We start from the raw sequence: 71,299 nt of genomic DNA on the forward strand, positions 1-71,299 counted from the left end.
CAGGTCAAAGGAACAGTGAGGGAAACAATTGGGTCCGACCTCAGGGCACCCAGCTAAACCCTGGAGAAGTTCCGGTTTCCCACAGGTGCTCCATTACCAGCACAGAGCCACATGACTGCACACTGTGCTCACTGTCCCAGACTGAAGTGCAGGCCCCAAACAGCACAGACTGGGTCTCCTGGTCATGAGGGAAACAATCAGGTCTGACCTCAGAGCACCCAGCTAACCCCTGGGAACCCCTGTGTTCCCGCAGGCTCAGGAGCTCTAGCCTCTAGCTACACACTTGTGTGCAGTGCTCACTGGCCAGTGAATACCTTCTGGGTATTGGGGCACAGAGCTCCAACTTCAGACATATGGATTCCTGGGAGCCACTGGATCACCCCAGATAACTGCTCCAAAGCTCAACCTGTCTCCCTGGTGAGACTGGCCCAACCTCAGGGCTCCCTGGTTGAGAGGGCTGTGCCCAGAAAACACAGTGTATGAACAGCAGCAGCTCACTAAATCCAGAGTAAGAAAGCCAGTGGCAGGGCAGCTGTCTCCAGGACTTCCCTTGATAAAAAGAGAGCCCCTGGACTCCCCAGTTAGCCCACAGGATCATACACCTGAGGAGAGCTACAGCAATTTCCTGAGAATGACCGGCCCCATTCAAAGTCCATACTCAACAAGGTGAGGAGGGCTTCTTTGGGAACAACCAGCTTCCTGCCCAGGGGATTTCCTGTATTACCCCTAAACCCCAGGACTCCAGCAGGCACCAGTGCCTGAGATAGCTAGATGGGTAAAGGCCAGGATAAAAACACAATTGACAAAAGCCAATGTAATATGACATCTCCAGAACCCACTTATCCAAGGGCAAGCAGCTCTGTGTACCCTAACGCAAGTGAAATTCAAGAAAATGACTTTAAATCTATGCTTATGAAGATGAAAATGGGAAAATGAATAAAATCCATAAATAATTAAATCACTGAAAGAATGAAAGAGAGGAAAGTTCAAACAAGTAGGTGAAGAAGTTGAAGGAAAATAGAACAAACAGGTGAAGGAAAGCAAAATCTGAAGATGGAAATGAAAACATTAAAGAAAACACAAACTGAGGAAATCCTGGAGAGGGAAAACTTAGGGAAGAAAACAGGAACTTACAGAGGTAAGCATCTCCAACAGATTATAAAAGATGGAAGAAAGAATCTCAGGTATTGAAGACACAATGGAAGAAATCAATGCATCCACCAAAGAAAATCTTAAATCTAAAAAATTCCTGACACAAACCATCCAAAAAAGTCAAGAACAATATGAAAAGATGAAACCTAAAAATAATTGGAATAGAAAAAAAAAAAAGATTCCCATATCCAAAGCCCAGAAAATATTTTCAACAAAATCTTGGAGGAAATTTTTTCCAATTTAAAGGAAAGGCCTATAAGCATACAAGAGGTGTACACAACACATAATAGATTAGACCAGAAAAGAAAATCCTCCTGCTACATAATAATCAAAACACTAAATATATAGAACAAAGAAAAAAATACTAAAAGCTGCAAGGGAAAAAGGCCAAGTAACATATAATGGCAAACTCATAAAAATCACACCTGACTTCTCAACAGACTATGAAAGCCAGAGGGCCTGGATGGATATCATGCAGACCCTAAGATAACACCGATGTCAGCCCAGACTACTATACCAAGCAAAACTTTCAATCATCACATTGAAAACAAGATATACAATGACAAAAACAAATTTAAACGGTACCTACCCACAAATCCAGCCCTAAAGAAGATACTAGAAGGAAAAATAGAACCCAAGAAGGCTAACGACATCCAGGAAAACACAGGAAATAAATAACTTCACTACAGCAAACCTAAAAGCAGACAAGCACACAAACACTACCACAACCACAATAAAAATAAAAGGACTAACAGTCACTGGTCATTAATCTCTCTCAACATCAATGGACTCAACTCTCCAATAAAAAGACACAGACTTTGGCTAGAGAAATGGCTCAGAGGTTAAGAGCACTGCTAGGTCTTCTAGAGGTCCTGAGTTCAATTCCCAGAGAACACATGGTAGCTCACAACCATCTATAATGAGATCTGGTGCCCTCTTCTGGCATTCAGGGGTACATGTAGGCAGAACATTGTATACATAATAAAATAAATCTTTAATAATAATAATAATAATGACACAGACCAACAGAATGAATGTGTAAACAGAACCCAACATTCTGCTGTATACAAGAAACACACCTCAGCCAAAGATAGACATTACCTGACAGTAAAAGGCTGGAAGAAGGTTTTCCAAACAAATGGACCCAAGAAGCAAGCAGGAGTAGCCATTCTAATATCTAATAAAATAGACTTTCAACCAAAATTAATCAAAAGAGATGAGGAAGGTCACTTTATACTCATCAAAGGAAATTTCCACCAAGAAGACATCACAATCCTGAACATCTATGCCCCAAATACAAAGGCACCCACATTTGCAAAAGAAACATCAATAAAGCTTAAACCACATAAGTCCCTACACATTAACAGTGGGAGACTTCAACACCCCACTCTCAGCAAAGGACAGGTCAATGAAACAGACACTAAACAAAGAAACAATGACACTAACAGATGTCATGAATCAAATGGACCTAACAGACATGTACAGAACTTTTCACCCAAATACAAAAGAATTTACCCTTTTCTTGGCACTTCACAGAACCTTCTCCAAAATAGACCATATAGTTGGTCACAAAGCAAGCTTCAACAGATACAGGAAGGTTGAAATAATCCCTTGTATCCTATTTGACCACCATGGACTAAAGCTGGACCTCAACAACAACAGAAATAGCAAAAAGCCTACATATACATGGAAACTGAACAACTCTCTACTCAATGACAGCTGGGTCAGGGAAGAAATAAGGAAAGAAATTAAAGACTTCCTAGAATTCAATGTTAAGCACAACATACCCATACTTATGGGACACAATGAAAGCAGTGCTAAGAGGAAAGATCATAGCATTAGGTGCCTTCATAAAGAAATTCAAAACATCTCATACAAGCAACTTAATGGCACACCTGAAAGCCCTAGAAAAAAAAAAAAAGAAGCAGACACACCCAAGAGGAGTAGACAGCTGGAAATAATCAAACTCAGGGCTGAAATCAATAAACTAGAAACAAAGAAAACAATTCAAAGAATCAATGAAACCAAGAGCTGGTTCTTCGTTAGAGTTAGGGTTAGTGTTAGGTTTAGGATTAATGTTAGGGTGAGGGCTAGGGTTAGGGAGTTAGAAGGTTAAAAAGTTATTGTTAGGATTATGGTTATTGTTAGGAGTAGGGTTAGGGTTACTAGTCATCTCAGGGTTAGCGTTAGAGTTAGGTTTAGGGATAAAGGGTTAGGGTGAGGGTTAGGGTTAGCCTCAGGGTTTCAGTATTAGGGTTAGGGTCAGGTTGGGACTAGGGTTAGGTTTAGGGCTAGTTTTAGGGTTAGGGTTAGGGTTAGAGTAAGGATTAAGATAAGGGTTAGATTTAGGTTAAATTGAGGGCTAGCATTAGGGTTTGGGCAAGCCTTAGTGTTAGGGCTAGCATTAGTGTTAGGGATAGGGTTACGGTTAGGGATATCTTGATTGTTAGTTAGCTTTGGGGCTATAGTTAGGGTTCCAGTTAGGTTTAGGTTTAGAGTTAGGGTTAGCGGGTTAGGGATACGGTTAGGGTTACTACACATCTCAGTGTTAGGGTTAGGTGTAGGGTGAGGGTTAATGTTAAGGTTAGGATGAGAAGGTTAATGTTAAGTTTAGGAGTAGGGTGAAAGTTAGGGTTATGGTTATGGTTATGGGGTTAGTGTTAGGCTCAGGATTAGGGTTAGGGTTATAGGTTAGTGTTAGTGTTGGGGTCAGGGTTAGGGTTTGGTATTTGGTTATGGTTAGGGTTATTGTTAGGGTTAGAGGGTTAGGGTTACTATTAGGGTTACAGTTACTACTCATCTCAGGGTTAGGGCTACAGTTAGATTTAGAGGGTTAGGGTTAGGTTTACTACACATCTCATGGTTATGGCTAGGATTAGGGTTAGGGCTAGAGCTAGAGTTAGGTTTTTGGCTAGGGTTAGTGTTATGGTTGTGTTAAGGTTAGGGTTTGGGTTAGGGTTACTACATATCTCAGGGTTAGGGTGAGGGTTAGTACATATCTCAGGGTTAGAGTCAGGGTTAGGGTTAGAGTTAGGTTTAGGGTTAGGGTTAAAGGGTTAGGGTTAGGACTAACCATGGTTAGGTTGGGACTAGGGTTAGGTTTAGGGTCTACAGTTAGGCCTTAGGCTTAGGTTAGGTTTAGGGTTAGAGGTTAGGCTAAGGGCTATGGTTAGGGCTAGGGTTACAGTTAGAGGATTAAGGTTAGAGGGTTAGGTTTAGGGTTAGAGTTAGGTTAGGGTTAGGGTTAAGGTCAGGGTTAGGTTTACTACACATCTCAGGGTTGGGGTTAGTGTGTTAGGGTTCGGTTGGGACTAGGGTTAGGTTTAGGACTAGTTTTAGGGTTAGGGTTAGTGTAAGTGTTAAGGTTTAGGGTTAAGTTGATGGCTACTTTAGGGTTAGGGGTAGGGTTAGGGCTAGCGTTAGTGTTAGGGCTAGCATTAGTGTTATGGATAGGGTTAGGGTTAGGGTCAGAAAGTTAGAGTTGGGTTAGAGTTACTACACATCTTGGGTTAAGCGTTAGGATTAGGGTTAGGGCTAGGGCTAGGGTTAAGGTTTTGGCTAGGGTTAGGGTTATGATTTGTGTTCAGATTAGTGTTAAGGTTAGAATTAGGGTTAGAGTTAGGGTTAGGGAGTTAGAGGGTTAGGATTAGGGTTAGAGTTAAGATTTGGGTTAGGGTTAGGGATAAAAATAGGGTTAGGGTTAGGGTTAGGGTTAGGGTTAGGGATAGGGTTACTACATATGTCCGTGTTAGGGTTAGGGTTAGGGGTTAGGGTTAAGGTTAGTTAGGGTTACCATTAGGGTTAAGGTCTGAGTTAGTTTTACTACACATCTCAGGGTTAGGGTTAGTGGTAGTGTTAGGGTTTGAGGGTTAGGGTTAATGTTAGTGTTAGGGTTATGGTTAGGTTGGGACTAGGGTTAGGTTTAGGGCTAGAGTTAGGGTTAAGGTAACGGTTAAGTTGATGGCTAACCTTAGGGTTAGGGTTAGTGTTAGGGATAGGATTAGGGTTAGGATACATCTCAGGGTTAGGGTTAGAGTTAGAGGGTTAGGGTTGTGTTAGGATTAGAGTTAGAGTGTTAGGGTTAGAGTTAGGGTTAGTGTTAGAGGATTAGGGTTAGAGTGAGGGTTAGTGTTAGAGGGTTAGGGTTAGAATGAGGGTTAATGTTAGAGGGTTAGGGTTAGAGTGAAGGTTAGTGTTAGAGGGTTAGGGTTAGTGTTAGACGGTTAGGGTTAGGGTAGGGTTAGGGTTAGGGTTTGGTTTAGGGTTAGAGTTCGGGAGAATGGAAATCAGATGTGGTTGCATTTCTGGAATTTGTCAGATGTCTGGGATATGGGGGATGCACAGGAAATCTATTTTGTCACCCTAGCTGAGACTCCAGCAGCAAAAGATATGGAGCCCAAAGTGGCCACCTCTGGTAGCCAGGCAGAACTTCCAGTGAGCAATAAAGACATTGACACACCCACAAAACCTCACAGACACTTAACCACCAACCAAAGAGCATGCATGGACACGCTCTTTGTGTCCTGCTGCACACGTAGCAGATGTGCAACCTGGGTTTTTCCCCAATAACTGAAGCAGGGGCCCTCTCTAACTCAACACCTCCCTTTGTATATAAGTCTCCTAACTTCGCTACCTTGTCTGGCCTCAGTGTGAGAGGATGAACCTAATTCTGCAGCAACTGAATGTGCCAGGGTGGGTTGGTACCCATGGGGGACTTCCTCCTTTTCTGAGAAGAAGATGGGAGAATGGAGTAGTAGTGTGTGAGGAAGGGCTGGGAGGAGAGGAGGGGTGGCTGCAATCAGGATGTAAAGTGAATAAATAAATAAATAAATTTTTATAAAAAGAAATAAAGGATTGTATTATGAGAAAAAATCTAAAAAGATTATTAACAGTTTCACAGCAATTTGCAAATTCAGGTCACATCAGGAAAAAACATACAATAAATATCCAATTACTAATAAACGGTAAGTCAATAAAACATAAAATAATCAAAACCATGCAAATCACAGGATATTGCTTTTATCTCTATGGCATATATGTACTTTCCTTAATTTATATTGTTCCCAGGTTTGGAATGCACCAAGTTGAAAAACACATTCAGAAATAGAAGTTAATGCAATCACTTCAAACAAAAACGTTGCAAATGGAGCATAGCAAGTTGGAGCTGTAGGACTATGAGCTAAGCCGTTTATAGCAGAGCATCATCCCAACTTGATCAGGGTCAAGCAGAATATGCGGGTCATGGTGTGGGCCAGCTATTTCTTCATTAAGGAAAAAAAATGCAACTAAGAGTCCAGTGAGCTTCATAACTAGCTTCCGGTGTTATTTCTCAGTTTTGTGTATGGCAATATTATGAAAAAGCAAATGATGAAAATAAAGTGTCAGGAAGTCTTATGAGTCTCCAAAGGCATCCATCTCAGACCTAAGGCCAATGAATACAGACCATATATTCTGGCATAAATGGCAATTACTTAAGCGGGGTAGAAACAAGAATCTGGAATACAATATTCCTGGCCTGAGGTGAAACATCTCCTGAAGAAATTTTTCCAATCATGTTTTGCACAGATATTACTGCTGGAATTATGCATACCTTGTCTGTTTCTTCTGGTGTGATAGTAGTTTCTGAAGCTCACTGTCATAATTTCTCTTAAGATGAATTTTATTAAACAACCATAAGGAGTTTATATGCCAAAGGGTCAATATAATGTACAGAAAAAGCCAAAAGTTCTTCTTTATCCAGTGGAATAAGTTCTACATGGGGAAGGAAGTATAATCAAATCTACATATCCTACCAATCATATAAAATAGAGAGTATGTCTTAAGCTTGCTAACTATGGGTATAGACATTCGTGTCTGCTTTGAGTACAGCTGATAAACGTTGGACTCTGTCCATCTGTCCTTCCAGGGTCTTACTATTCCTAGTAATCACATAATCCATTACTATAATTATGGCATGTTAAAGGGAAGAGCAGTGGAAATGTTAATGGCTTTCCTAGCCTTTTCTAGCAGGTCACCTTCATGTTCATTGTTATGTAGGGTACAAGAGCCAAAAACAAATCTCTCTTCAAAGGTTAGGATAGAGATTTTGGACATATTTATCTGTCCTGAGAAGTGAGCTATCGCTAGTAGAATTGTACATAGCCACACAACCAGGTTTTTCAGAATAAAAAGTGGAGTTCAAGATGGTCACAATGATGGTATAGATGTCAACTGTGAGATTAAGGGCCTTCAAGGAGGTTACAGTAAAGACTCTATCTGTAAGTTGGTTTGCAAGACCAATATCAGTTCTGATATTTGAAGCTCATTGGACAGAGGGTGGGTGGCCACAAAAACGTTGGCTCTCAAGTGAGACATTATGATCCCCTGGGTAGCAGAAATTGTCTATATTAGTCCAACCAGGCTCCATTTTATGTGATTGGTAGGATATGTAGATTTGATTACAATTGCTTCCCCATGTAGAACTTAGTGGGTATAAAAAAATCCATTCCCATCTTTCCTAAGGCAACAGGTATGTGTGATAAGCTGTTCCTGCATTGACTGTATAAACCAGGAGTAAATGTATTTTGCAGAATCCATGCTCACACTAAGAGGTTTTCCTTGGGTCCAGTGGAATCTTGTAGACTGCCATTTCTGTTCCCAACCCTGTAGAAAAGAGCTGAGTCAGGTCTGTCTCTACTCTTTGAAAAGTGAATCTTGCTTGGATACATTCTTCTTTTTGTATTTTCCTCTTAATATGTTTCAGCAGATAATTTTGAGAAATCTGGTTGGCTACAGCTAGACTCTTCAATTTTTCAGCTGTATATATGTTGGTATTTGCCAACAATTGCTTTAATAAATTTAACTTCAAATGAAGACCTATAATGAGTTTGAGTAACAGCTAGCCCATCAGATATAGTGTTAATAGCCAATGTCTGTTGTTTAGTACGATCTATGGTGTCTGCTATATCTTCATTAATGTCTGAAAGAACAGAAGATGCTATACCAGCTCCAAGTAAGAAGCCAACCAACATAGTTTCAGCAGCCATCAATTGTTAAAGTTTTTGTTTGTTTGTTTGTTTGCAGCAAACTTATTTCTTGAGGAGTAGAAGCTAGTATTGATTAGTATTGACCTAAATTCAGACTCAAAGAAAAGTTCTTTAGGTGGGAACCATGATTTGAGGTTGAGGGTGAGTGAAATCTCCTGGATTCCTGGTGTAATCGTAATTCTTGCAGGTAAGCTAAGGTCAGGCATTATCATGGGTACTCTGAAAAGCATTGGTAGGGAAGCAGGGGGGTTTACAAATGCTGCCCTGTAGTGGGTTGTGAAGAATTTGTTGTTCTCATCTCATCCTCCTCTTTGAATGAATGACACAATGTGTTAGGCTGCTTTCTTTGATTCCATAGGATTTCCATATTATGGGAAGACATATATCTCATCAAACTGGGGTACTCTGTGCAGAGATCCTGCATGTGATATATTGGGTACAAGCTTATGGGCCATAAAGTCTCCAATGCCCCATTCTATGAACTGCAGTAGTGGAAGAATCATGTAGAAATAATAGGGAAGTCCTGGGGGGGGGGTTCCAATGTTCCAGTTTGGAAAGATTCATACCTGCAGTTTTCCACCAAATTAAGTTTCGGTGGTCTGCCTTTTTTATGTCCTACCTTGGCACAAAGGAGTGATACTTTCCAGGTCATCCTGTGATTGCAAATTGTACCATGTCTACTCTAGGGCTGATGTAATCAATTGGGTAGCCACTGTAAGTCCAGGCTGGATTTTCAAAAGACAGGGAACCATGTTCTCTATTCTGGAAGGAAACAGTTGTATGATGTTTTTGGTGTGTGCATCCAGAAGAATTGGGGCTATATTTCATTAGCATGGAGTGTATGCATGGTATCACAGTTCCAAAAATTCTTTATCATACGCAAGAATATTTTTTGGTTTTAAAAATGGATTTCAATGTATTATTGATAATTAGTGGAGTCTATTGTTCCTTTGCCTTCATAATTCTTCTTATAAATGTTTCAGTAAGTGTAGTTGTAGTTGTCAGGTTGAAGATCTCCTGAGAATGCTGTATGGAAAAGACTGGTAGGTCATTTAGGTTACTCCATTGTCTCTTCGATTATTTAGAGTTGTTGTTTTGATTTTGGTGTATTAAACCTTGGATAGTGGTAGTCCAGTTGAACTTGGAGCCATTGACGGACTTTGAGGTTATTTGAATAGACTTGCCCTCACAAGCCCCGTGTGAACTGGGTGATTTCATTGAGAGGTCATCCCACATGCAAGAGGTGAAATCTATCAGTACATTAGTCCAGTTTACATTGGGTTGGAACCCATCCAGAGATTCTTTCACAGGGGATGAGGCCTTCTGCATCAAAAGGTGATATATATATATTATACTATATAATATATATGTGTGTGTGTGTGTGTGTGTGTGTGTGTTTGTGTATGTGGTGGTACATAGTCTGTGTCTGTACAGAATGTGGCTGACTGTGCTGCAATATAATCTGACTTCTGTAGAATACCACATAGGCACAGACAGTTCAGTTGTCAGCATGGGTTCTCCTCAGGTGGTGGGGCTTCAGTATCATAAGATGTGAAGGGTTATGGGTTAATCAAGATCAGTGGAAATGTGTAATGTTATTTCCCAATGCTTCCATTTCCAGCCTATTACTAATAGGTGGAAATGAATCATTTTCTGCTTTCCATATCCATACATCCATCTTACCATAGTAGGGTAGGCTGGAAAATTTGGCCACACACAGTACAGTCACATTTGGCTTATTCAGTTGTGGGTATAGTTCAAATAGTGAATTTGGAAATTTGAATCCATATGGTGGTGTTATTGTAGTCCAAGAAAGAAATCCTTCGATAGTATTCTCCTATCAGTGTCTGGATCAGAGGTACAGTTCTGCTGAATCATAGGTTCACATGGGTTTGTTGTGGATGGTGTTGATGTCTCCTCAGAAGAGTAACTCGATTCCTCATGTTCATTTGCAATCCTGGTAGTTTTCTTGTGCTGGCAGCCAAACACAGGATTCATCTACCGTATGTATGGGGTTAAAGATGCTGAGAGGAATTGTGTTTGCTGCTATTTCACTGTCAAATATGGAGTTTTCTATGTCTGCCGTGTCGAATTTTATTCTCCCCTTGTTCTTCATTGTTAAGTAGAAGGGTGATGTAAGAGCTATTTCTCTCCAGTGGAAGCTTTAGAGGTTGGTGTTGCTGTGACATTTCTCCAAGTCTGTGTTAAATGGCATTTCAGTGGCTTTCCTTCCTTAAAATTAGTGTTTTCAGCTTCTTGTTCATTGATGATGATGGTTCTCAAAATTGGTACAAAATTCATTACAATAGCCAAACCAAACAGTATTCCCAATAGTTTCACAATGAGTGTATTGAGCATAACATATATTCCTGGCATCTGCGAGGCTTAGCATAAAGTGTTCATGGTCTCAGTATACTGGTAGCTATCCATCCAAGATGGAGTAGGGTAAGTCACCAATATCATACTTTATTCTTGGTTTTTTTGTTATTGTAGCTGTTGGTATGGTGGTTACTTTATTAATCATTCCTGATGCTGTAGATATGGTTGTTGATGAAGGAAATGATGCCTCTGATTCTGATGAGTCCAATAGTGCTGGTGATTGTGAAATGAACAATGGTATTGTCAAACAGCCTGAGCTTGACTCATTGGGTAATGTTAAACTTATAGAATTCAACAGAAGGAGTCACAGAAAAAATGTCCTGGGTGCCTTGGCCCAACGGATTGATGTCACGGTGTTGCTCCATCTTGTGTTCCATTTTATTTTCTTTTTCAAGTTCCTATGAGGCGTAGGGAGTAATTTGTTATGGCTCTGCCTTGCCATGTGCTTCCTGTCTGGGCAGAAGGTATAATGCACAGTTAGCACCAATGCTGAGTAAATTAATCTTAAGACTGTTACTATACTTATAAAAGTGCAAATCCAATATATTTGGTTAGGTCCTAGATACATTATGCTTGTAGATCACCTAATTTTCTACGGTTCAGAATTTCTTTCTCATCTGTGGTCCAGACGGTATTTCCTGTTCCAGATATTACAACTTCTGTGTCCTTTAAGACGTGAGTATTTCTGCTTTTGTAAACATTTATTCTGCAAGGTCCAGAAAGATCTGGCAGTTGTTCTGGCTCTAAGTCTGACATATCGCTTCTTCAAAGGGAGAAGCTCTATTCAATTTTGGCCTCATTTTAGCGCATAGTATGCAATTTCAATAGACTTTCTCAAGGGGTTATCTTTGAATAACTTGGTTTCGAGCAGTCCATTCCATCTTTCTATATTGCCAGCTTCTAGCTGGGTTATATGCTAGGTGAAAGTCCCACTGCATGTTCACAGACCGGGACTGGACTTCAGGTCCTATAAAGTGTGTTCTTTCACCTGACTCAGCTGACTGGGCAGCAAAATGTGGCTATCCAACACCAGAGTGTGTATATTGTTGCCAACTATCTGGTCTATGACTTTCTCTAGCCAATCCAAGCCCTGTGTTTATATCTACAAGGGTGCAGGCACATAGGCCCTTGTGCACATTCAAGGGTCCAATGAGATCTATTTGTAGTTTATAATTAAATTGTTTAAGGGACCAGGTTACAGCTGATACTCAATGTCCAAATTTAGTTTTAAGTGCTGGACAGAGGTGGCAGGCTCTAATGGCCTGTTTACAGGCCTGCCAGGATACCTTAAATTTCTAGGAACCTTAAAGAAATATATGTGTCTATATGTCCCAATGTTTCTGTAATCCTGGGATCTGGGATTTCCTCCTTATTAATTATGTTAACATTCTCAGGTTTCTTAGTTTCCCAGTCTGTGTTGTTTTGTTGTTGTTGTTCTGTTTTGGGTTTTTTTTTTTTTAAATAGCTATTCTCATTAGGTTTTCTTGATTTAATTTGGTTCTCTATTTTCCTTCACCTTTTAGTGTTAAGGATAAACTTTCAATATTACCGACTGTGTGATCCTTGCGGATTTATTCTGAATTTGTTCCCTAGCATGTTTCACTATTGTTGTTTTAAGTGAACACGATGCTAATTTGTCCACTATTTCATTATTTTTAGATGTCTTGTCTGTCCTGCCTGTGTGGATGTCTATATGGGCTACATAAACTCTGTGAAGTTTTGCCATTTCCATCCCTGCCTCCCTTGACCAGATAACTTTGCCATCTATTTGCTGGCACAGTCATATTCACGGAAGTGGTGAGTCATGAAGCGAGTACAGCTACTCGGCACAGTTCCAGCAAAGCTGAGTGAATTGATACAATCACTGTCCTTCTATCTCTAACTTTTGGGTTTGGGTCTCTGCATGTTGCATTATTGGGGACCTTCTGAGTTGTGGTTCAATTTATGTCATGTCCTGAGAAAAAATTATGTCTGAATCTTTTCAGGAAAATCCTAAAGCTAACTTCAGAATTTTATCTGTCCACTATTTGGAAGTCTTCCTTATTCCCTGGAGGTCATTACATACAGATAAGCATATAGCTAGAAGAGGCCATTACTCCAGGAATCTTCTTGCGGTATCTGCCCCTAACTCAAACAGTAAACTGGTGCAGGGTAAACAGAAACTATTCACAAACCCTGACTAGCCAGGGGAATAGGTTACAGATTCAAGGCCTCTTTTATTGTAGGCTTAGATCTCTCTAAAAATGTAGTTTAAAGATAGGGGCCATACTGGGTGCACTCCTGAAGGAATAAAACTCAATAAATAAGATAGACTAAGTAAAATAAACTTTTCCTATTTTATGGCATAGGTGATGACATATTTAGTAAAAGGAGCTAGGTAATGCTACTCATAAAAAGTCCAGTTAAGATATTTTCTGTTTGTCTGGAGTGCTCTCATACTATAAACACTGCCGGCCTAAAAACAGGCTGTCATATATTAAAAGTGTTTGCTTTGAAGAAGATATTCTCTAGATTCTTTAAATTAGAGTTATAGGACCAATGATAATTAATAATAATATCAGTTTGCATTTTCTAGTTATTACTGAACTTGTAACCCTGGACATGTAATGAAAAATCAAACACATACTCTGTACCACTTGGATAACCATTAGTCTGTCTTTGCTCTGTAAAACTTGGGTTAACAAAGAAGCACCTGGTTGCTAGTCAGTCAGAGCTACCGAACAGAACTGGCCTGATTGCTAGAGAGTCGGAGCCACAGAAGCAGCCTGATTGCTACAGTCAACCGTGACTTCTCCTGACCATGGTGCCTGGCTTACTCCCTCCTCTCATTGACTCCTTATCTCCTCTACAGGCCACCTCTCAGCAAAGACCCTCCAACTCAATCTCCCTGTGCCAGCGAAGGCCACCTAGAAAGGTCCCGGCTATTTGCCAGTTAGTGATTTTCCATTTTGATGACTATATACCATTGCACACATGTACCATGAGTCAGAGAAGATATAGATTTTCCTTATGCTTTCCTAAGCTGTTTGTCTTTATAGCCAATAGCGCTGCTATTATTTCAGTGTGTTGTACTGATTTGGCAGCTCCTTCCTCAGTGATAGCCAATCTACAGGTTCCTCAGCTTTCAGTTTTGGTTGTAGCAGCGGTTGATGAGCCATCAGCAAACCATGCATTACCCAAAGGCTGTGACCCTGCCATTGGTCCCCACAGTCCAATAGGTGCCTTTTTTGGGAGAGAGGTGAGAAGTTTAGGGATGGGAATTGTAGCCAACTGAGCTATTTCCTCAGTGAGAGAAGGCACAGACCCCTTTGCTACCACATCCTGCTCATGAAGGAATTCAGATATGTACCATTTCCATTGTGATACCTCTCCTTCCACAGCTAAGCCTACAAAGAACTCTTCTTTGAGGGGACCAATCCCTCATTGGGATGTTTGCCCTTATGACCATAGGTTAGTTGGCAATGACTGAGTGTAGAGTTCTGCATGCCTCATAAAATGTCCAGATTTATTTCCCAAAGAGAGAGTATTTACTCTTTGTATATGGGAAGCACTTGGAATAGAAGACAACAGGCAAATGTTTTTTGGGGGTGGGTTTTTTGTTTTTGTTTTGATTTGGTTTTTCTGATTTTTCTTTTTTCTTTAAAGATTTTATTTATTTAATGGAAATGTGTGCTTTGTCTGCATTTTTACCTGCAAGCTAGAAGAGGGCATCAGATTCCAATGTAGATGGTTATAAGCCTCCATACAGTTGCTGGGAATTGAGCTCAGGACCTCTGGAAGAGCAGACAGTGGTCTTAACTGCTGAACCATTTCTCTGGCAACTTTTCTTTAGTTTTTCAGGACAGGGTTTCTTTCTATAAGAGAGCCCTGGCTGCCTTGGACTTGCTTTGTAAACCAGGCTGGCCTCGAACTCACAAAGATCTGCCTGCTTCTGTCTCCCTAGTGCTGGGACTAAAGGCTTGTGCCACCATGCACAGAAAGGCCACACTTCCTAATCCTTCCCAAACAGTTACACCAACCAGTAACCAAGCATTAAAATATACGAACCTATGGGGGGTCAATCTCACATAAACCGTTCCACTCATTATATATTCGGTCTTTTCCCTGCTAAGATGTCAAAGTACCTTGATTATGCTGTTTTGTTTTTATTTACCATTGAGTCCATTAATAAAAACAATAGTATTCATGTGCACAATTTAATGAAATTAAGCTGTGCTCTATCTAAATTAACATGTAAAAATATAAACCTCAATGTAAGAATATTAAGACGCAGGGCTTTTTAGTACTTATCATGTGACCATCTCTCCAAATTCAATAATGGAATTGTTGCCTATATATTCCTTCAGCTTCAGGTGGCATTTTAAACCATGTGAGGACACATATAAGTACCATCCCTGAGGCAGGTATACAGACTTCAGAATGTTAAGAGTCATCTGAATCTGTCTGGTTCAACTGGTCAGTCTACAGAGCTATGAGTACTATTTAGGCCTTTATGTAATTATTTAGTCAATGATACTTTATTACAGCATCCCTCATGTTCTAAGACACAACATGTTTTTGCCTTCTTTCATGATACTATGTAAAATAAATAAAGAGTAGATGCACAGCAGAATGATGGGTTTTATAAATTGTTAATCATTGCTATCAATCAATCCAATTTAAATGCAATTTATTCCAACAATGTGGCAGATTTTTTTCACTTTCTCCAAAATATTTATTTGGAATACACTGTGAATGAGAGGAATGCTAAAACTGTACTGATAATTTTACTTTCTTCATAAGATATGGATCAGCTCACGCTATTTCCAAATGATCAGTATGCCAACATGGACCCAAATCACTGCCTCCAGAAAAAAATGATGTTTCTGGCTTATGAAATGCTTAGAGATGGCCCTAACTTTCATGCCCCATTCGTCTCTTGTTCTTGGAGTGTTTGAGGAGCACTAAGACACTCCAGTTGTGAAAGCCAGTAACCGGACTCTCAGCTACATTCTACTCATCTCCCTCATATTTTGCTTTCTCTGTTCCCTGTTCCCAGCATGGCCACCTGCATCCTGTTCATTGTAGTTCTTTCCCCTGTATTGGCCAAAACCATTACTGTGATTCTAGCTTTCCATTTCACTCACCCAGGAAGGCATGCTAATGTCAGGAGCCCATAAATTCACCATTTCCTTCTGTGTAGTGATCCAACTTACTATCTATGGAATATGGTTAGGAACATCTCCTCCTTTTGTTGGCACAGATGTGTATTCTCAACATGGCCACATCTTCATGTGTACAATAAGGACTCAATCACTGTCTCTCCAGTGTTCTGGGATACCTGGCTCTCTGGTGCTAGGAAACTTCACTGTGGCTTTCTTTGAGTGAAATATTCCTGATACAGTCAAGAAAGTCAAGTTCTTGACCCTAGCATGCTTGTATTCTGCAGTTCCTGGGGAACTTTCCTCCTTTCTACCAGAGCACTAAGTGGAGGTCCTGGCTGCAGTGGAGTTCTAATGCAGGGCTACTACTGTATACATTTCCCCCCAAATGCCACATTATTTGCTAACATCAGATAGAAATTCTCTTTATAAGTTCAAAGACAAAGCATATTCACTCCTGGTGTTTATTTTAAAAGTTAAGTCATATGTGAACTTACTACAGACTTGAAAACAGCACTGCACTATTATAACAAAAATTAGGTTATAATATACTGTTTATTTCCATGAACAAATCACTTATGTGCTCTCTAATGATATTGTATAGCTGTATGAAGATGTTTATCAATATGATTGTCTCTGTTCACTCCTTTTGTCTGTTACCCATCAATTTATTTAACATTAGCCTGCTATAGAACACTGAGTAGACTGAATGGAGTAAAAGTTATTTTTCTCCCTTTAATGTACAATGGTGTTGGAAATAAGTGAAATACCTGTCTTTGAGAACTTTGTGGAAAAGTTAGAATTCACTTCAGTTGAGTGCAGAAAGAAAGTTTGAGATGCAGTCTGTGAGAAAGGCTGTCCCTTTCATTCTCTCCAAATTACTTTTTTAAGCTAAGGCTATGACAATTTATCCCCTGGAAAAGAATTACAGTGGACTCATAAAGCATTAATATGTGTTATTTAAATAATTGCAACATAGCTGTAGAAAGGGGAGCTTGATAAACAGGTAGGAAGGAAACTATTTCACATTAGTGGATGACTCAGCAAGGCCCTCAGGTTGGAAGCCCTTTTGAAGGGAACACTCAGGTTAACAGAGTTCATAAACCTTTCTGAGGAAGCAGAGTGTAAGAAAAAACAATGTTAGTTAAACTGTGCAGATCGTGGAACAGCTATGAAATTCATGTAGAAATGGAGGCTCCATTACATCTTTCGTGATGCTACTGTTTAATCTATATTTAAAATCTCTTTTTAAGCCTCAGTCGTGCTTCATACAGGCTTAGCCTAAAAATGTTTTCTGCAGCGAAGTGTGGGTGTTTCCTGGCTTCACCTGAATGGAGATCTCTGAAAGAATCCCTCCAGCAGATGGTAAACACCTCCTGCTCCCCCCTTTCCCCTCCCGCGCCCCGGAAAATTAATTTGTTCTCTGAAGGAATAGACTGTCTCTGTGGGACACTAGGCGTGGGATTTCCTGTGCCCACTTATGCCTTCATCTCCAGGGATCAGCAACCAGAAAGGTCCACAGAATACAGGTAGAAGCCGATTCTGTCTCAGAGAAAGTCAGGAGCAAATTCTGCTTTAAAGGTATTTATCTACCAAATTGGGCTGGTCTTCAACAAGAAAAGAAACCTAGCTAGAAAGGGATGTGCTTACAATGTGTCGTCATGGCTCTCCTCCGCCGGGAGACTGTTACTCTCGCTACTCAATGTCTGGGCACTATTCAAAAGGAAGAAGACCAGATGAGCTGTCCAATCAGGACAGCCGGAGAGCAGAACGGAAGTTCCTCTCCCGCCATCCTCTTTTCTGGAGCAGGGAAGTCGCAGGATTGCTTTGTGGTGGCAGCAGAAGTAGTAGGGGTCGCTCAGCCTCTGTAGCTGTAGGCCCGTCCACGCCAGGAGCGATGGGGAGGGCCGTCGGGTGGACCGAGCGGTCGGCGCCGGGGTGCCGGCAGGGGAGCGGGAGCCACTCGCCCGCCATCTTTCTTCAGGGTGCCACTACAGCTGCAGGTCTGGTCTCCGTGGCCATGTGACAGCGAGCCGCAGGGACAGCTTCCGAGGCCTCAGGAAGGCCCGGCGCAGGGTTGGCGTTCGCTGCGGCGCATGCGTGCACTACCCCGTCAGGGCGGCCGCGAGCAGAGCGGAGGGCTTCTCCGCCGTGCCCAACGGCGCCGCCCGCCTTGCGGTGCGGGCAGGTCAGCTGAGGGAGCCGGCGTGACAGCCTTGGTGACCCTGTTCGGGCGAGCGCGCAGGCCTGGGCGCAGACATGGTGAGCGCCGAGGGAGAGGCGGGAGGGCAGGGCTGCGGGAGGAGCCGCGCCTCTGCTCAGGTGACGGGGCTCCCTGCTGCGCGGGGGGCCCGGAGCCGAGGGGCGCGACCCCGGGAGAAGGGGCCCGCGAGTGCCTCGGAAGTCTCCAGAAGCGACGGCTAAAGTCTACGAGTGTGTCTCCCATCCTGGTGCTTCTTAGGCCTAAACGTCCCCAAATTTCTAGTTATTTACTGTCTGACAAACTCATTAGAAGAGGATATCCATATACACCTGTCGTTGGGGCTGGAGGGACGAGGGAATTTGAGGCCCTTTATGAGGTAATACGTGTTTTTGTTCTCGAAATGCTGAGGACACTGATTTAAAGTAGAATGAAGGGCGAGGGAGGACATGACTTTTAATTCAAAGGAGAATTGCAATCGCGGGGAAGCCTCGAGTATAAAATGTGCAAGCTTCTCGGAGGTTGGGCAGAAAAGGCATTTTGTTTTTAAGGAGGGACGACAGTTTCTGAGACTTTGAGACTGTAGCATTTGCAGCTCTTAAACAGTTTCCTCTAAGGTCACATTGTCCTTAGAATGACAGTAAATTAAGGGTCCCGTGCTGGCTCAGGAGGAGAGCAGGAAGAAAAGTGACAAGACTGAAAGGGGGAGAAACTTAAGGAAACATCGCTTAGTAAGTATTTCGTTTTTACTGAAGAGATCATCATTTTGAGGCAAAAGTGGGTCTTTGGTTTAGTTTGTGTCCTGCTTATAAAAAATGGATAGGTATTTTAAATGTCACCATCTAAGAACAAGGAGAAAGATGGAAGGCCTGTAGGTGGTGCTGTTTACCAAGAGGGAGATGAAAGAATTGAAATGTCCCCTGAATTCTGGAGTGATATATCGCGTGCATGTGTGGTGAGATGGTCTCTAAGCTTAGGGACAGTTTAGCCTGAGTCTCGGTTCCTTTGTGAACTGAGGGAAGCAGGCATTAAGAGTTTTGTTTATTTTTTTCTTAATTTTATTTTACATGCATTAGTGTGAAGGTGTCAGGTCCCTTGGAATTTGTGTTATAGACAGTTGTGGGTGCTGGGAATTGAACCCCGGGCGCTTTGGAAGAGCAGACAGTACTCTTAACCACTGAGCCATCTCTCCAGCCCTGCTTTCTGGTTTTTTAATGAATGGACTAAGACCTATAAGCTCCCTTCACAGGCTTTTTTCTTTTCTTTTCTTTTCTTTCTTTCTTTCTTTCTTTCTTTCTTTCTTTCTTTCTGTCTTTCTTTCCTCTCTCTCTCTCTCTCTCTCTCTCTCTCTCTCTTTCTTTTTTATCCCTAAGGTTTTGTTGTCTTCATTTTGATTTAGCTCTGTGAATTTTTATTTCTTTCTTGATTTCTCTTTCACCACTTCATCATTCAGTGCTGAGTTGTTTAGTCTCTGTGAATTTGTGTACTTACTAGAGGTTTGTTTGCGGTTTATTTTAAGTTGAAGCGCTGTGGTCAGTTAGGAACTATGAAGTTATTTCAGTCTTTCAGAATTTGTTAAGATTGTTTTATGCCCTAAGATAGGATCTGTTTCTGAGACACTTCTATGGGCTGCTAAGTAGAATGTATATTCTTTGATATTTGGGTGGAATATTCTATAGCTATCTGTTAAATTCACTTGATGTATGAATCTAACACTTAATTTTGATGTTTATTTCTTGTCCAGATAACCTGTCTATTGGAGACAGTGGGGTATTTAAATCACCTAATACTGGATTAATATTAATCTGTGCCTTTTCTAGATCTATTTACTATATATGTATGAGTGGAGTGTTTTGTCTGCATGTATGTATATGTACCACATGCATGTCTGCGGCCTGTGGAGGTCAGAAGAGGGCATACCCTGGAACTGAAGTTAAGGTTAGTTGTAAGCCATCGTGTGGGTTCTGGGAGCCAGCCCCTGAGAGTCTATTTGCGTATGTTTAAGATTGTAATGTCATTTTGGTTCAGTGTTCCCTGTGACTCCCCTAGATGTTTCGTCACCTGCAGCCTGCATCTTCCATCTGTTGTCCTGTTTTTATCCTGTACAGAATCAACTGGGCTGACTATTCTTGTTCTCCTATCTTGAAGCCTAAAGCAATATTCATAAGTGTAAATGGATCCATCCATTTTCTGTGGTCTAAATTCCAAACTTACCTGTGATTTCAACATATTACAGTTGGCTTTTGTTTTTGTTTTCTATTTTAATGGCTAATAGGAAGGGGAAATACAATGCATGTTTGTTTGTAAATATCAGTTTTTCTTTTATTCCATATTAAAGAGATTATGACATCATTGTACAATGCCTGCTCTGTGATAAACTAACTTTTATTTACATTTGGGCCAGTTAATGTCTCTCTCTGAGTGTGTACACTCACTCTATGCTTGCACATACAATTGTGTTTGGAAGTCAGAGAACAGTCTTTGTTGTTCAGTACTGCATATGCCAGGCTAGTTGGCCCATCAGCTTCCAGGGTCCTCCTCACATTCTGTGCACTCCATATTACCATAAGAGCTCCAAGACCATGGGCACTGAGCCACAAAATGTCTGGCTTTACCTAAGTTCAAACTCAGATTTGCATAGTGTGTGCTTTTTATACTGAGCCATCTCCGAGACCCTTCCTAGATCTTTTTTTTCTCATACAGTATATCCTTCCACTCTCCCAGTTCCCCTCCCACTTTCCCTCTCCCCGACATCTACTCCTCCACTTTCCCTTCAGAAAAGAGCAGGCTTCCCAGGGACATCAACCAAACACAGCAGAACAAGATACAAAGCTGGCTGAGGCAACCCAGTAGGAGAAAACAGGTCCCAAGAGTAGTACGCAAAGAGTCAGAGACACATCTGCTCCCACTGTTAGGGGTCTCACAAAAACACCAAACTAACAACTGTAACATACATGCAGAAGGTCTACTTCAGACCCCTGCAGCTCTGCGACTACGGCTTCAGTGCCCCTAGGAGCCCTGCTTGGTTGATTCTGTGGGCTGTGTTCTCCTAATATCCTGGACCCCTCTGGCTCCTACAAACCTTCCTCCCCCTCCTCCATGGGGTTCCCTGAGCTTCAGGGGGAGGGACCCAGTGGAGATGTCCAGCTTGAACTCCCCCCTTAATGTTTGCTTTCAGTCTCTGCATCTGTTCCCATCAGCTGCCAGGGGAAATGTCTCTGATGGTAGTTAACCAGGCACTGACCATGCTCTGTTCTTAGCCAGTCTGTTAATGTCATCATGGATAGTGGGGTATGTTAATTAGCTTTGCCTTCCTATTACAATATCCCTGAGAAAAGCACCTGAAGTCTCTGTGATGTTTAGTCTTCTAGTTAGGTTGGCATAATTTGGAAGCACTTAGGAACCACACCACCAAGGTGTGTCTGTGAAGTGTTTGCAGAAGTTAACTGAGGAGGGGTACCCACTCTGAATCTGTGTGCTACCTGTCTTCATTTCTATTTGTGTTGTTATGATAAAGTACCCTGATGAATACAGTGTAAGAAAGGGAGGGTTTAACTCACACTTCAAGATATAATTCATCCTGATGGAGGAGTCAAGGGAGCAAGAACTTGAAGCAGCTGGTCATCTTATATCTGAAGTCAGAAGGAGAAAGTAGTAAATACATGCTGTGTTCAGCTCATTTCCTCCAGCAGTATCCCCTCCCCAGGGGGTGATTTCATCCACAATTAAAATGAATCATCTCCCGTCAGTTAACATGATCAGGATAAACACTGCAGGTGTGCCCCGAAGCCCATCCATCAGCCCATCCATCAGGTATTCAACTCTTGCCATTACACATAACCCTGATCTGGGATCCCAGACTGAAGAAAAACAGAAGAATTCAGATGGAAACCAGAATTCTCTGCTCTGTTTCCTGATGTTCTGGGTTTGGAGCCTCTGCTGCATAAGCCTGTCCCCTATGAATTCTGCCGCGTTCTCCCATGGTAGCAGTCCCTCTCGAGTCACAACCCACAATAAAGCTGACATCTCCTGAACTGCTATTTAGTCACAGTGATAAGAAAAGTAACTTACACAGGTTGAAAGGTTTCTTTTGTGTCATGGTTCAGGTAATTCAATCTGTTGTTACTTGGCTTTATTGATTTGTGAAGAGGCAGAACATTATGGTCTTGGTAACCAGTATTGGATGAGGATACTCACTCTTATAATCTGTTCTAACAATATGTGATTTCAGGCAGCTGATAGTAACACTTGTCTGTGCTAGTAGTAGTGTTGTGTGGTGAAATGGTGAAGGCCTGCGCACCAGTAAAAACTAAGTTCCAGCAGCATAGTTGGTATATTGCTGCTGCTGCTGCTGCTTTACCAAGAATTCAAAGCTAATGTGGGGATTTTTGTGTTAGAGACTACAGTTATGAATGTAAAATACAAGTCTGATGAGCAGGATAGATATTGAACATTTAGAAAACAGATTTTCAGTATTGTGCGTCTCATTGTTTCTTCTGGGAACATCTTGGTTATTTTAGGGCTCTGTGACCTTTGAAGATGTGGCTGTAAACTTTACTGTGGAGGAGTGGGCTCTACTAGATCCTTCCCAAAAGAAGATGCACAGAGATGTAATGGAGGAAACCTTCAGGAACCTGGCTGCTATAGGTATGAACAAGATTATACTTTTACCTAATCAGATTATAAGTCTGTCTTCTTCAAAAAGGTTGCTTCCTGATTTGTAATATGGTAAGGGTAAATTTGATGGCTATATCAAGCATGGTCATGTTATACCATGAAGCTACATAGAATCTGGTATTTTTTTCTGTTTTGACAAAATAAATCAGGTTTCTCTGCGTCTGTATTCTAGGGAAGACACAGGAAGACCAGGACAGAGATGATGACCACAGATATTCTAAAAGAAATCAAAGGTAACTTTACCAACTCATGATAATGTGTCTTAAGAATCTGGAAATGGCCAGTAGTTTTTTAAAATCAAGACAACTATCCAAATAAGCCCAGCTTTAAGGTGATGAAATCTAAAGGATTTATCTTTCCTAAAGTACATACAGAATTAGAAATATTTACAGGGTTGATATGCTAATGCCAGAGATACTTTCTAATGGTTTGTATACATAGATTGTGTCCAAGCACAGAGTTAATAAACGAAAAAATAATGTGTGTCCTTCCTTTGAGCTTTCAGTATGCAGTATATAGAAAATATAAGGGAATTTTATTTTTACTCTGGGAACAATTTTCAAGGTATCTTATGTATATTAAAATTTTTTAAATAGAAAATAGAGGTTTTTTTTTTTTCAGCATTTCACATAAGGAATACTCAAATACATCTACCTGTAAGGCAAATATGATCACTCATGCCCTTATTCCCAGTTATTAGGAGTCTGGCTATGTGTTGAATTTGAAGGTAGCCCATCCCTCATAGCAAGAGATTGACCTCAAAAATATGTAAGACTTACATATTCTTCATTTCCAAAATAATTAACCTGAAATACCACATGATTGGGCTAGCAAAATAACTTCATCAGGTAAAGGCATCACTGCCAAGCTTGATGACCTCAGTTCAGTCTCATATAGTAGAAGAGAACCAACTCCTACAAGCTGTCCTCTGACTTCCATTTGCCCACTGTCACACATATATAGTAAATAAATAAACGTTAACACAAAAAGAAACCCTATATGAATACAGTGTCTTGATATTACCTGTCTCTACATCCTATTGGACCTTGAATCATATTCAAAAATTCTCAGGAATTCTGCTGGTAGGGAATTTATAACTTATTGGTGTATTTTACTTTTTTTTTTTTTTTTTATCAGAAATGAAATTGTGGAAAGACTGTTGGAACATAACAAAGGTAGTGAGTGTGAAGAACTCTTTAGACAGATTCCAAACACTGTTGTGAAGAGGAAGTTTTCTCATAGAGCGATGCTTTGTGAAAGCCATGTGTGTAAAGACAACATGCTCATTGGTCATTCATCTCTTAATGTGTCTGTGCCTCTTCAGACTACACATAAACCTCATGAATATGAGCTATGTGGAGAGAGCCTCTATAAATTTGGAGAATGTGAGAAAGCCTTTATTTATCCAGAATGCTTTCTGAAGCATGAAGACATTGACACTGGACAGAGATCCTATGAATGCCACCATTGTGAGAAGATCTTCAAAAGTAATGGTTACTTTCAAATATGTGTGAATAATGAAACTAAAGAAGAAATATGTATGGATAAGCAGGAGTATAATGCCTTTACTTACCCTGATTTTCTTCAGCATGTTGAAAAGATCCACACTGGAAAGAAACCCTTCGTATGTAAACAGTGTGGGAAAACTTTTTCTTTTTTGAGTAACATTCGAAGGCATGAACGGACTCACACTGGAGAGAAACCGTACAAATGTAGTATATGTGATAAAGCCTTCACTTGTTTGACTAACTTTCAAGAACATGAAAGAACTCACACCGGAGAGAAACCCTATTTATGTGCACGATGTGGGAAATCCTTTTCTTTCCTGAGTAACATTCGAAGACATGAACGTACCCACACTGGAGAGAAGCCGTACAGATGTAATGTCTGTGGAAAGGCCTTCAGTTATTTGACTAACTTTCAAAACCATGAAAGAACTCACACCGGAGAGAAACCTTATGTGTGTACACAATGTGGGAAAGCTTTCACTTACTACTATTCCTTCCAGACACATAAACGATGCCACACTGGAGAAAAGCCCTATGTATGTAAACAGTGTGGGAAAGCCTTCAGTTATTACAATTCCATTCAGACACATAAACGATGCCACACCGGAGAAAAGCCTTATGTATGTAAACAGTGCGATAAAGCGTTTACTACTCTCAGTTCTCTTCGGTACCATGAGAGGATTCACAGTGGGGAGAAGCCCCATGTATGTTTGCAGTGTGGGAAAGGTTTCATTTCTTCAAGTACACTTCGAATACATAAAAGGATTCACACTGGAGAGAAACCCTACAAATGTAAACAGTGTGGGAAAGTCTTTAGTGTAGACAGTTCCCTTCGATACCATGAGAGGATTCACAGTGGGGAGAAGCCCTATGTGTGCAAGCAATGCGGGAAAGCTTTCACTCGCCACACCTCCCTCCGGCGACATGAGAGGACCCACTGTGGGGAGAAACCCTATGTATGCAAGCAATGTGGGAAAGGTTTCATTTCTTCCAGCAACTTTCGAAAACACGAATGGACTCATTCTGGAGAGAGACTGTGTGTATGTAAACTATGTGGGAAAGCCTTCACTGGTCATAGTTCGCTGCGACGCCATGAAAGAATTCACAGTGGAGAAAAACCCTATGTGTGTAAGCACTGTGAGAAGGGTTTCTCTACTTTGAGTAGCTGTCAGAGACATGAACAAATTCACTCTGGTGAGAAACCCTATGCATGTAAGAATTGTGGGAAAGCCTTCACTAATCCCAGTGCCCTTCGAAATCATGAAAGGATTCACAGTGGCGAAAAGCCCTATGTCTGTGAGCAGTGTGGGAAGAGTTTCATTTCTTTTAGTAAGTCAAGAATACATTTACGGATTCACACTGGAGAGAAACCATATAAGTGTAAGCAATGTGGGAAAGCCTTCACTGGTCACAGTTCCCTTCGACGTCATGAAAGAATCCACAGTGGGGAGAAGCCTTTTGTATGTAAACGCTGTGGAAAATCCTTCTATACTTTAAGTGATTGTCAAAGACATGAACAAATTCACACTGGTGAGAAACCTTATATTTGCAAGCAATGTGGGAAAGCCTTTACCCGGTCCAGTTCTCTTAAAATACATGAGAAGACTCACACTAGAAGGAATTCCTAAGTGTAGAACATGGAAAGACTTTCTTGACAGTGCTTAGGGCAGAGAACCAGTGCCATGTTGTCTGTAGGAATGCTCCCAGTCACCTTGGTTATATTCACAAACGTAATAGTTCATACCGTGGTAAGAAACCTCAGATGGATGTGTGTAGATGTCTTCAGTGGGCTAACCTCTGAGAATGTACCCAGTATCAAAACTTATATAACAAACTTATAAGCTGGTAAAACAATTTTCAATGTTTTGTGAAGATCTTTTAAGTAACAGAATTCATAAATTCTTTTAAGATTCCTGTGAATGAATTTGTGAAAGAACTGTGCACTAATTGGTCTAATTCAGAAGGTAAGTCTCTGGAATGTTTACTTCTAATTTTTATTCTCGTAAATAAACTTTCAGGTGACCAATTCTCTAAGTGTCTTTATACAGTGAAGCTTAATGGGTAGTGTCTTTTTACAAGTAATGTACATTTCTTCTCTTTTTGTGTTGGATCCACATGTGAATTGAATTCTAATATGTTTTTAGAGTAATGTTAATGAGCTGTTGAAAATGCAGTTTTATTCTTAGGATTTCTCTATTGAGATTATGTGGCAGCCTCTTTGATCTTTTCTTGTCTTGTTGGGTTTGTTTTTTTGTTTTTTGTTTTTTTTTTTTCTTGTTCTTTTTTTTTGTTTTGAGGCAGGGTTTCTCTTTGTAGTCCTAACTGTCCTGGAACTGGCTCCTTAGAACAGGCTGGCATCAATCTCAGAGATCTATCTGGATCTATCTGCCTCTGTCTCCTGAGTGCTAGGAGTAAGGCATGTGTTACCATGTCTGGCTTATCTTTGGTGATTATACTGTATCTTTTCTGTTCTTTTTCTCATTGCTAATACCAAGTACTTGAAACAACTTAAGGGGTAGAATTTCTTCCCTTTGGCTCACCTGTCATGGAAGGAAAGTCATCAAGTACAGGAATTTATATCATTGTGGACACACATACAAAAAAACTTATATGCGTTATAAGAAGAGACCAGTAGAAGATTTCACAAGGACAGTCTTTCCTAATGACCCACTTCCTCCAACTATGCCATATCTCCTTCATTTCACCACTCCCAACTGTACCTTCATGAACACATGTAGATAGAGCCCTTGTTGAGCTAATCTGGATTACAAAACATAGTTGGGCTACTCACAGTGAAGTCCAGTTGGTTTCTTAGATCAGATATTTTGTGTTTTATATTTTGATACATGTTTTCTTGAAGACTTTATACCTAGAGTTCTAAAGTATTTTGGCCAATTTACAGATTTTCAAATGAGAAGATACCTGTAAATATCCTACCATAATCATAATTTAGAATGTATGACTGCCATTATTTTTTTTTAATGTCAAGTCATGTGCTTACAAGTAATGACACTTTATCCATATTTTAATTTCACTTCAGGTTTGTGTTATGACTTGTCATTTTCCCTTTACTCACACCAAAAAAAGAGAAACTGCAGAGTCCTTACCCTTTGAGGACTAATATGTAACGAGTTATGCTTCTAAATCTATCCATTAACCACAGTGGCCATGTATTTTCTCATTAAAATCACTTTTGTTTATGTTTTTTTTTTTTTTTTGAGACAGGATCTTGCTCCTGTCTCAACGTGAATCCACGTTGGCCTGTACTTCACTATTTCAAAGATAACAGGTCCTGAGCCATTACACCATGCTTGAAAGTCATTCTTTTTTTTTTTAATTTATTTATTATTTATACAGAGTTCTGCTTACATGTACACCTGCATGACACAAGAGGACACCAGATCTCATTACAGATGGTTCTGAGCCACCATGTGGTTGCTGGGAGTTGAACTCGAGACCTTTGGAAGAGTAGTCAGTCCTCTTAACCTCTCCTCTGAGCCATCTCTTCAGCCCTTGAAAGTCATTCTTAAACTTCTGAAGGATTTGTTTGTTTTAGAGGGATCACTTGGTACTAAGCATAAAATGTCCCCCCATACTCCATTGATATTAAACATGAGACGTATGCCTGGGCTACACTATAGGTATAAATACAGTTATAGCTTTATTAGTATTTCTTTCTTAATGGAAAGGTTGAAATAATGGAATAAACAGAAACCTAAGGAATGAGAAGAACTCAGTACAATTAATAAGGGCAAGGGTGGTTCTTTTACATGTTTTAAAAGTACACTTTCCCAGAGTTTAAAGACATACACAGGATGCTTTTGTTGTTTTATTCATCTGAATCACTGAGGAGCATGTACCTTTGGAGGTGTGTGACATTTATCTTAAGACTTGGCCTTACCATGGGAATGAGACCAACTACATTCTTCCAGATCCATGTTTCATTTTTTTTTTTAACTTATAAAGTTTTATTGTTTAGAAACAGTACTTGTTTTATATAAGACATTGTTCTCTGGTAAATACAGTTGTTCTTTGGTGGTATGTTTCCAGAAATCCAAGCTTAAATAAGTATAATGGGTGAAAGTGTACATGATACATTTAAGTTACTAAACTTCAAAGCTAAGTTCAAGCTAGTTGGTATGTTCTGATCATTTCTACTAGTCTAGAAGCCTAAAAAAATGGCTTTTATACTATATTGAATATATCATATAGTTCACCAAACACTTGTATGGAATGGCATCAGTTTCTGTGCTCCTGAACAGGTGGTAGCTTACTGTGCTACCATTACCATCAGACACTGTACTTGCATATCTCAACATCAGATTGAGCTTATTCTTTTGAAAAGTCAAGATGTTTTCTGATGTGTATTTTATCCCATGAAAAACTCAAAAGCAAGACTATGATGAGTCAATGACCATCCTTGCCTCAACTCAAATGTATAATCCACTTGTCCCCTGTATGTATATACTGCTTAAATCTTCTAGAATTTATATTAGTTGCTTTTGTATTGCTGTGGCAAAACAGATGGCAGAACAACTTAGAAGATTTTTCCTAACTTATGTTCTTAGTCCATTGACCCAAGGCAGGCATGAGACAATAGATCAGGGTCTCGCCATGGTATGTAACTGCCTTAGTCATTGTTCTGTTGCTGTGGAGAGACACCATGACCCCTTAGAAAATGTATAACTGGGAGCTTGCTTGCAGTCTCAGAGGGTTGGTCGTTGTGGTGGGGAGCATGGTGGCTCACATGGTGTAGGATGGCTAACGGGGCTGCCTCATAATCTGCAGGCCAGGAGAGGTCAGGCTGGGCCTGGTGCGAGCTACAAGGCCTCACCTAATTCTTTCACAGTTCTACTCCCTGATGACTAAGCATTCAAATATATGAGTCTTTGGGGACCATACTTATTCAAACCACCACAGTACCTGGCAGTCAGGAAGCTTCTGGCAGTAGGAGGTAAGTGGGCATAGCCTTGCAAAGCAGTCCTGCTTCCAGTGATGCACCTCCTCCACCCAGTCCCCACTTCTTGCAATAGCATCACATGGTGAGCGCTGAAAGGGAAAACATGGTTCAAGCCACAGACTCCCAGTGCACATTATATGTTTAGAAATTGTAAGAATGATTCCAGGACAAAGACAGGATAGGATTCCTTGCCTTTAACTTGTTGCTCATTGTATATGCATTTCCTGTCATTTTCAAGCATTCCTTACATGCTGTCACCATAAACTAGAAACATACACAGCCAAGCTGGGGTTATTTATGCATTTATGTGTATAACCACAAGAAAGATGAAACTGCTGCAAATGCTGTCATAGTTTATGAGGAAAAATAGGTTGTAAACCTTGAAATGTTTACCAAATAGGAAGGAGAGCTGTTAAGAACAGTGAGTGATGGCATAACAAGGAATATGGACTGTGTATCTCTTGTAAGGAAAGCTATTGTGGCTACATAAAGATGTCCTCGTTGCTATTAATCCGTGCCTCCTCAACCCTGTGCAAACAGGTGTGGAATATGTCAGTGTGAACGCTGAGGTACTGCAGGCTGCTGTCTGATGACAGTGACCACTGTTGTCTGACATGGATATGCATATAGGGTACAATTTATGCCATGCTGATTGTTTAATTTCTTTTTGCTCTGTGAGCTCATGTTTCCATTTGGCATTACGAAACCTAAGGTTTCCAATTTCAATACAGCAGGTTTGTGTTTCCCATTATTTGAGGACTTACAAAATACATGTGTATATCATTCTACTAGTATATACGATGAGTGACGCTTTTTAAAAAATAGCATGCAGGATTCAGAATACCTTTTATTTACTAGTACTAAATTATTATTTAAAGGGAAAACAGCTGGAAAGAGCAACATGAGTAATTATAACATCTGGAAATCCCAACTTCTCAACACCTCCATTTATTCACCAATTCAGAAGGAAAATCTAATAATCACCATGTCTCATAATGAATTGTGTTAATTGCCTTGTCTCATTTAAGTCATCGATGATTTGTGAAGCAGAATAACCTGGAATAGGGGCAGAGAGCTGAGTCCAGAGACTCCAAGCTGTTTTAACAAAATCTCAAACATTTGATTTTACCAGTAAAGACTCAGGAGCCAGATGCTGCGGTGAAAGCCTGCTAGCTCAGAGAGGCAGAGAAAGCATCCAGCTGACCTTCCTTCTCAGCCAATGTCCCTTCTCCACGCTGCCTTCTCCTCCCTTCAAACTAAGTGTCCCTTCTTTCTACTTCTTGTGCATCTGTCTCCCAGACTTCCTTTCACTGTCTGTTGTTGTTTTCCTTTGTTCACTTTCTGTCAACTGGTTGCTTGCTCTGCCTCTTGACCAATGGTTGACTTTATTTAAAAAAAAAAAAAATAAAGTTTACAGAAAGGTCTTGAATTAAAGGTGTGTGCTAGGGCTGAGCTCTGTCTCCTGAGTGCTGGGATTAAAGGCGTGTACCACCACACCTAGACCTAAGCTTTTCTTTACCTGAAACTTGCTCTATGCCAGGCTGGCCTTGAACTCAGAGATCTGCTTGCCTCTGTCTCCTGGGACAGGATCACACTGACCTAGAATGTCTTTGGGTGTGATCTCATGCCAGAGCAGCCACGTCCTGAGTTAAATTCCTCTGTACCGGTGAGTCATGTTGTTCTTTCTTCTGTGGAATTGTCAGCACATAGTTCTTCACCGAAACTGGATAGATTAAAAGTAAAAATCGGCAAAACCCTGACCATAAGGTCAACTGCCTTATTCAAAACTTCTCAAGCTTGACATCATCTTATCCTATTCCTGTGTTCCCTACCTGACCTAAACAGCCCTTCTCCAGGGTCAAAAACACTGAGTCTGAGACTTAAGTAGATGATTAGCCTGCAAAGCCAGGTGCAAAATGTGCCTAAATGCAGTTATTCCACAGGCCACAGGAAGCCTTTGCTGAGATAATCTGCTTCAAGTGCCATTTGGGAGCCTGATTCGGGTTGATTTTCCTGGTCTCTCCAAGCTTTTCTAACCAAGTCTCAAAGACACTTGCTCTAGAATCCCTTATGCATCTTGGACTTGTTAGTAGAAGTTGAACCAGGCGTAATATAGAAAGCAGCTGAGATGGCAACACATTGGCAATCATATACATCTAGGGTTGGTTCACCATGCAGAATTGCATTGTGAAAAAAGTTAAACAGAAATGAAAGGTGAAATTGTGATAACTACTATGTATACATTTGGAAAATCTGTTATGTGAATATGTTGCATGTTGAGTATAGATGCCCAGTACTGTGAAGCCCACCCATCCTTCCTGGAAATGTGTGGCATGTTTTAGGGGTCTGTAACCTTTGAAGATGTGGCTGTAAACTTCACCCTTGATGAGTGGGCTTTGCTGGATTCTTCCCAAAGGAAGATGTAATGCAAGAAATGATCAGAAATCTGAATGATATAGATAAGAGCGAGACATTCCTCTATTTAATCAGTGAAAGAATAAGCATTTCGCTGATCAATTCGGGTCCATGATTTGGAATATGAAAGAGAAAAGTCCATAAATGCATCATACTTTGTCAAGTTATTCCAGTATACTACCTACAATGTAATTCCTTTAATTACTGTAATTATTCAAAGAGATTTTTCTGGTCTTCAAGAGAAAAAGCAAGACCAGATCTTGAAGATGATTATCAAAATTCAGTGAGGTATCTGCCCATCACATTTAAGACTGCAAATAAACCATGTGAATATCAGAGAAATTGTATACATGTAAGGAATGTGGAAGATCCTTCATTTCTCCCCAGTGCTTTGTGAAGCATATGAACACTCACAATGGAGAAACTGTATGAATGTAAGCAATGTGGGGAAGCCTTCAGTAGATACAGTTATGTTCAAATTCATGCAGAAATTCACGCTGGAGAGAAATCGTGTATACAAGCAGTATGGGAAAAGTTTTCTGACTCTTCCAGGCATTCAGAGACATCTGATCACACATGGAAATAATAAGTTGTGTGGAAGGTATGTGGTAAGGGCTTCACTGTTGCAGTTCATTTGTGACACGTGAAGAACTCAGACTAGCAGGAAGTCGTATGCATGTGAGCAACGTAATAAAGCCTTTACTCATCCTAGTGGCCCTCACCGGCATGAGAGGGCACGTAAAGGAATGAAAGCCTGGGAATGCAGGCGATGTGGGGAACCTTCACTTACATCTGTAACCTTCATCGCAGTGAAAGGGTTCACAGTGGAGAGAAACCCCATATATATGTAAGTGATGTGAGAAAGCCCTCATATGTCCCTTAGATACCATGAAAGGATTCACAGTGCAGAAACTCTATGTGTGTAAGTTCTGTGGGAAAGCTTATAAGGGATCAAGATCCTTACAAGTGCATGAACAAATTCATACTGGGGTTAAAGCCTATGAAAACAAGCTTTGTGAAAAAGCTTTCACTAATCATGTTCCTTCGGTGTCATACCAGGATTCACAATGGAGATAAGCCCTTCGCATGCAAGCTGTGTGGGGAAAGCCTTTATTGAGCACAGTTCCCTTCAGTGTCATGAAAGGATTCACAGTGGAGAGAAACCATATGTTTGTAAACTATGTGGGAAAGCCTTTGTGCGGTGAAGTTCCTTACAAAAACTTGAGCGGATTCATCCTGAGTTAGGGCCTGTGAGTGTAAACTGTGTGGGAAAGCCTGTACTGTTCTCTTCATTACCATTCCAAGATTCACAGTGGAGAAAAGCCTGATGCGTGGAGCTGTGTGGGAAAGCTTTGTTACCGACAGTTCTCTTCGAAGCCATGGAAGGAGTCACAGTGGAGACAAACCCTATGTATGTAAGCCATGTGGTAAATCCTTCACTTACAGCTGTTCCCCTCCATAGCATGGAAGGGTTCACAGTGGAGAGAAACACTGTGTAGGTAAGGTGTGTGGGAAAGTCTTCACTAGTTTCAGTTTCCTTCAATTCCATGAAAAAACTCACAGTGGATAGGAAACCTGTCATGGAAAGGTATGTAAGAAAGACTTCACTGATCACTTGTAATGCCAAGAAAACATTCACAATGGAAAAAAGAAACATGTATGTAAGCTATTGTGGGAAATCCTTTGCTTGTCTCAGCTCCTTTCAAAACCAATGATGTACTCACAGTAGAGAGAAGCCTTATGCATGTGAGCAGTGTGGGAACCCCTTTTCTTTTTACATAATGTCTGGACACAGGAAAAACTTGAAACCCTATCTGTGTAAGCAACGTGGGAGAACTTTCAAGTATCACACTTCCTTTTGGTGCTATAAGAAAGGTTTGTAGTAGCCAGGCAGATCTCTGTGAGTTTGAGGCCAGCCTGATCTACAGAGTGAGTCTACCACAGCCAAGGCTACACAGAGAAATCCTGTATTGAAAGAAAAAAAAAGTTCATAGTAGGTAACAAGCCTATGTATGTGAGAAAAGCTCTGCTTATCATAGTTCCCTTCAATAGCATAAATGAACTCTGGTGGAAAAAAACTGTACACATAAGCAACGCAGGAAGAAATTCGTCTCTCTAGTTCCATTTGACACCACGAAAGCATTCAGAACACATAACTGAAAGCTGGGAGGCAAAAACGACATGCCTTGGAGCACTTACGGAAACCAAGCACATTTACTTTGCAGTGAACCCTCCAAACACAAACTCAGGGAAAGCCCTGCTTTAACTTGGGTAAAATTTTGAGTATGTGAACAAATCCATATGGGAGAGAAACTGTGACTAAGCTACATGAGAAAGCCCTAGTATGTTCAAAACATAAAATCAGAAAATCCCTGATAGAGAATGTGGGAAGGCCCCATACATAGCACAGGATTTTTCTAGGAAATAGAAGACTTCAGATGAAGAAAATCAATAGCAATGTAAAACGTGGGGGCACCTCTCATCTCAGTTTAATTTTAAAATATAAAAGAATCCACCATGATGAAAAAGATTATTTTGAAGATATATATATATATATATATAAAGTCTTTAGTTAGCATTTTGAGTATACCTGAATCAAATCATGAAATATAAAATAAAATTGTTACTTGTAACAAATAGTTTGAAAAACTATGAAAATTTGCCCATAGTGGAATTTGACCAAAACAAGTGTACTGAAGGGTGGCCTATGCTAAGTAATTTGTAAACTACTCTGGGAATTACATAATGTTAAAGAATTTCTGTAAAGATTATAGAAATAGGGCTGGAGAGATGGCTCAAAGGTTAAGAGCACTGCTTGCTCTTCCAGAGGTCCTGAGTTCAATCCCAGCAACCACATGGTGGCTTATAACCATCTATAATGAGATCTGGTGCCCTCTTCTGGTGTGCAGGTGTACATGCAGACAACATTGTTTACATAATAAATAAATCTTAAAAAAAGATTATAAATATGTTATCAGTAGATCTCTGAAATACGTATTTCTAACTTGAAAATAAATGTGGGCCACTGAGATGGCTCAGTGGAATAAAAACACTTGTACAAGTCTGATGGCCTGAGTTCAGGGCCCCAGAATGCATATAAAGGTCAGAGAATCAAACCAGTACCACAGAGTTGACCCTGGTCCTCCATGTGCACACCGTGGCACAGAAATATATACTCACACATCATACATATGATAATAAAGGTTAAAGAAAAATAGCTTCAGGAAAGCCAGGTTGGTTTGAGCAACAGTAATTCAGTAATAGCAATAGTTTAATAGGTATTAATTTTAAATCAAATTACATCATAAACATTTAGTTTTCTGCTTTTATTTTTAAGCCATGTTAAATTCATTAGTGAAGGGGTAGTTTTCTAATATGTCAATAGAGTTAGTTTTTATATAAATTTTTATTGTGGTTGATTATTAAAGATGAGTTATTGAGCTCACTTTGATAACATATATATTAAAATTTGAATGACCAAATACAGTCCCTGCATGAGGATGACATCCAAATTTATGAAGCTTCCCATATTTTTTTGAAAATGACTTACTGCTGATGTTCTTACCTAAGTGATGTGATCATTTCTTATATACTTATTCTGTGTTCAGAAAAAGAATAATTTTTGGGAGTAGATTCACTAGTTTTATTTTTTATGTATGTTTTCTTCAAACAGTTTGTACAGATACATAACTGTTTCAATCAATGTGTTGATAAATATAATTTGTTATTGAAGGCAGGGGTGAATATGATCAAAATATATTATATGAAAATTTCCAAGAACTAATAAGAAAGTAAGAAAACACCCCTCAGATCTGGCTTAATACAGAGGAAGGCACAATCCATGTGAAAGTCTACAGAGGCTTAGTGGTCCTATGGAAACCATAAAAATCAGGGAATGCTCTGCCTTTGAACTGTTTGAATTAGGCAGCAGCAGCAGCAGCAGCAGCACACTCCTTTAGTCCCAGCAAAGGCAGGTGGATTTCTGAGTTCAAGGCCAGCCTGGTCTACAGAGTGAGTTTCTTATAGCTAGGGCTATACAGATAAACTCTGTCTCAAAAAGAAAAGAAACAAATGAAAGGTATAACACCACCCATCCCTCCTTCAGACACAAGTTGCCTACTCTAAGGCAGTATGAAGGGACTCTGTCCCTGAACTGACCCCTGAACTGACGAGAGCCACCAGAGACACTTGGTTATGTCTAACGAAGTACCCATGAATAGCAGGATTAGAGGGCAATTGAGAAGACAGGCATTGTCAAGGCAGGTGTCCCAAAGGCAGATGCTCAGTGGGACCACCAGAGAGTTACAAAAAGATCTCAGCAGGAACTTTGGGAGGAAGTGGCCTTTTGTGGCTTTGCTCAACTCTAGAGTGGAACATGATCTTTACAGTGTTCAGAGGTGTTGAGGGCTGTGCAGGAGGAACAGCAAGACAGCTTTACAACTCATGGAGTGTGACCTGCCAGTTAGCAGAGCCACAGTAGATGTGCCTCAGAGAGGCAGGGCCCTCTGTCTGTTACATCACTCTGTTGTCTTTGCACTTCCTTCTTAATTTATGAGTTGTCCAAAATCTCGAAGGGGCCTTATAGCCCCTTACTGGGCAGCATCATTGGCACTTACAATAGTGTTTGATCTTTTTCAAACATCGCTGCTGGAACGGATTAATGATTCAACCACCACCCTTGGAAAGAACTTAGAGATGTAGGATGTTAGCAATGACCACCCTCAGAAATAATTTGAAAAAATAAAGTTGTTAGTAAGGTTAGGTTAAGATGTTTTTGCTAGGAGATGTTTTGCTGGAGAGATGGTTCAGAGGTTAAGAGCACTGCCTGCCCTTGCAGAGGTCCTGAGTTCAAGTCTCAGCAACCACATGGTGGCTCACAACCATCGATAGTAAGATCTGGCACCCTCTTCTGGCCTGCAGGTGTACATGCAGGCAGAATGCTGTATACATAATAAGTAATTGAATCTTTAAAAAAATATATATGTTTTTGCTAGTGGCTCTGAGTAGAAAATTTTAGGGAACAATTTGAAGTCCAGAAAGGCACACTCTTAGCAGCTGAGCTAGGGTCCCTTTTGAGGTTAAGGAACAAGAACACTAGCAATCGAATTAGCACTGGCTAATGTGACTCTCACTGAAACTGGGCCGGTGAAAAAGATGATTAATTTCTTTTATTCATTTTTGCCATTAGTTTCCTGATATGATGTTATAAAAATTGTTAATTAGTAGATGTGTACCTTGAGGATTTAAAGTAGAAACGGCTATTTTTTATATAAAAGTTTAGATTTGTAATTATTTTAAGATTTCTATTAGATCACTTTTAAATAATAAGATAAATGAACCTTTCTTTGTAAGCACAAATTACAGCTTGCCAGTAAAGAGAAACTGGCTGTCCTGTCAGCCAAGGGAGTCCCGAATTGTTCAAGCCTGCAGTGTGAACCCCCAATAGTCAAGAGGGCAGCTGAAGTGGCCAGTTGTCCAATCGAGACCTCGGGCAGGCGAAGAGGAAGAGTGTCACCCGCCATCTTTCTTTCTGGTGCTGCCATAGTTGAGCCTCTATTCTGTTACTTTATGGAGTCCTAAACTGTTCGGCTTCGGTTTTTTCATGACCGCTAAACCCAGTGTGGGAGTTAGGTCGCAGGAGGCTAGGGATTTGAACGTCAGAAGTGGCGATCCAATGCAACTTGTTTGACCCGGAGCGCCGGAGAATGGAACGGAAGTTCTTTACCCGCCATCTTTCTCCCTGGCAAAGCCATTCTATCAGCTCCGTGCAGTCCGATGGGGGAGTCCGGGGTCACTGTACTTCGGGAAATTGTCTGAGTGCTAAATCCAGGAGCCGGGTGAGGCCGCAGGAGACCCGCAGCGCAGCCATGGTGAGCATCGGGGATGGGAGACGGGAGAGCAGGACTCCTCGGCTCCTGGGGACCACGGCGGAGCCTCTGCGCAGCTGCGTCCGGGACTCGGGACCGAGGCCCGAACTCTACGCCGCGCAAGAGCAGCGGCGGTGGCGGCGCGGGGTCGCTTTGTTTTATCTAGTAGAGCTGGCGGTCCCTGTCTTTCTGGTTCGTGGGAAGCAGCTTCTGAAATCACGATTTTGTCCCCCATCCAAATGGGTTTTTTGGATTGACAATCCCCCAACTCCCAGGTCCTCCCCGACATTGTCAAACCAACTGGACCAGGAGATCCACCGCTCCCTGTGAGAAAGATAGGGATGGAACGGAGATGTATGGGCGTCTGTGATGTAATTGGACTGTGTGTAGGGCTTGATTTAATTTTTTAATGCTGACGTATGACTTCCTATGAAGACTATTGCAAATAGGGAGAAGGCCCCGGATGTAAGGTGTGCAGGCATATCAGGAGGTAGCTAGAAGAGAAGGGCTTTTCTTGGAGTGATAAATCAACAGTATTAAGGTGTGGGCTTAATCGTTTATGTGTATACATACCATGACTTGCTGATGGTGTACCTGTGAGATTGTTCATTATCACTGAGAGAAAATGTGCTGGGCACTGTTGATTTTGTACCCTCCTGTCTTGATAAATAGTTTATCATATCTAAAAGCCTTTGGGTATAATCTTTTGGACTGCCCTTGCTTTTCTTGGATATGTGTTACTTTTTACTATGTATTGAAACAGTGATGATTTGACTTTCTCCTTTCTGATTTGTAAACCTGTTATTGTCTCTGCTTGTGTAATTGCTCTGGCTAATAATTTAATGCTATATTAAAGAAGAGTCAAGAGTAGTCATCCAGTATTTTTTTCTGATCTTTGAGACAAGGCGTTACGTTTTTCCTTCTCATTTAGCCTGTGTTTGTCATACAAGCCTTTATTATGTTAATGTATGATCCTCCTGTGCCTACTAGATCCTGAGCTTTAATCATGACATGGTGTTGAATATTATCAAAGGTTGTCTTGCATTTGATATCAATTATGCAAATCTTAATTCTTGATTTTGTTTCTCTGACATTATACTTGCTAATCTGCATATCTTCTTATGAGGAAACTTTATGCATCAAAAGATAAAAAGATATTAAAAGGATTTACACATCCTTGGCTATGATTTGTCAAAGCGTTTGAGTTTTATCCTTTCCATTTTAGTGTATAATTTAACTTCTCTTCATGGGGAAGGGGAATGTGTTCCTGTTTCCAAGTAAATACTAATTTGTCTCTGAGTGTATTAAGCAGGTTGCCATTAATGCTGGTAATGGCTAGCTTTATGTCAGCCTGACACCAGCTAGAGTCGTTTTAAAAAGGAACTCTCAGCTGAGAAAATGCCGCGGTCATATTGCCCTGTGGGCAAGCCCATGGTACTTTTTCTTGATTGGTGTAGGAGGGCCATCTCACTGTGGTTGGTGCCACTCCTGGGCTGGTAGTCCTGGGTACTACGAGAAACCAGGCTGAGGAGCAAGCCCTAAGCAGTTGCCTCCACAGCCTGTCCTTCAGTTCCTGCCCTGACTTTCCTTCCTGATGAACTGTGGTTGGTACCCTTCCTCCCCAGGGTGCTTTGGGTCACTGTGTGTACCACAGTGACAGAACCCTTAACCAAGGCACTGTTGGTGGCTGCTATATTGTGAATCCGTTTTCTCCATATATGTGGATCACTTCAAGAATGTTTGTCTTTCCCATAATTACTTGCTAGTCTCTTCTCTTTTTTAAAATATAGTAATGATCTTTGAGGCTGTCATATATGCATCCAGTGTATTTTGATCATATTTGGTTTCATTTCTCCTAACTCCTCCTAGATTCTTCCTCAATCCCTACCTCTTTCCAACTTCCTGTCCTATTTAAACTCTTTTTCAATATTATGTTATATTTGGTAGAGGTTTCTTTTCATATATTTATTTTATTTTTTATCATGTAGTCATTCTGCAAGGCGATGGCTTCATTTTGTTTTCCTCTAGCAGTTTCACAAGTGCAGCTCTCACAGGTCCCAGCACTGGTGTGTGCTGCCATGCCCAGCTTTTTATGTGAGTGTTAGGGATCGAAATTAGTTCTTTCTGCTTATGTGGCAAGTACTTTACCAACTAAGCTGTCTTCCTGATATTTTTTTCCAAATTAAGTATTTTGCAAGTTGACTATTTTTGATCTAATGCAATGCAAGAAAACATTTCAGAGTGTGTTTGGATTTTTTGTTTGTTTTTGTTTGGTTGATTAGTTAGTTGATGTGTGTGTGTGTGTTTGGATTTACTAATGCCTTATCACCTAATATGTGATGTCTTAGAATGTGTGTTCTGCAGTTGTTTGCAGTTCCTTTAAGTGATGTCCTTTTTATATGTAGGGATCTCCTGGTAAAGAAAATTTTGGGTTATTAGTCAACTGGATAAAGATGTGTTAAGAAATAATTATATTACTTAAATATGTCTGACAGTGAGCCCCTCTCACAATGTTATTCCCCCTCGTTTCTATTTTCCTTAGCACTTTTTGTCTACATTATCATAGTAGCTTATCCTTCGTAGGTCTTTCAAAATATTTAAGATTGCCTATAAGATACCAGGTAGAAGCTTTCTGCAGTTCTCTGTGTACAGTCAACGAGGATGTGCACAGTTTCCTAAGGAAGAAGTTGGGAGATGAAGTGTTTGTTCTGTATTGTCTCTCAGACCAGTTTATTGTAGACTAATCTTCCAGAGCATATTTTCATTCTGATCAAGTAGATCTTGTAGACACTGGCACACACCGGCACACACCTGTAATCCCCAGTACTTGGGAAGGCAGAAACAAGCAGATTGCTGTGAGTGAGTTCAGAACATCCAGAGTTACACAGAGAAACTCTGTCTTGAAACCCAAACAACAACAAAACAAACAGACATTTAGAGGACACTGTGAATTAAACAGTATTGCTGTCCTAACTAGAACATTGATTTCCTCTCCACAGTCAGCCGGTGAGCCTCCAAATGCCAGGTTTAGACTCCAAGGAAAGCTGAGCATTTATCTTTTTTTAAATGCATGTGTATGATTGAAGATGTTTGCAAAGGTACATGAGCACATGTGAACACATGCGTGCATGCATGTAGAAGTCAGAACGAGTAGTTCCTTGGGGATGCTGTCCATCTTTTGAGAAATGTCCTTTTTCCCTGTACTAGATTGGCTGACCACTGTGTACCAATCTACTTGTGTCCACTCCCCAGTGCTGGGATTGTGTGTGCCACCACACCCAGCAATTTTACATGGGTTTGGGGAGGGTGTTCTAACTGAGGTTCTCATGCTTGAGAATCAAGAGTTTTCCAAGTGCTTGTTTTTGTTTTGTTTTTTAAGATAGGGTTTCTCTGTGCAGCCTTGGCTGTCCTTCGTAGACCAGGCTGTCCTCAAATTCAGAGATACGCCTGCCTCTGTCTCCCCAAGTGCTGGGATTACAGGAGTGTACCACCATGCCCAGCCCTCAAGCATTTCTAAGATTAGTCTTCAGAAAGCTGGTGCTAATTCTGCTATGGATACTGACTAATGAATTTTTCTTTTCTTTTCTTTTCTTTTCTTTTCTTTTCTTTTCTTTTCTTTTCTTTTCTTTTCTTTTCTTTTCTTTTCTTTTTAAGACAGAGACTTAACTATATAGCCCTGGTTGGCTAGGAACTCACTATGTAAGGCTGGCCTTAAATTCAAGGAGAGTTGCCTGCCTCTTCCATCTCAGTGCTGGGATTAAAGGCGTGTGCTGCTATCCCTGGCCTATTAGGATTTTTTATGAGAGGCACAACAGAGCCATAGTACAGATTTGACTGGGGTGACCCGACAGCATAGCAGGCATCTACCTTTGCTTTACAGTGTAGTTGCATCTTACCATTGGAATTATGTTGTTAAAGAGCATTAACTAGGACACCGATGAACATTACATGGATTGAACATTTAAACAGCACAGCACCCTATAAACATAGTATGCATTGAGTCTAGATCGCCAGTGCTGAGTCTGGTCCTTCCTCCTGAAAATACTGTGTCATTTTTTAGGAGTCTGTGTCCTTTGAGGATGTGGCTGTGAACTTCACCCCAGAGGAATGGGCTTTGCTGAATTCTTCCCAAAAAAGGCTGCACAGAGATGTGATGCAGGAAACCTTCAGGAACTTATCTGCCATAGGTAAGGGTAAGATCATTTATTGCCTTGTTTAGTCCATGAGAAAACAGTAATTTTGCTGATCAGTGCAGCTCCGTGATTTGTACAGAAACAGAAATTTTGCCGAATAAACAAGTCATGATCATGTTACACCAAAAACCTACTTAGAATCTAATACTTTTTTTATGGTGTTGTATTAACTCAAAATGATTTTTCTGGATCTATATTCTAGCAAAAAAGCAAGAAGACTGGACGCTTAGAAATGACTATGAAACTTTAAAGACAATTCAGACTGGATACAAACTATGTGAGAACCAGGAGTATGCAGAGAAACTAGACACATGTCAGGAATGTGGGAAAGTCTTTAATTCTCTCCAATGCTTTCTGGGACATATGAAGACTCATACTGAAGAGAAAATTTATGAATGTAAGCAAACTGAACAAGTTGTCAGTAGACAGAGTTCTGTTCAAGTACACGAAAGAATGCATGCTACAGAAAAAACTTATGTTTTAAACCAGAGTGGGAAAGACTTTTTGACTCTTGCTGGTATTCCACAGCACATAATAACACATAATAAAGATAGGCCATACATATGTAAAGTATGTGGTAGAACCTTTCACTCTTCCAGTTCTTTCTTGACACACAAAAGAACTCACACTGGAGAACAGCTTTATATATGTAATCAATGTGGCAAAACCTTCACTTACTCCAGTGGCCTTCGCCGCCATGAGCGGACCCACAGTGGAGAGAAACCCTATGAATGCAAGCAATTTCTGAAGGTCTTTCCTTCTTCAGGGAAGGTTGAAAGTCATGCACAAACTAACGATGGGATAAAATACATATGTAATCAATGTGGGATAGCCTTCAGTGATCACAGTTCCCTTCAGTGCCACGAAAAGGTTCACAGTTTAGAGAAACCTTATGTATACAAGCAATGTGGAAAAGCATTCACTTGCTCTAGTGCCTTGCGAAGACATGAACGAATTCATACTGGAGTGAAACCCTATGAATGCAAAGTATGTGGGAAAGCCTTCATTGACTGCAGTTCTCTTCAGTGTCATGAAAGAGTTCACAGTGGAGAAAAACCTTATCTGTGTAAGTTGTGCGGGAAAGCGTTCAGCCGCCACGGCTCTCTGAAATGCCATGAGAGGGTCCACAGTGGGGAGAAGCCGTATGCGTGTAAGCAGTGTGGGAAGAGCTTCATGCATCACAACGCTCTTCGATACCACGAACAGATTCACAGTGGAGAGAGAGCCTACAGGTGTAAGCAGTGCGGGAAAGCCTTTGTGTTGAGCAGTGCACTGAAAAAGCATGAACGAATTCACAGTGGATTGAAACCTTGTCAGTGCAGGGTATGTGGGAAAGCCTTCACCTTTCACAGTTCCCTTCATTGCCATGAAAGGACACACACCGGAGAGAAGCCCTACGTGTGTAAGCAGTGTGGAAAAGCCTTTATGTATCACAGTTCTCTTCGTTGCCACGAAAATATTCACAGTGCAGAGAAACCCTATGTGTGTAAGCTGTGTGGGACAGCCTTCACTTACCACAGTTCTCTTCAGCGCCATGAGAGAATCCACAGGGGAGAGAAGCCGTATGTGTGTAAGTTCTGTGGGAAAGCCTTCACTGATCACAGTTCCCTTCGATGCCATGAAAGAATCCACACTGGAGAGAAGCCCTACATATGTAAGCAGTGTGGGAAATGCTACAGTGCTCACGGCTCCCTTCGACACCATGAAAGGACGCACTGTGTGTAAGCTATGTTGGGAGACTTTCTCCTTTTGAATAAGTTTTAATCTCATAACTGAAAAAAAACCATATGGTAAACAATGTGAATAAGCCTTAACATGTTCTGGCTCCCTTAAAAAACCATGAATGGAGACGCATTGGAGACTGTCTCTAAATAGAGAATAAAGAAAAGCTCCACATTACAAGATCTTTCTAGCAAGCATGATGACATAATGAATTTAACTTGTATCTGTAAATCATGTGGGATTTTCTCTACTTGTCTCAGCACAGTTTTCAAAAACCCTAAGGTGATGAAGACATCAGTCTGTATAATGCCTGTCCCAGAGGCCCGAGATCCTGAGTTTAAGTCCTCAGCACCCATCTAAAAGTCAGACATGATGGCACGTGCCTGTAATCCCAGTGCTGGGAGGCAGGGGAATCCCTGAGGCTTGCTGGTCAGCTAGTCTGCGCAGATCTCTTTAGGTCCAGTGAGAGAGCTCTCAAAAAATAAAGCAGAGAGGGATTAAGGAAGGCTCCAGCGCTAACATCAACCTTTGGCCTCTACATGCGAGTACAGTGTGCAGCCACACACATATGCACACTGATCTACACACGCATGCACATCACACACACACACACGAGAACACACTGTATTACGAACATTGCGTAGAAGAAATCTTTAAGTCTTCATTTGACCAGTATATCAAATACACAGTCAAAACCTTATACATGTAGGTAGAAGTGTCATTTGTGGCGTAAGGTATAAAAGGCTGCTGCAGTAGGCTTCTGTTACCATAGCTAGTGGGAAGAGCCTAGTTTAATAATCTGTGTGGAATGCTTTAGAAATTGCACACTTCAGAGGAAATGTTCCAGTGTTTGTAAATGTGTGTCAGTGCCACATGGTTAGCTAAAGCAAACTTGTGTGCTCATAATTTTATTCTTGAAAATAAATGTCTCAGTGAAATTATTTAATAAAGTTTACCTCATCTGTATGTGCTTAATCTTAATTTCAATATTAGTAAATTCAGTTAATAACTTTTTCTGCTTTTAATTTAAAATGTTGAATTGAAATGTCTTTCTAATATGCAATTTTTATGTAGTTTTAAGGTAATTGTGTTTAATGGATCTCTAACATTTTTTAAATTGGGCTGAGAAGATGGCTTACTGGCTAAGCATCAGGACCTGAGGTCAGATTCCCAGTACCCATGTGAAAAGCCAAATGTGGCCAAACATGCCTGTAATGCCATTGCTAAAAGCAGTGACAATGCAGGGAGATTACGGGCGCTTGCTGGCCAGTCAGTCTAGTTGTATACATAATAAATCAATCAATCTTAAAAAAAAAAAAAGTTGAGCTTAGCCACAAACACTAGTGATCTCAATAGAGAGCAGCAGATCCAGAAGATGGCTGGGCTTCCTGTCTACCAGACCCTGTCTCCATGTTCTCTGGCCTCAGTGCAGGCATGCACATACACACACACGTAGAGGTTTTTAATTCTCCAGATTCTAAAGAGAGGTGGTACCCTCAGTGGGCTCAGTACTCCTACATTAGCAGGAAAATGATGCCCGCTGTATGATGGCAGCAATTTTTCATTGAGGTTTCTACTTTTCAGGCGTGCCAAATTGACAACTGAAACTACCCGTGACAACTGGGCAACCTCAGGTCTTTCACTGGACAGCAGACTATTCCTAAAAGGTAGTCTGACAAATCTCTCTCTGAATGATACCTTTTCATTCGCCAAATATAAGATTCTTGGAAAATTTTTTATTTCTTGAGGACCATCATTTCATTAGTCAATAGATTGAAAGACACGTGTCTCTGGAATATCTTCATTTCTGAGAGGCCAGTTCCAGAAGGAACAACTAAAATGCACCCCCCGAATGTCAAGAGTAAGGTTTTGTTGTTGTTGTTTTAAGAGTAAGGTTTTCTTGAGTGCAATTACTCCCTGAATAAAAATGAGGACATGAAGGCTCTTAAGTTGAGGGTTATTCTAGATACGGGGGAGAAATCAGTCAAAGGCACCTGAAAGGCTCCAGACTGAACATGGTCAGAAGACTGAACTGGGCCTCAAGAACAAAGGCTGGGGAGAGCAAGAGGGGAGAATGGGGGAAGTGGACCAAGAGAGATCCAGGCGTGGAGCCAGCCAGGAGCCAAGAGCTCACAGAACAAAAATGGCTGAGGTTTTAACAGAAGCAGAAGCAGAAGCTGGCCAGGAGAGGTTTAGGGTAGGGGGTGAGAAGTGCTGGGAGGAGCCTCAGATACTGAGTGATGCTGGGAGAGTTGGCCCGTGTCTGCTTTGATATGTTACTAGGCATCTCAGTTAACATTTGTCCGGGGTTTCTTTGAGACCCGACATACCCCAAGATGGGCCAGTTTGGGACAAGAGAGAAGGAAGTACCCGGAAGGTGCTGCGGCTGGTTTCTGCCAGCCTGCTCCCATAGCTTCTCTGCAGCTATGCTGCTACAGAGTTAAGAAACAGTGTGTGTGAGTGGACAGCTCTCTATAGTATCTGGCTTTTCCATGCTCCTTGCCATGCACAATATGCTGAACCAAATCATGTGATATGAAAGTTCCTGCCCCCTAAAAGGTTATTTTAAAAATCAGACCTTCCCATTTGTTCTGGAGAGTAGTCCAGATAGATAGCTGGGGCTTTAGGCCAGAGATGAAAACTGCTCTCTGAGGCTCTTCTGCCTACCCCTACCCTTTTTCTTGTCAAAGTCAGTTTGTCACCTCTGCCTTCCCTTCTCTCCCTCCCTTCCCCCTCGCCTCCTCTCCCACCCCGTCCCTCCCGAGGCATTGAATGTAAGCCTCCCCTTTCTTTTAAGGGCCTATGTTTGGATCTGCATAAACTGTATTGTTTCTAATGCTGTTCCACCTCCAGGGCTGGTCTTGGCTTTGTAAACCTCGCTCCCGTAAAGACTTCTTTACCAGCTTTCCTTTATGGAAGGACTGCTGCAGCTTTTCTTACTTGCTGGAATGCATTGCTTTTAATGTTTTTCATTAGCATGTATTAATTATATGTAATGTTTTATTATAACATTTTCGTTAGTGTGGTTGACAAGAGAGGGAGTGGTTGCGTCCGTAAGGGGTGGGCCGATAACATTCTGTCCCTCAGGCTCCGGGGCTGATCTGAGGACACCGCCGGCGGGCGGAGCGGAAGTTCCTCAGGCGCCATCTTTCTCACGCCTGCCTCCTCACAGCGCTCAGCTGTGGGTGTCTGAGCAGTGTGAGCGCCAGCCGTGGGAGTGCCGCGGCGCGGGCGCGAGGCCACGGGCAGGGCCTCCCCGCGCCCTGTGCGCAGCCGCCTGGAGCGGGCCTGGAGCGGGCCTCGCGCGGGCCTCGCGCTGTCGCCGCGGAGCCCGGGCCCCTTCAGCTACCTCCAGTCAGAAAAGCGGCATTCGCGGCTTCTCCAAAGACAAGAATTTCGAAGGTGGATGATGTGCAGCAGAGTTGGAGGGCCAGAGGTTTGAGACAGTTCTTGTAGGAGACTTTTCGTCCCGGCGTGCCCGGAGGCCCTCCGTATTCCCGAGAGGCCGGGTTTCTTTCTGAACCTGTGGCTGTGCAGGCAGCAGGCAAGCTGCAGAGATCCTTCCCTGTCCCTGCAGCCCTGAGGTCCCAGTCTGTGACGACGCCTGACCTTTATTTGGGTACAAGCACCCTTATCCATCTATCCAGACCCAAGAGACAGGTTTAATATAGAACTTTTTTTTTTTTTGAGACAGGGTTTCTCTGTGTAGTCCTGGATGTCCTGCACTTGCTTTGTAGACCAGGCTGGCCTCAAACTTGCAGAGATCCGCCTGCCTCTGCCTCCCCGAGTTCTGGGATTACCGGTGTGTGCCCCGAAGTCCAGCTGTTAATGTAGATCTTAAGCACGGAGATTAATAGAAAAGTTCATGGACAGACTGAGACATACTCAAATGTGAGTGTGGACTTCTAAAAGAACAGTTGTTTTTACTGAGCACATATAAGTCTTTGGTAGCTCTTGGGTTTAAAATTGTAATATCCTCTTGTAGATTATTCCTCTACAAAGTATGATGTGACTATCTTTATCCCTTCTGACAACCGGAGGCAAGACCCTTTCAATTGTCCTCATCTCTGTGCATATGGTACTTGAGGGTTTTCAGGTTTATTTTTCACTCTTGGGTAAAAATTGCTGTCACCTCTATACCTTTTTCCAGTAGCAAATGTTCTTTTGGAAATGACTGGACTTTAAGTTGTCAGGTTTAAAGTAAAGCAAATTTGCAAATGTAGCAGTGATTTTACTACCATTGCCGGAGACAACCGACAGTACCTGAGTGGGGAATGAGAATTGAAATAATTAAAGCAAGACACACTACATACGGGATCGGATCAAGAGGGCTGTCAATAAAACTGCTGTGAGTTTATTCCACAATTTCCTTTTTATAGGCAAAACAAAAACAAGTCACATCAATACAAATAGAAGTTTGAGGAACTGCCAAACTTGTTTTCTAAAACTACTTCCCTATAGCAGATATGGTCCAAGGTCACACAAGTTTTAAGGAACTTGATGAAACTTCATTTCTCTGTCTTAAGGTGAAAACATGTTTTTCAATAAATAACAAAGCAGCTCTCCACACCCCATTAATGTATTTATTCACTTTACATCCTGATAGCAACCTCCTTTCCTCTCAGTCCCTCCCCCTCACTTCTCTCTCCATTATCCCTTCTCCTCAGAGAAGGAGGAAGTCCCCCATGGGTGGCAACCCTGCCTGGCACATTAAGTCCTACACAGTACTAGTATAGAGTACTAGGTGTATCCTTTCCCACTGAGGCCAGACAAGGCATCCCAGTTAGGGGATTCAAAGTCAGGCATCAGAGTCAGAGAGGACCCCCTCCAGGTGTTAGGGGGACCCACATGAAGATCAGCTGCACATCTGCTACATGTGTGCAAAGGGCCTAGGTCCAGCCCATGCATGTTCTTTGTTGGTGGTTCTGTCTCAGTGGGCCCAGGTTAGTAGGTCTTGTGGAGTCCTTGACCCCTCATGCTCCCTCAATCATTCCCCTAACTCTACCACAGGACTCCCTGAGCTCTAATATTTGGCTGTGGGTCACTGCAGCAACAATTTTTTTTTTGGAGACTAAATCTTACATATCCTAAGCTGTTGGGAGCCGGCAAAGCCCCCAGACTCTGATTTGTAATATCCTGCTGGACAAACAACAGAGGTCTGTGAATCATACCTTTCGGTTAATAGCCCTGCTGGACAAACAACAGATGTCCGAAACCTTAGATGTTGTTTTTAGTGACTGTATAACCTTGTGAGCCTCCACTGTAACAATCACATGAATCAAGTGATTTCTTACAATAGTCTTGGTGATTTTCCACTGTTATTTCCTCCTCCTCGAAACCCCCCTCCCTGCCAGAACTGCCCTATAAAAATAAAACTGCTGCACAATAAAGTCAGCACTTGAAAGGCATTCGTCTACTTGTGCTCGTTTCTCTCCCTCATCTCCTACAGGTACAACCCCCTTCGCCCCCACAAATAACTAGGTCCCTCGGGTCAGGACAGAGTGGCGCCCATAGCAATAATGGGTGATCCTATCCCCACCAATGACTCTAAGTCCCTGCTTTGGCATGCTTCCCCTGAGGGAGGCCTTACTCTTAGCTCAGTCTCGGGTTTTGGCCATTGCCTCCTGGGACCCAATATGATTCCCCCACAACCATTACAAATGATCTGCAACCAGACATCTATTATTAATCAAACATTTTTATTCACTAAGGCTCCCAATAATACTTATTTTGCTTGTTCTACTGGACTTACTTCCTTTATTACTAATAAGGATTTTTTAGAAAAAAGAGACTACTGTATTATTGTTGTTATTCTTCCCCGGTTTTTTATTCATGATTCCGACAGCTTTCTGTCCTTTTATGATGGTGGTATTCCTATTAAAAAAAGAGAACCTATAACGGCCATTACTCTTACTGTGCTTTTGGGCTTAAGTGCCGTGGGGGCTGGAACCGGTATTGCTTCCATGGTTACTTCTCAACAACATTTTTCTCAGCTCCAAGCAACCATTAATAAAGATTTGAGTGAGCTCCGAGAAGGAGTACAAAATCTTAAAGACTCTGTGGCTTCCCTTTCCAAAGTAGTTCTTCAAAACCGGCGAGGCCTTGACTTAGTTTTTTTAAAAGAGGGAGGCCTTTGTGCCGCCCTTAATGAGGAATGCTGTTTTTATTCTGACAAGACTGGATTGGTACAAAACAGCTTAGATAAGGTCAAAAAGAACCTGGAAGAGTGTAAAAAGGCTCGAGAACAACAGGAGTCTTGGTACCAAAATTGGTTTGCCACCTCTCTGTGGCTTTCCACCCTCCTTCCCAGACTCTTGGGCCCCCTCATGGGCCTATTTTTGCTCCTCTCTTTTGGCCCTTGGGCCTTTAATCATCTCTCAAGTTTTATTAAAAGACAGGTGGATTCTTCAATCAAGCCCATCCAAGTCCACTACCATCGCCTGGCTGGGAAAGAAGAATTTGCCATAGAGCTTCTACCTGATGCCCCAGCCTCCCGCCCCCTAGATTTTTCCTCCCTGCTCTCCCCTGCCCCGAGATGGAAGTTTTGGGGCCATCCTCATAGCTAAATTTGGACTTTTACGACTCTCACAATTGGCTGACCAAAAATAAAATTTCTTCATTAGTTAACTAAGACAGATTTAACCGCTGCCTTCTAGTTATTAGGGTACACCCTCATAATTCTCTTCCTAAGACAGGACGACCTCGCCTAGAGGAGGCCGATCCAATGACGGGTAAGGGTCCAGCACCGCCCTTCCAACAGGCTCAGACCCCGTTTGTGCCCCTGTTTTTATAAGGACTCTTGCCTCTCCTTTCTGTTGATTCAACTCGTCTATGGCCTTTGCACTCTGAGGGCTTTGTCCCATTGCACCAAAAATGGCATAGACCTATCAACAAAGGTAATGGTGTCCTTAAGTCTCTCTGGGGAACGCAACCTCCAGGCTTGTTTATGTGGGTTACCCTGTTAGGCTACAAAAATTGGCTGATCAAAATTATTCTTTACATGTTCATTGAGAGTCTTTAAAGTCCCCTTGCTTCTAAAAAGATAAAAAGGGAGGAGATGTCGGGAGCCGGCAAAGCCCCCAGACTCTGATTTGTAATATCCTGCTGGACAAACAACAGAGGTCTGTGAATCATACCTTTCGGTTAATAGCCCTGCTGGACAAACAACAGATGTCCGAAACCTTAGATGTTGTTTTTAGTGACTGTATAACCTTGTGAGCCTCCACTGTAACAATCACATGAATCAAGTGATTTCTTACAATAGTCTTGGTGATTTTCCACTGTTATTTCCTCCTCCTCGAAACCCCCCTCCCTGCCAGAACTGCCCTATAAAAATAAAACTGCTGCACAATAAAGTCAGCACTTGAAAGGCATTCGTCTACTTGTGCTCGTTTCTCTCCCTCATCTCCTACAGGTACAACCCCCTTCGCCCCCACAAATAACTAGGTCCCGCGGGTCGGGACACTAAGCTGTCTACAAACTTACTTTATAGCCAAGCTTTGACTTTGAATTTCTGATACTTTTATGCCCACCTTTCAAGTGCTGTGATGATATGAGTACATCACTACCCCTGGGTTTTTACAGTACTGGGAATCAAACCTGAGGACTCATGCATGCTAGGCAAGCATCCTACCAACTGAGCTACAGACCCAATCCCATGTCAATTTTTATTCCTGAATAACTCTTCTGTAGTCATCACGTGATATTATTTAATTGGCTGAACTTTATCCTCATTGATATAAAATGGGATCCACTAGGTATTTATTTGACTGCCCAAGCATTTCTATAAATCAAAGAAAATTTCAAAATGTCTTTAGTGTTAAATACAGAAGAAAGAGAAGCAGATCAGGAAAGGCGATATCACATACTTGCTCTCCACGAATAAGTTCTGTTGGGATAAAGAGCCTCAGAGCAGGATTTGGCCTTGATTGGGAAGAGTGTTAGAAAGGAACAGTACATTATGTTTGGAGATGGGGCAGAGCCTTCAGAGAAAGACCCTGAATAAAGGAAACCGGCTGTTCTACTCTGCAGCAGTAAACTCTACATCCTGTGATTCACTTTGAGAAGCCCAACAACAAGGAATATGGAGTGGCCAGGTAATTAATTGGTAGCCATAAATTAGACGCTGTGAAAACCACAGCAGAAAGCCACTTCTGAACACTGTCCCAGAGGGAGAGCTGCCTGAGGATGTGCCTGATTTCTTTAGGCTGTGGGGTCTGACCTCTCGAGAATAACCATATGTTAAAGGGGCAGGACTGCTGTACAGACTAGCAATGAGCCAGGAACGGTGGTGCATGCCTGTAATCCCAGCATTCAGGGAAGCTGGGGCAGTGAATCTCTGTGAGTTCGAGGCCAGCCTGTTCTCCAAAGCGAATTGGGGATAGCCAAGGCTACACAGAGAATCCCTGTCTCAGAAAAAAAAAAAAGAGAGAGAGAGAGAAAGACTGACTAACATTAGCCAGATATGCATGAGATACTCTTTTCTAACACTGACCAAGTCCTCTTTGTTGTGCCTCTTGCATCTATTTGTTTGCTTGTTTGTTTGTTTATTGGAGATGATCTTCTTCCCGTTTCATCTCATCCATGATGTCACAGGGTTCACTAGCCCCAAAAGAGCTTCCTCTGTGGGAACCTGAGAGGCTGCCAAGTAACAAAGATTTTACTTCCTGCTGAACAGCTTTATTGACCCATATAGACCTCATGACTGCCAAATCTCAGCATAATCCACCATGGTCATTCTCTCTAAGGATATATTATAGTCTGGGACTTGGGTCCAGTTCCTCTCTTGAATGTGGAAACTATGTCTGGGAGAGGTCGCACTAGCTGGCCAGAACTGCATTCAGGCCAGAGTGACAGCTCCTGCAGCCAGCTCTGTGACCATCCTTCATGTACTGCCACCGCTCTCCTTGATTCATTCATCTTCACTCTCACTTTCTCACTGGCTTGCTCTCTCCAGGATACCACTACATCGCCCTGACTGGTGTGAAATTCCCTGTGTAGACCAGGCTGTGACCTTGAACCCACAGAATTTGCCTGCATCTGCCTCCCAGGTTCTGGGATTAAAGACATGCACCAATGCAACTTCTTTTTAATATAAGAAAATTCTCTATTGCATCCTAAAGACTTGACTGACATTTCAAAGCATTAGAAAAGTTTCATTGTTTTTATTTCATTATACAGTGAGTTGATTACTGGACACAAAATAGAGTACAGTATCCAATTAGATACTAGTTTATCCTTGATCCACACTTCTTAAAGTGCTCTTGAGCCCTGATATCATTCTGCAGTACCTATTCTATCATTAATCTGTTTTCTGTGTATGCATAACTGCTGGAGCCTGCTGGCAGGGTTGAACAGTTCTTGAGTCGGGAGTGAGGATTGAAAGAAAAATTAATAAACCAACACATTACACATGAGATCTTTCCGAGAGGGCCCTAGTAGACACTTTATTTTAGTAATCCCTTTTTTAAGTCAGAACTAAAGCACCTTAGTACAAGGAAGTCAAACAAAAGGTGTGACCTTGACAAGACATCCCACCGGCTGTCTCAAACAAAAGGAAATAGACTTGGTAGCTTATCACTGACTCCGGTGAAGTCCAGGGCGAAAGCAGTCTTTCTGCTGAGATCTAAATACCAAAGCAGACTAGCAGACTGGCAGACCAGCCGCTCCCAACACATAACACAACATTCCACTATGTTAGAAAGTCAAATTCTTCTCTGCAACTGTAAAAGTAACTTTTATTCTACTGCTGTAATTGTCATCTTGGAGGCTTACTTCTTCTGTATGCTAGCCTAGGCCTAGTTCTGGAAGCTTCTAGCCTATTTACAATCTAAGCCTAGAATGTTTTCAGCCTCTGAGACTTACTGATGAAAAGGCTCATTCTTTCTAGCTCCTTCTGAACTCTGGATAGCTGGTTCAACTCAGCTGTTCTGGATCAAACTCCTCTCCAAGCTGACTGGTTCAACCTGGCTTCTCACAGTTTCTCAATAAATTTCTCTGCTTAGCCTTGTTCTGCCCAGTTCATGAACCCCAAAAGACCAGGAATAAACAGACTCTGCTGTAAATACATGAGGTTCTTTTTATTATAAATCATTACAAGCTGCAACTTGGGCTCACACCCCCCACCACCGAAGCAATGAGAGCCGAGAGCCCCATGCCCAGGTTAGTTGGGTCATTTAAAGATTCTGGTCCCTCCCAGCATGCCCATGGCAGGGGCAATTCCTGCCTGGCAAGCATCTGTTAGTTAAAATGCTACATTTTGAATTGATTGACTATAGGAAGGTCCCCAGACCATTAATGATCTGGTGCCCCCCCCCCCCAGGAGGATGGGCCAGTTTCCTAGCAACTGTATCTCTAGTGAGTGGGGATAGAATGCAGTAAGGCAGGTTCTTCCCCTCAGGGCATGGCTGGACTTCTCCACCCACCTAGTTCAGGCCTTAAACTTTAATAATAACTGCTGATTTTTAGTCTTTTGGTCTCTCAGCCTTAAACTAACTGTAGCAATCTGCTCTAATCTTCTGGCTGCTTCTTATTCTCTGGCTCAGTCTGTCTTCACCTGTGTCTACCTTGTTCTCTCTTCAACCTCTCTCTGTAAAACTTTCCCAGTAAAACTGCCTCCGACTTTCACAAACTAAACTATAGGAACTCAGCTCCACTGCACTGCCTCTTAACTCACTGACTCAACTGAACTGCCCTAAACAGAACTGACTAGAACTCAGAGATCTTCATGCCTCTTTCTCCTGAGTGTGAGAAACAAAAGAATTTTGGGTATTGGTTTAAAGTTTAAAGCACAAGCCTGAACGAAGGCCAGCCAGGTGGAGACATGTCCAGCCACCTTCAGGAACAACTAGCCTTAATGCCCCGAGGGGGAGAACTAACCTTACTGCAGTCTTTTCCTGCCCACTAGAGATACAATTGCTAGGAAACCAGCCCCTGTTCCCTAGGAATGTTTTTTTTGGGCCTTCCTATAGTCAATCAATTAAAAATGCAGCATCCCCTTTGTGTTTCAACCAACAGACACTTGCCAGCCAGGGGTACTCCTGCTTTGGGCATGCTGGGAGGGACTGGACTCTTTAAATCACCAGCCTAACCTGAGTTCGAGGCTTTTTGCTCTCAACCGCTCTGGCGATGAGGGTATGAGCCCAAGCTAGCTTGTAATAAAAAGATCCTCATGCAACAAGCTCCACTCCTGGTGGTGGTCTTTTGGGGTCTTGCGAATCTGGCCCAACAATTGCTGGTATCATAGGTGTGTACCAAGCCTGGACCTAAGCTTTTACTTGCCTGAAACTTGCTCTGTATCAACCTGGCTTTGTGCAAAAAGAAAACTTTCTTTAATCTTAGGTATCATTTAATTTCTTTTGAACTATTAGATATTATGTTCACAATTCCATATGTTGTTTCTTAGTGTAATCATAGAAAATGTACATTTCTCAAGTAAGTTGTGACAAAAGGTGAAAATGTGTCCTAGAAGACGCTCATTAAACACATGGTTCCAGGCAGATTGGAGGCTGAGCAAGAGGTTGTCTCTACTGAGCATTTAAAACAAGTTACAACTTTCAGAGTAGAAGCTAGTAAAACAAATGCAAGACGTGTTTGGAAAATCAAACTCCTCTTGGCAGATATGTTGATGAGGCCCATCATCTAGATACAAGTAAAAGAGATAGGGCTGTGAGAACACATGCGGTTGATGCTATGAAGTCTCTAGACTAGTAGAATTAACATTTGTGTGTGCTGAGTAGTAGACGCTGCATACCTATGCAGTGAAAACTTAGGGATGACCCAGAAACTTATCGCAACTCACCAGATGTCATAATTCTGTTATTTTTTTCCAGGGAATGTTCAAATCTAGCACGAGAAAAGCTTTGTGATAGTGAACATAATATAACAATCAGTGTTATATTACGTCAGGAGTTCGTGGCATCATGAGTATTTTCCATGAAATGAGTATAGGTCCAAAAAGCTGCCAGTCTCTCCCTTTCTCCTGAAAACATGTGTGGTGTGTTTTAGGAGTCAGGACCTTTGAGGATGTCCCTGGAGAAGTGGACTTTGCTGACTCCTTCATAGGGAAATCTCTATAGAGCTATAATGAGAGAACCCGCATGTTATAGGTAAGGGAGATAGAATTTCTTCACTCAGAGAACAATATCTACTGTCCATCACTGCTGTTCTATGACTTAGAAGAATATGAGAATGGCGTACTTAGGTGAATCAACTTGATAGAGCCACAATGTAAAAAGAACTTGAATCGTGTTTTGTACAATACCTCATAATGGGTTTTCTGGGTCTACTTTTAGGACAGAAATTGGGAGAGCAGAACACTGAAAATGAGTACAAAAATCCTGGGGGAAATCTAAGGTAATTTGCACTCACAAGAAAAAATAATGCTTCTCAGGAAACTTGAAATTTCAGAAAATATTTAAAACAAACAGAGTAAAGTAAGATAAGCTTCAGATTGATTTATTTTCAAAATATCTTTAAATGTACCTACAGACTGAGCATTTGTAGTTCAAAAATTTAAATAAAAATATAAATATAAATACATAAAAAATATAAAATGTGTAACTATACAACATATAATTTATTTTTCTATATTCTAAATTTTAATATATTTACATTTCATATATATTTATAAACACAAATATATAAAATATAAATATAAAGCTTACACTTACTGTAAAAGAGTAAATCTTCTACCTTTAAATAAATGTAAAATCATTTTGTAATGTTCTGCACTTTGTTACAGTAGTAGAGAAGCTTTGTGAATATGATGATAGTCAATGGGAATTTCAGTGAAATTCCAGATCTGGTGGTGAGCCAGAAAACTATAGAGAAAAACCATGTTTGTGGAGACATCATTGGCCATTCGTCCCTAAATGTGCTCCTTAGAGGTCAGGGTAGCTGCCAAACGTGTGAGTATAAGGAACTTGGAGAGAAGCCACACAAATGTAAAGAATGTGGGGAGCCTTTCAGTTCTCCCCAAAGCTTTCTGAAGCATGAAAAAATTTACACAGGAGAGAAACCCTATGTCTGTAAACAGTGTGATAAAGCCTTAAAGTGCCTTTGCCACGGACTGAACAATAACTGGACTGAACAATGGCTTCCTACTCTGCTTACATACATATGGTTTTTCTCCTGTGTGACTTCTTTTATGTATTTACAGGTGGCTAGAACAAGTGAAGGTTTTCCCACATTGCTTACACAAGCAGAGTTTTTCTTCTGTGTGACTTTTTTTGTGTATTTGAAGGTAGCTGGATTAGGTGCAGGCTTTCCTACAATGCTTACACACATAGGGTGTCTCTCCAGTATGACTTCTCTCATATTCTTGAACACACTGTGTCTCTTAGAAGATTTCCCACATTGTTTACACTCATGCTTTCTCTTTCTAGTGTGGATCCATCTATTATTTTGAAGAGAATGAAGGTCGCCAGAGTGACATGTCAATAGATTGTGCTACAGGGCGGGAGACATGCTTTTTTCGGAAATTTGGTCCCTGGAGGTCCCTGGCAGACTCTTCCCAACGGGCAAAGAGATGTATTCTGAGATTTCTGTGCTTTTCGGGCGCGGTCTTGGGAATGGAATTTTAAATTCTTTGATCTTTCTCTGTGACTCCTGAAACAGCACAACTAATTTTATAAAGAAATTTATTACTAGTAGATTATTAAAAGCTTTAATAAAAATAATATGTAAAAGGAATAAGTTTAAGAAAAGTAATAAATTAGATTTAGTATTAATAGGCATTAAGAATAGTGAAAAAATAATAGGCTCCTTCTTAAGAAAAAATAGCATGAGAAGTACAGCTGGTGGGAGTTTCCCCTCCCTTCAGTGCCTTGTTCCTAGGGAAGATCATAAATCTTTAGCAGGACATAAGGGAGGATGGTTGACAAAGGTGTGTTTAGACTTTGGCAGGTATTCGACTTGGCTCTGAGGGCTATTACAGCTCCTGACTTTCCTCTTCACTAGTCAGTGATAATGAAACCACAGTTTGAGGTTTTTGTTTCTTGTTTGCGCTGATCAGAAAGTTTCTAGGCAAAGATTTCTTGTGGGCACTGCCCTATGTTAAAACATAAACTTTGTATCCTTGGTAAAAGTCTGAATGTTCTGGAAAGCATGCCAATTTTAAGGTGCTTCCTTGTGAGATCACTATAAAAATACTAGCTTGACTTCAGTAAAATTGCAGCAGATTCCAAAACCTCACTGGTCTGTCTGTCAATTCGCCAAATCCGTGTCTTCCTGTCCAAAGCCTTGTTCTCCCGTGGACGCCAGGAGCTTCCATGAAAGAAGCCACACTGAAGGGAGACCTCACTTATGTAAGCAGTGTGGTTTCCCACACTTGTTCTAGCCACCTGCAAATATATAAAATAACTCATACTGGAGAAAAACCTTTCTACTCATGGGAGCTGTGTGAAAGCCTTCACCATTCCAGTTCCCTTCAGATACATAGCAGAATCCACACAGGAGAGAAACCTTATGTGTGTAAGGAGTGTGGGAAGGCTCACAGTGGAGAGAAACTTTAAGTATGAAGCAATGTGGGAAGTCCTTCACTTTGTCCAGTTCCCTTCACAGACATGATATAATTTATATGGTAGAAAAACCCTATGTTTGTAGCATTGTGGGAAAACTTTTGGTTGTTACAGTAGCATTCAGAAACATGAAAAGACTAACAGCGAACATAAATTCTGTTACATAATAAATGAAGGGAAACCAGTTGCACTGATTCCTTTCATACACTTGACATAAGTGACTCTGGAAAGAAAACCAAGGTTTGTATGCAATGTGGGATGCCTTCATTGAACCTAGTTCCCTTTGATACCATGTCAGCATTCACACTGGAGAAAAACTTGTGGATGTAATACAGAAAAATGTTCAGTCTTCTGGTTCCTTTAACAAACATGGAAAATCTCACACTGGAGAGAAATTCTAAATATGGAAACACTTCATAATCACTTGACTTCCTAGTGTTCATGAAAATGTACAATCCATAGCATAAGAGAATGCTTTCCATCAATTTGCAAAATAACAGTACAGAGAGAAACCCCTTGAGTAAAATGATACACCAAAAATAAAATCTTTAGGCAGCCCATATGTAACGATGCACACAGAATCAAAGGGTTAAATATAAAATACATAGCAGTTTCCTATGGGAGATGGCATGTACTTGGAAAACTCAAAGCTAAAGATCAAGAGTTTTGAGTTCTGAGCTATATTGCCTATCTACTATACAAGAAAATTTTGCTTGTTATTTTTCATGATTCTTGATAATACCTTCATGTATACAGTGAGTTATGATCATATTATTCCATTTTCCTTTTCCAGCCCATGAAATCCAGTTAGCACTGAACACGGAAGTGAACATGAAGCACAGGGACATAGCCACTTCATCAAAGAAAATTATTCTCCTTCCCTAGAAGTTGTCAGTGTCAATAGCTCCTCAGCAAGGAGTGAAGACTGGAGACAGCTACCCCATCAACGCTAGGATCCTGGCCGGCTTCACCCTCTGAGGGTGACCACAAATCTGTGAGTTCATGAATGTAATAGCCATGTAATAACCAAAAGACAGCATTTTACACATTCCCATCCTCTGGTTTGCATTCTTTCTGCCTCCTAGAAAATGCTTTTAATAAAGTTTGACTGTTTTCCTAGTGTTCTGCGAAGAGACACCTGAGCAAGGCGACTCTTATAAAACATTTCACTGGGGCTTACTTTCAGGGGCGCAGTCTGTTATTGTGAGGAGCACGGTAGCACGAAGGAGGCATGGTGCTGGAGAAGCGCTCAGAGCTCTCCATCTGCATCCACAGGCAGCAGGAGAGACACCGGGCCCGGCTTCAGCTTTCGAAACTTCAGAGCACACCCTCAGTGGCACACTTTCTCCAACAAGGTCGTATCTCTGTATCTCTTGAGGCCTTTTCAAGTACTTGCCACTCCCTGGTGACAAAACGTTCAAATATATGAGCTTTTTAGGAAACATTTTTTCCAGCTACAATTGTACCATGAAATTTTCTCTAGTGTAAAAACCTATGAACATAAATATACAAAGGGTCTGAAATAAAGTAATTTGTGTAATTTTTACACAGTGCTTCATAAAATACCTGAGATGAAGAAAATGTTCTGAAAGTTACAAATGCATTGTTTGTATCAGTGTCTTGTGCTTAAATAGACTTCTGATCTGGGTCTCATTCTGAATCTTGAAACATTTGGTGACATTCGGTAAGTGCTGTGTAGGCAAGATTGTTATAGATGAATCAGGACTCCCTTCTCAGCTTCAGGACAAAGGAGAATATCATGTCTCCAGCCAGGGCAAGAGTAGAGCTCAGAACCCAAGTCCTTGTCTGGGAGGAAGAAGCTCTTTAGTGGCCTCAACAAAACCCTGATGCTTTCACCTTTTCATATGGTATTTTAATTTTTAAGGAGGAGCAATTATGATGCTTTTCTTTGTAGTGTTAACAACAACTAGGGTAATAGGGGGCCATACGCAATGACCCCTAAGCCTCCAGATGTCTGTCTTCCTTAACAAGAATATGAGTTCTAAAGACAGTGGTTATTTTAACAAAGTCAGATAATAAAATTAATATCTACTGCTGGGAGTGGGGCACATTTAGTTGTTTTGTTTTACCTCTTATGTACATATATGTCTTAGTTTTTTTTTTATATTGCTGTGAAGAGACAATGATGACCAAGGCAACTTACAAAAGAAAATGTTTATTGGGGCTCACAGTTCCAGAAAGCTAGAGTCCATGATCGTCATGGTGAGATGTATGGTCGCAGGCAGGCTGGCGTAGAACTGGAGCAGTAGCTGAACGCTTACATTTGATCCATAAGCAGCAGAGACAGAGCTAGCTGGAAATGGCATGAACTATTGAAACCTCAAAGCCCACCCCTAGGGACACACCTCCAACAGGGCATCTCCTAATCCTTAGCAAGCAATTTCAACAACTAAGAACCAGTCTTCAAATATGTAAGCCTATGAGGACTATTCTCACTCAAGCTGCCACAATATATATTTTTTTTTTTCATGGAAAAAATACTTAGAAGAATGACAACATAGGGGAGTAGAAGAGCCTAACATGATTATCCAGCACCACACACACACACACACACACACACACACACACACACACAGCTTGGGTACTGTTAGATCAAAGATCCACTAGCTGCTCTTATCCCTTTTCAGGAAATCAGGGGACAGCCCTCTCCAATCTGTCACTTAGGACAAAGGTTTACACCTGGAAAAATGCATTTGTTCAGATAACATCCTAAGCATTGTGCTATTTCCTGATCATGGTCCCTTGTGCCTCAGTCTTACAATATGGGCCTGCTCTCATATGCTCCCCAAATGGAAGGTCCTGATAGCTTACTCTTTTTCCACTATGCATACACCCTAATTCCTTCAATGTTTGCTCCCGTACATGGCAGAGGCGATCAAGCCAGTCCAGCTTCTTGACAGAAACTGCTCCACATGGGACACACCAGATCTTGCCATTCATCCTGTAAGATTCTATACCACAAGATGGATGTAAAGCCAAATAAACCCTTTTCTCCACAACTTTTGGTCATGGTGTTTCATTGCAGCAGTGATGAAATAACTAAGACACCACACGAAATGCTCTTTGTACAGCTGTCTGCCATCCATGACCCTCTGCTTCACACACATATTGCCCAGGTACAGGACAAGATCTTGGCTTAATGCCAGCGGTTACAGTTGCCGAGAAAACCACAGAGAAGAAAAACATGCCCACCCTATCAAATCTGAGGCTGTGGTGGTTTAAATAAATTTGTCCCCATAAATTCACATGTCTGCATGCTAGGCCATAAGGAGTGGTACTATTAGGAGGTGTGGCCTTACTGGAGTAGATGCAGAGTAGGAGCCTTGTTGAAGGAAGTCTGTCATTGTGTAGGTGAGCTTTGAGGGCTGCTATGCTCAGGCTCCGCTCAGTGCGGAAGACAGTCTCCTCCAGTCTGCCTTCAGATCAAGATATAAAACTCTTGGCTCCTTCAGCACCCAGTCTGCCTTCAGGCTGCCAGGCTTCCTGCCATGATGATAATGGACTGAACCTCTGAAACTGTGAGCCAGTCCCAATTAAATGCTTTCTTATAGGAGTTGCTGAGTCACGGTATCTTTTCACAGCAATTAAAAGCATAGCTAAGACAGAGGACAAATCTAAAAGCTTTGTTTACCAACTACGACACCATCTCTTTCTTAAGGAGTGCTTCTTGAAGATGTGTCCTTCTGCATCCCCAGCTGGACCACATGGGAGAATTCTGTGAAAGGCCAAGGTCACTGATCTTGTTCCATCAGATTCCCTGGTTAAAGGGGACCAACAGATACTGTCAAGCAAACTCACAGGCTTGGGAAATGACTCAGAATATCAAAATGGTGTCCTTAGAACTTTGCTGGATAAGTTATAAAAAAGGACTCAGTGGGACTGTTTCTCCTTGAAGCGTCATTTAGATGCCGACTTTAACTTCTTCCACAAAGCCTCCAGGGCACGTCACTTAAGCGGGAAGCTGGGGCAGCAAACAGCTGGTTAGAATTGCCTTATCCTCCTGCAGGGCTCTGGTGCGTTTTGGAGCCAGCTGTGCAGTCACATTTACCTCACTAAACAAAACTATTGTGGGAAGCCATGCTGACCTAGGACTTGGTAATCTGGTCTGAGGCTGGAGCCAGTATCTGAAAGGAGTCGTGGCTCTGGGAAAGAACCAACTCTTTCCCCGGGGCGGTGGTTATCAGTCTGAGGGATCCTGTGTCCTCCTTGCCAGTTATCTGATTTAGCTTTCTGCTGATCTCGGCCACTTTCCTGCCTGCAAATAGTATCATTTGGCATAAGTCGTTGTCTTATGTAAGACCTCCTGGTCACAGCTATTGCTTTTGTCCTTATTTCTCATGGGATTGCTCATCTCATCCCTTTATTTTTTTATTGTCTTCCCACTCCACACCTCACCATTCAGGACCCTTATTCCTGTAGGTTCAGGTCAAACTATGTTAATCATGGTACTGAACTCTTATGTTCCTCATGAGGTTGTAACAGAGCAGACCCACTGGCCAATTCTGAACTTATGCTGGCCAGTGAACAATGCCTTAAGCTTGTCCGCCAGCACCCAGGGAGGCAGTGGCAGGCAGTTCTCTATGAGACCAAGCAGTCTGGTCTACAGAGAAAGCTCCAAGGCAGCCAGAGCTGTTACACAGAGAAACCCTATCTTGAAACAAACACCCCCCCCAAAAAAAAAAAAGAACCACTGTTTCTTTTTATACTTAGATGTTGGGAGAGTAGGGTGTATCCTCTTAGTATTTTGATTGTGCCCACTGAGAAGGTCATAACAGTTTGCCAGTGACACCTTCCTCCCAACTAATATCCCGTGGGTCTTGAATGTATAGGTAGAATGTTGGTATAATGTTCTTTTGAAATGTATACACCTTACCCTTGTTCATTCAAATGCTGATTTCTCCCCACACACACACTCTGTGGTTTCAATCCGGATATTGCATTGTGATACTTACTCTAAGTATCCTGTCTCAACTGTGTGTAAACAGGCCAAAATAAAACAACTAGCCACAATGTTGTGCAAAGGGAGGCGGAAGAGGACAGGAAAGAGGGGAGGAGCGAGAGGGCAGAAAATGAGTGAGAGGAGAAAGGGCAAGAGGAGAGCTAGGAGCAGAGTTGGAGGAGAGATCTTGGAGGATGTGGAGGATGAACCAGACCTAGTATTTCACAAAAAGCAAGTATAATGTGGGAAATCTAAATGTTAGGAAACTATGAGGGCTTGGAGGTTTAGGAGGGAGTAACTGTTGCCCAACATTGTGTTCTAGGTTAACTAAAGAAATCCCAGTGTCTGTGTGGTGATTTGGGTAAACAGCTATTTAGGACTAACAACAGCATTACCAGAAGATAGATCAATAGTAAATCGCTTCCTGCAACAGTGGAAGGAGTCTCCTGTATATAAAGATCCAGATCTGTCTCATGGTGCTTGCAGGACCAATGTGGGTGGCCTCCATAAGTTTCTGGCACTTCTTACAGGAACCTTCTTTTGGGTCATATAGAAAACAGGCCTGGGGTAAGGAGAGATGTATGAGAGAGTTATAGAGAACTAGATCAGCCTCTGAAAAGCTGATATGTAGCAGTTGACGAATCCTACTAGGATGGGCTGTTGGTTAGAAGTGGGGTTCTCTTGTACATTAAACATAGATATGTAAGAGGTACTGCAGACACATGTAGATAAGAAGAAATAGAGGCCAAATCCAGTGGAGTCAGGCACGGTCAACTGTGTGGGGCTTCATTCTTCTGAGATGGAAGGCAGTCTCTGTGTCTTCTGAAGTTTGAGGGTGCAAGGGCCTGTGGGAGCTGAAGTGTGAAATGAAGATTCCTCTTATTGTTGCAAAATTTTGGGAGTGAAGGGGTTAAGAGGTGAACAGTGTGTCAGTAGGGGAGGCCCTCAGGTTTAGCCACATGAAGAGTGATGAGGATGACTTAGAAAGAATATATCCATTTAGGGGAGAGGTATAGGGACCACTGGTCCAGGGAGAGAAAAGAGCAAGGCTTCCAGTATTAACAGATGGTGGGCTGGAGTGGTCAGGTAGAGAATGGTTTGGGATCATCCAGGACATAGAGCACAGGTATGTGCGCAGGGGCTAAGGGCTGAGTGAAGAAAGGTGAAGGCCAAGATTAGAGACCAGGAGTTAGACTAGGTTGCCCATACATAATCTCAAATGATGATTTGTGGTTTGGGCTAGGAGGTCTTGTGCCTCAACCACCATGGTGTCCAAGACAATGGTGTATACCACCTTTTGGACCCCTTCATGTAGGAAGAAGTTGCCATCTATGTGCCATCTAGGTGTAGGTGGTCTGGGGTAGTGTGTCCTCCTGTATGTATGTGGAATGAAGCAGTAGCTCTTCTAGAAGCTAAATGCAAAAAATCAGATGGAGAGTATTCCGAGATTGGCCAAGGAAAGAGATTTGAAATGTTGAAAGTTGGGCAAGGGTGAAAGGTAAGTGTGACATCCTCTACAATGCTACCTGAAGGAAGAGAACTTGGGGAAAATATAGTGTGTGGAGATTCTTCTATGTTAGGAGACAGGATAGGTGGTGAGAAGAAAAGACAGCAGTAGGTTAACTGTTGGTATAATGTTCTTGTGGAATGTATACAATTTACCCTTGTTCATTCATGAGCTGGTTTCTCTACCCCATTATCTGGTTTTAATCAGGACATTGCATTGTGATGCTTATTCTAAACATCACCTGTCTCAACTTTGTGTAAACACACCACCATCTGTTCTCTATATTGACAATAAAAACAACCAGCCAATGCTGAGCAATGGAGAGAATAGGTGGGACATCCTGGTCCAGAGGGGAGGAGAAAGAAGTAGGGGGAAGAGAAATCCTAGAGGAGAGGATTGGGAAACATCAGGAGTGTCCCGTCCCGTGGGACTTAGTTATTCATGGGGGCGAAGGGGGTCAATCCTGGAAAAGATGGGCGAGAGAGAGAGAAAGGACACAAGCAGACGGTTGCCAGTCAAGTGTCAGCTTTATTGAGCTTCAGTGTTTCTTTTAAAGCACGGTTCTGGCAGGGCGGGGGAGAGGGGCGAGAAAAGGGAAGTAGTAGTGGAAAAATACCAAGGCCCTTGGTGGGGTAGTCCCCAAGATTGAGAAGGTGGGGTAAAGGGTCACAAGGCCCAAAGATAACATCTGCGGTCATAGATGTGTCCCGAAGCAAACAGTTTCGGGGACAATGGGTCTTAAGAAACTATGGCCTGCTGATGTCCGGTGCTTATCTGGCAGGCCAGGCCCTCAGGGAGGGTCCCAGGGCTCAGCTCCCAACACAGGAGAAATGAACCAGACCTAAGATATGGCTAAAAATCAAGTATAAGGTGGGAAATCTGTAAGGAAGGAAGCTATGTGGTCTTGGAAGTTTAGGATGGAGTGATTATTGTCCAGCATTGTGTTCTAGGTTGCCACACCAATTCCAATGTCGTTTGTGTACATGACAATGGTCGTGCTGCTAGATGGGAGATATGTATCCCTTGGGAATAAGCTCCCTGGAGGTCTCTGGCAAAGTGCTCACCCCTGGCCACCTAAGCCAAAAAGATGTACTTCGAGATTCCTACGCTTTCTCAATTGAGGGATTGGATTAATGAGCTTTTTGTTGTTTCTCTATGATTCTTGGAACAGCACAATTGACTATTCAAGGAAACACATTTCTGATAGATTATTAAAAGCTTTAGCAAGAATAGAATGGAAGAAAAATAAAATCGTAGGAGAAGTAATGAATCAGATTCAGTATCAGAAATTGCCTGTGGAAAATCCAGACATTATAGGTAATGAAAGAGCAAGAGCTTTAGGTTTTTCTAAGGAAAATATTTCATCAGGATCTGTCAAGATAAATGCTCTGGGTACTCCCACTGCAGTCATTCATGGCAGGAAGCATTACAAGATTAGGGGAAAATAGTGGGCTCCTCCTTTAGGGAAAGATAGCATGGGAAAGTACAGAACTACTGCAGAACCATTACCATACACAGGTGTTTATGATGAAGCAGGAAGAAGATGGGTAAACATAGGAGGTCAGAAGGTTTTATATTATACTATGAGTTTTATGGACAGACTGGCTCGAGCGCGTCCCCCTTGGTGTCCCCCTTATCTCTAAGGAGGATCGTAAATCTTTAGCAAGACAAATGGGAGGATGGTTAGAAAAGGTGTATTTAGACTTTGATGCAGAGAAAGATTTTGGCAGGTATCTGACTTAGCTCGGAGGACCATAACAGCCCCTGACTTTCCCCTTCACTAGTTAGTAATAATGAAACTGCATGAATAACCACGAGCCTGAGGTTTTATGTCCTTTGTCTGCTTTGATCAAAAGTTTTTAGGCCAAGATTTCCTGTGGGCACTGCTCTATGTCTGGTTACACTTTCGAGTTAAAATGTAAACTTTGTATTCTTGGTAAAAGTCTAAATGTTCCGGAAGTATGCCAACTTCAAAGTGTTTCTTCATGTAATCACTATAAAATTATTAGCTTGACTTCAGTAACTCGCAGCAGATTCAAAGCCTTCTTGGTGTCGTGTCTGTCATCGCCGAACCCATGCCTCCCTGAGTACCAAATCCCTGGCTCTCCCACGGTCGTGGGACCCAACTGGGTTGGTCCGTGGCACTAGGTTAATTAAGTAAATCCTAGTGTCTGTGTGGTGATTTGGGTATATAGCTGGTTTAGGAATAACCACTGTTTAACTAAAAGATAATCTAATATTATCTTTATTTAATTATATTTTAAATATTAGTAATCATCAACAGTTAACTTTTTTGATTGACAAATAAGGAGTTTGACTGCAGCCAGAGCACATAGACAAGGTGACCACCCTTGGGCAGTGTGGTCTAATTTTTTTTTTTATGAGTATTCAGCAGGCACAAAGGAAGGTCTCAGTTGGTGACCCAGGACTCTGAGGGCAAATCTGTCCTCTGTAACATAGAAATCGAAGCGGGGAGGTAGGTAAGGAAGGTGTAGGGCCAGAGCCTGGAGGAGGGCCTGTTGAAGCTTACAAAAAGGCTTTGCAATAGGCACAAGAAGGGGCTTATGTTGGGGAGCCAAGGGCCACCTCATACAGGGGGTGAGCAAGGAGGGAGAAAGAATGGATTTGTGAGGGTTTGAATAGGTTAGGCCCCCACAGACTCCTGTTTGAATTCTTGGCCGTAGCAGTGGCACTGTTAGGAGGTGTGGCCTTATTGGAGGGGGCGTGGTCTTGTTAGAGGAAGTTTGTCACTGTGGAGGTGGGGCTTTGAGATCTTAAATGCTCAAGCTCCACCCAGTGTGAAATCCAGTCTTCTCCTGGCTGCCTTGAGATCAAGATGTAGAACTCTCCACTCCTCCAGCACCATGTCTGTCTGCACACTGTCATGGTTCCTTTCATGATGATAATGGACTAAACTTCTAAACTGTAATCCAGTCTCAATTAAATGTTTTCCTTTATAAGACTTTCCTTGTTCATGGTGTCCCTTCATAGCAATAAAGCCCTAAGACAGGATCTGAGAGTATAAGAAACCAGCCACCCAAGGAAACATAGAACTTTGTCCTTGGTGGTAAGGACTTAGAGGGAGTGGATTAGAGATTTTCTATCTAGGGTAATGGCCTTGTGAGTCAGTAGCTCTAGATAAGTAATCTGAGAGGTGGACAGCTGCACCAGAGAGTGTGAGACCCTATGTCTCCAACCAGATTGGAAGTTTAGTTGAGTAGAGCTGTCAGCTTGGCTAGTTTGTAGGGACAGACTACAGAGAAGACCATCTACATATTGTATAAGTTTGGATTCAGGGATAAAGAGATTAAGTCAGAGGCCAAATAGATGTGGCCTGTCCTAGAACCCCTGGAGTAGGAAATTCCAAGTAAATTGGGTACAAAGGTGAATATCCAGGTCAGTCCAAGTAAAGGGAAAGATATTTTGTGACTGGGGTTAAGAGGAGTAAAAAAGAAGGTATCCTTGGGGCCTAGGACAGAGAAATGAGAAGTCTCTGAAGGGATGGTGGAGAGGAGAGCATGGGTTGGGTACTATGGGGTGAAGAGGAACCACTGTAGAGTTAATGAGTCAGAGATTCTGACCCAAGTGGTGGTAGGTTCTGTTGAGTTGTTTTTATTTTTTTAAATAAGGTTTTACTTATTACAATTTATTCACTTTGTAACCCAACTGTAGTCCCCTCCCTCCTTCTCTCCCAATCCCGCCCTCCCTCCCTTTTCTCCTCCCCTGCCCCTCCCCCATTCCACTGATAGGGGAGGTCCTGCTCCCCTCTATCTGACCCTAGACTATCAGGTCTCATCAGGACTGGCTGCATTGTCCTCCTCTGTGGCCTGGTAAGGCTGTTACTCCCCCCCCCCCCCCCAGGGGAGGTGATCACAGAGCCAGCCACTGAGTTCATTTCAGAGACAGCACCTGTTCCCCTTACTAGAGAACCCACTTGGAGACTGAGTTGCCATGGGCAACTGTGCAGGGGTTCTAGGTTATCTCCATGCATGGTCCTTGGTTGGAGTATCAGTCTCAGAAAAGAGCCCTGAGCCCAGATTTTTTGGTTTTGTTGCTTTCCTTGTAGAGCTCCATTGCCCAATTGCTGGTGGGAATGTAAATTTGCACAACCACTTTGGAAATCAATCTGGCACTTTCTCAAAAAATTAGGAATAGTGCTACCTCAAGATCCAGCTATACCACTCCTAGGCATATACCCACAATATGCCCAGGTATACATCAAGGTCATTTGCTCAACCATGTTCATAGCAGCTTTATTCATAATAGCCAGAATCTGGAAACAAGCCAGATGTCCCTCAGCTGAGGAATGAATACAGAAATTGTGGTACATCTATACAATGGAATACTACTCAGCAGTTAAAGACAAGGAAATCATGAAATCTGTTGAGTTTTTTAGCCATGAGAATGGAGGTGTTAAAGGGGAAAGATATGGGGCACAAAAAAGGTTTGTTTTTGTTTTTCCTCAACTGGTCAGAAATAAGGGGTTTAAATCCCTTGAGACTTTAGAGAAAGTGGGTACTGGGCCTAGGTGATGTAATTGGTAGGGAATTATAACTGGATGATGAAAGAGAGGTGATGTTTGGCTATACAGGAGTTTGGGGTATTCCATACTTGGAAATCTAACTGGGAGGCCAGCAAGGGAGAAGATATGTCGGATTGTACGGTTTGGAGAAGGAGGGGAGTAGCTAGGAAGTCTGAGGCCGTGCAGTGGGGGAAGAGAAAGAAAGAGAAGCTCCCACTTTGACTAGGAAGTCCCTTCCCAGCAAGGGGACAGGACAGGTGGGTACCAGCAGGAAGGGGGCATGAAGGGCTACCGCTAAGGTACAATTGAGAGGTGGAGTTGGTAAGTCTGTTGCCCTGCCTGAAAATAAGGGAACAAGGAGAGAGGGACCCCAAATTCCATCAGGACCGAGTAAGTGGCCCTGGTGTCCAGAAGGAGAAAGATGGGTTTGCCCAGACACCATAACTACCAGGCTCCCTGTCAGAGATTACAATGGTTGGGCTAGGGGAGCCCAGGCTTTCTCAGTCCTCCATGGCCAGACCTAGGAAGTCAGCTGAAGGGCAGTCTGGGTCTGGTGTCCCCACACTGTGAGGGCACAGGGATAGGCAACAGTCCAATGTCCCTCTTGATGGCACCTTAGACATGGTCAGAGTGGTTTGCAGGTTCAGGTGGGGCAGGAGCCCAGTGACCCTTTTAACCACATTTGAAGCAGGGACCCATAGGTCCCTTGGGAAGCAAGGAAGCCTGGGCAATGCTGTGGCCAACTGGAAGGCTTTAGCCAGCATTTGGTTTTTCTATTTGGGGCTCTTTCATCTCTCTTTCACAGAGCTAAGACTTGTGCCTACGGAGTAAGGTGTCCCTCTTTAGATGTCTAAGTTTGGCCCTAATGTTAGGGAAACTCTGAGATAAGTAGGTTATGAGGAGTTGTTTCCCATCTGAGGTCTCAGGATCCAGACTGGTAGAGGGTAAGAGGCCCCTTGTAAGGCAGTCTAGGAATTGAGACAGGTTTCCATGTTTGTCCTGAATGAACTCTTGGATTTGTTTCATAATTTACTGCTTTAAGGGCAGCCAGGCAGTTGTGGTGGCACATGCCAGTACGATCTGCTGAAGGAGGCAGAGGCAGGAGAATCACAAGTTTGAGGCCAGCCTGGGCTACAAATTTGCTGAGCACTGGTGGTGCACGCTTTTAATTCCAGCACTCAGGAGGCAGAGGCAGACAGATCTCAGAGGCAGACAGATCTCAGAGTTCAAGACCAGGCTGGTCTTGAACTCCAGGACAGCAAGGTCTACACAGAGAAACCATGTCTCAAAAAAAAAAGGAAAAAAAGAAAGAAAGGAAGAAAGGAAGGAAGGAAGGAAGACAGAAAGGAAAGAATAAAGAAAGAAAAGGAGAGCAGCCAAGAGGCAAATTGTAAACTGATTTTTAGCTAAAATGCCCCTAGGGTATTGTGGTACTGGTCAGGAACCTCCTCAGCCCCAGTTGGGTGGGCAGCATTAGTTTGGTGAATTTTGCACTTAATGAGAAGGGGGCATGTACCCTGACCAAGCCATCCACCCTGGAAACCGCCCATAAGGAGAAAACTGGGGCTGGGTTAGGCCGAGTAGGGACAGGTACTGGGGGATCCCATGGCAGAGCAGCAGCAAGTAGCAGAATTGAAGACTGCTCTAGGTTCTCCCAGCGTCCCTCAGTCCCTACCAGTCACAGGGCGTGGCTGGCATGCCCCGCCCTCTACCCCGAACTTTCCAGCCCAGGGCCTGGGCTTCCCTATATAATCCAGACATTTTGCTTCTTGCACTCTCTCTGCATTTCCTCTGCATAAGCTTTTCCTCTTTCTCTTCCCCTTCCTCTGTCTCCCTCCCTATGGCGACTTCCCTGGCCTCCCTTGGGGACTGCTACTTTCCCTGTAGTTGTAGCCATGTCTTTCCATGCAGCTTTCTCCAGCGTTAGAGCGCAGTGCCTAGATATTGGATGGTTTATAGGCTTCAAGTTCCAGTTCTTCCCACTTCTTCCTGTCTCCCGTCTCCTCCCTGTTCCTGAACTCTTCCCCTTTGACTCTGTCCCAGTCACTGCTTGGTCCCTACTTTAATGAAGACCCTGCCAGACAACAATGCACCACTAAGCAGAGGCTAGCTAACTGCTGTGGATGTTTCAGTTTATGATCTGTAAACATGTTTGTTAAAATTCCAAGTTGTGGATTTTAGTCTGTCCACACCTGTTAAGTATCTAGTGCAGAGTGTGACAGCCCAGAGGAAGGAGGCGCAGCTGCTTGGAAGAGGACTGCTTGCTGCTGGTTTGTTCTGCGGCATTTGCTCTTTGCTGATTTGCTGGTCACCTGGACTTCTGGACAACTGATTGTGGAGAGCCATGAATATTGTTGACTCCATGTTGATGCTAGCTTGCAGCTTTAACCTTAAGACCTTTGTCCTGTTAAAGCTGCAGAGAACTTGTTTTTAAGGAAGTTAATGTTTAAATATTTCAATCAGCACAAAGCTCATGTTGGCCTGTTCATGCACCATTACAGATTTTTGATTAAGGAAGTGAGATAATGTCTGTTCTTGGTTGTACCTCTATT

General features: G+C 42.0%; 2 protein-coding genes across 6 annotated transcripts; both read left to right on the forward strand.

Annotated features, from left to right (window-relative positions):
- The first annotated feature begins 17,523 nt into the window (after nucleotides 1-17,523).
- Nucleotides 17,524-25,990, forward strand: LOC110561074 (zinc finger protein 14-like). 3 transcript variants are annotated; one of them, XM_021657344.2, is made up of 4 exons: nucleotides 17,524-17,959; nucleotides 22,418-22,544; nucleotides 22,747-22,807; nucleotides 23,712-25,990. In XM_021657344.2, the coding sequence occupies exons 1-4, from the start codon at nucleotides 17,957-17,959 to the stop codon at nucleotides 25,708-25,710; spliced, it is 2,190 nt and encodes a 729-aa protein (XP_021513019.1). In that variant the 5' UTR covers nucleotides 17,524-17,956; the 3' UTR covers nucleotides 25,711-25,990. The 3 variants fall into 3 exon arrangements, with proteins under 3 accessions (XP_021513019.1, XP_060243331.1, XP_060243330.1); XM_060387348.1 differs by lacking the exon at nucleotides 17,524-17,959 and adding an exon at nucleotides 18,071-18,628; XM_060387347.1 differs by lacking the exon at nucleotides 17,524-17,959 and adding an exon at nucleotides 19,367-19,835.
- LOC110561069 (zinc finger protein 709-like) lies at nucleotides 25,929-44,205 on the forward strand. 3 transcript variants are annotated; one of them, XM_060387349.1, is made up of 3 exons: nucleotides 25,929-26,046; nucleotides 41,385-41,511; nucleotides 41,720-44,205. In XM_060387349.1, exons 2-3 carry the CDS (start codon nucleotides 41,478-41,480, stop codon nucleotides 43,240-43,242), a joined length of 1,557 nt encoding a protein of 518 aa, XP_060243332.1. In that variant the 5' UTR covers nucleotides 25,929-26,046; nucleotides 41,385-41,477; the 3' UTR covers nucleotides 43,243-44,205. The 3 variants fall into 3 exon arrangements, with proteins under 3 accessions (XP_060243332.1, XP_021513006.2, XP_060243333.1); XM_021657331.2 differs by lacking the exon at nucleotides 25,929-26,046 and adding an exon at nucleotides 36,834-37,327; XM_060387350.1 differs by lacking the exon at nucleotides 25,929-26,046 and adding an exon at nucleotides 37,434-37,865.
- The last annotated feature ends 27,094 nt before the right edge of the window (nucleotides 44,206-71,299 follow it).

This window comes from Meriones unguiculatus, chromosome 7, assembly GCF_030254825.1.
Source record: "Meriones unguiculatus strain TT.TT164.6M chromosome 7, Bangor_MerUng_6.1, whole genome shotgun sequence".
In the NCBI taxonomy this organism is placed as follows: domain Eukaryota; kingdom Metazoa; phylum Chordata; class Mammalia; order Rodentia; family Muridae; genus Meriones; species Meriones unguiculatus.

What these genes read in the sequence shown, in the direction of transcription:
- LOC110561069 (XM_021657331.2), top strand. Translation starts at nt 37,163, where the DNA reads ATGGAACGGAAGTTCTTTACCCGCCATCTTTCTCCCTGGCAAAGCCAT. An exon ending in AGACCCGCAGCGCAGCCATG is followed by an intron (nt 37,328 to 41,384) that starts GTGAGCATCGGG and finishes GTCATTTTTTAG; the next exon opens with GAGTCTGTGTCCTTTGAGGA. An exon ending in CAGGAACTTATCTGCCATAG is followed by an intron (nt 41,512 to 41,719) that starts GTAAGGGTAAGA and finishes TCTATATTCTAG; the next exon opens with CAAAAAAGCAAGAAGACTGG.
- LOC110561074 (XM_060387347.1), top strand. Translation starts at nt 19,623, where the DNA reads ATGTTTATTTCTTGTCCAGATAACCTGTCTATTGGAGACAGTGGGGTA. An exon ending in ACCCTGGAACTGAAGTTAAG is followed by an intron (nt 19,836 to 22,417) that starts GTTAGTTGTAAG and finishes TGGTTATTTTAG; the next exon opens with GGCTCTGTGACCTTTGAAGA. An exon ending in TATTCTAAAAGAAATCAAAG is followed by an intron (nt 22,808 to 23,711) that starts GTAACTTTACCA and finishes TTTTTTTATCAG; the next exon opens with AAATGAAATTGTGGAAAGAC.